This window comes from Scardinius erythrophthalmus (assembly GCF_964197995.2).
Source record: "Scardinius erythrophthalmus genome assembly, chromosome: 11".
NCBI lineage: Eukaryota > Metazoa > Chordata > Actinopteri > Cypriniformes > Leuciscidae > Scardinius > Scardinius erythrophthalmus.
In genome coordinates this window covers 29,763,306-29,832,224 of record NC_138231.1, presented here as the reverse complement: position 1 = coordinate 29,832,224, position 68,919 = coordinate 29,763,306, and the positions used below count along the sequence as shown (strand labels likewise).

The 68,919-nt window shown below is 41.8% G+C and overlaps 4 protein-coding genes across 4 annotated transcripts; all 4 read left to right on the top strand.

Annotated features, from left to right (window-relative positions):
- Nucleotides 1-19,112: 19,112 nt before the first annotated feature.
- On the top strand, nucleotides 19,113-21,046 carry jun (Jun proto-oncogene, AP-1 transcription factor subunit). The gene has a single exon (XM_081378830.1). It carries the CDS (start codon nucleotides 19,439-19,441, stop codon nucleotides 20,366-20,368), a length of 930 nt encoding a protein of 309 aa, XP_081234956.1. The 5' UTR covers nucleotides 19,113-19,438; the 3' UTR covers nucleotides 20,369-21,046.
- A 2,811-nt stretch (nucleotides 21,047-23,857) lies between these two features.
- caiap (CARD- and ANK-containing Inflammasome Adaptor Protein) lies at nucleotides 23,858-29,799 on the top strand (the record flags this gene model as incomplete). Its single annotated transcript, XM_081377953.1, has 2 exons — nucleotides 23,858-25,255; nucleotides 28,208-29,799. 2 exons carry the CDS (start codon nucleotides 23,858-23,860, stop codon nucleotides 29,057-29,059), a joined length of 2,250 nt encoding a protein of 749 aa, XP_081234079.1. The 3' UTR covers nucleotides 29,060-29,799.
- A 335-nt stretch (nucleotides 29,800-30,134) lies between these two features.
- On the top strand, nucleotides 30,135-36,407 carry LOC308698502 (uncharacterized protein). Its single transcript, XM_081378615.1, has 5 exons — nucleotides 30,135-30,282; nucleotides 30,440-30,480; nucleotides 30,584-30,658; nucleotides 33,403-33,589; nucleotides 34,771-36,407. The coding sequence occupies exons 1-5, from the start codon at nucleotides 30,216-30,218 to the stop codon at nucleotides 35,175-35,177; spliced, it is 777 nt and encodes a 258-aa protein (XP_081234741.1). The 5' UTR covers nucleotides 30,135-30,215; the 3' UTR covers nucleotides 35,178-36,407.
- Nucleotides 36,408-44,070: 7,663 nt separating this feature from the next.
- faslg (Fas ligand (TNF superfamily, member 6)) lies at nucleotides 44,071-46,894 on the top strand. The gene is made up of 4 exons (XM_081378262.1): nucleotides 44,071-44,467; nucleotides 45,548-45,593; nucleotides 45,681-45,737; nucleotides 46,138-46,894. Exons 1-4 carry the CDS (start codon nucleotides 44,171-44,173, stop codon nucleotides 46,542-46,544), a joined length of 807 nt encoding a protein of 268 aa, XP_081234388.1. The 5' UTR covers nucleotides 44,071-44,170; the 3' UTR covers nucleotides 46,545-46,894.
- The last annotated feature ends 22,025 nt before the right edge of the window (nucleotides 46,895-68,919 follow it).

The window sequence follows — 68,919 nt, the reverse complement described above, 5'->3', positions numbered from 1 at the left end:
GGTCAACCATTATTGTTATGGCTTTGCAATAACACAAAAGATCAACCACAATCTAAGGCTAGAATATTACAAAGCTAAATTAGAGGTACAGTTCACTCATAAAAAGAAAAGTCTGTCATCATATACTCACCTTGATGTTGTTCCAAAAGCTGACTTTCTTCCCCCTGAACAGAGAAGGTAATTTTTGCAAGAATATCCCAGCCAAAACATATCATATATGTGATCTATACTAATTGTGCACAATACTCAAAAGTTTTCTGAAGTCATACAATATCTTTGCATGAGGAACAGATCGAAATCTTGACATCTGCCCTAGTTCATCTTGGCGAATTTACGAGAGAAGAAGCATTTATTAACTATTTGTTCAGATCTTTTTAACGAAACGCTGTGGCGACAAATCTGCAAAATGATATTATACGTTGTTTCCTGCACATTTCACAACACATTCAAAGGGAAATGTCTAGTGAGTGGCACTAAAACTCGCTCAGATTAATCTAAAATGCTGGCAATGTATCATTACTCGAGTTTTGTATTGCAGCAATTGAGAAATTAAATGTCCAGTGATTGTTAAAGGTTAATGTTCTATCGCATTTGAAAGTAACATACCACCTATATTAACCCCTAAACCTAACTGATAGTGTTAACAAAAGCAAACGTGAGTTAAAAATGCATTTGCTGAAGCAACCGTGCCATTTCAGCTTTCTTTTTATCATGACTTGTGTTTTTATGGGACTTCACATCGCAAGAGCAATGCTGTACCAGGTGAGCTAACAAGCAAGTTTACTATTTTAAAAGCAACACTTAGGGAGATGATACTGCAAAAAAAATATTTTCTTCGTTTATGATTACTTAGTTGTTGTTTTTTTGTCTTGTTTCCAGTCCTAATATCTAAAAATTCTAAAGTAGTAAAATACCATAAGATATTATGTCTTGTTTTCTGGGGGGAAAAAATCTATAAATGAAGTGAGTTTTTGCTTAAAACAAGCAACATTATCTCAATGGGGCAAGAAAAATAATCTTAATTCAAACAGAAACAAGATTCTCACCCCATTGGCAGATCAATTAGCTTGGTTTAGGCAAAAACTCACTTCAATTTATTTTTATTTTTTTTAATCAGCCATTTTACTCATCTAGTAAATTTTTTAGATATTTGGACTGGAAACGACAAAAATACTAAGTAAGAAAATCATTTTTTTCAGTGTATGCTATGCAAATGTCAAAATGTATTAGTTTACAAATCGTGCAATATGGTAAACGTGTTTTGTTTGAATATTGTGCAATGAACCATGTAAAAATAAGTATTTATCAATCAATAAAAGTTGTTGATGTTTTACTGCCACTAGTGTTCATTTCAGCCGGAAACTGCTGTGAATTATATGTATAGGTAAGCTTTTGGAGGAAAAAAGCAACCAGTAGAATATTCAAAATAAATAAATAAAACTGTAACATACAAAGTTTTGATTATTATATCTAGTATAAGCTTAATTTTTCCTAAATAGGAAGGTGGGAAGAATAAAGAAAAAGAAAAAATAGAAATGACAACAATAAAAAGGGAGAAACGTAGATCCGAGAGGTTCTTCTGTTGCTGTGCATGCATGTGTTTATGTATGTTAGAAACAGATACAGTGAAACAGGCATGAAATCTGATCACAGATCAATACTCAGCTCTGCTCCACAGAGACCAGAGAACATCAGATAGTGGCTTGTGGGGTGGAGTGGAGGGTGTCTTAATGCACTCGGCTTGGTACATTGCAGGAGGTGCCCACAAATGCTCACCCAAGTTCTTAAAAGCATGTTTTCTGCTTTGGCTGATTGCCAGAATTGGTGTAGAGGTCTACTTCTAACATTTGAAAAGAAATCATAAATAAAAGCAAATGAAAACCAAGAGTAAAAAGCTAAAGGTGAAAAGACTGTTAAATCTTGCCTCTATATTCAATGTGACTCACGTCAATTCACCCATCATCTAAAGCAGATGACGGACCAAACATTGTACAAAGCCATTTGGGCTAATTACATCATTAATTATTCATCAGTACTTGACCAGATTGAAGGCAAACCAGAGCTGTACACATTAGACAGAATAGAGGCATGATTAGCTGTAATCATTGAATGCTTAGTGTCACAGTAAGATATGATGGTGGTCTTTTGTAGCAGCCCTCTAACCAAAATCAATTACATAAGTGGACACACAGCAACAGGATTCGTTAAATGGGAAACGGTGTGTGTGTGTGATGGATACGGTGGACGGTTGTGTTATCTGATCACTCAAATGCCAATAATCATCTGTGAAAAGAAGCAGTGTGTAGTAGAAATATGAGAAGAATATGGCTTTTAAAATTATTCTTTAAAAAAAACATGGATTCTTTGGCAGATGGAGATGTAGACACCAAAACGTAACATCTAAACATTAAACTAAATGAAAATAAAAAGGCTTTGCACAGACTTGCTGTCTGAGGGGAAAAATGCAAACTGCGGACGAGTATTACTACAGTTTTTGCCGTTTAGAGACTCATGATTGGTAACTGAAAGGTAGTGTGTCTCATAAGGGACCATCCACGAGCTAACACCATTGTGTCCTTGGGGAAGGCACTTAAACCCAGGCTGTTCCAAAGAGACTCTGCCTGTATTATGTTCAACCCAGGCTCATTGGAAAAACGTGCTGTGTCTCCTCTACCTAAAACTCCTAAAACGTACATACACTGTACATGCAAATCACTGCAGTTTCCAGCTGAAATGAACACTAGTTAAACACCAAAAACTTTTATTACTTTTCACACAAATTATGATTAAAGAGGGTTAATTTTGTTTAATAAAGACTTATTTTCGTACTTTTCCATGTACAAATTATAATAATAATAATAGATTTTATTTATAACGCACTTTTCATTCCGAAGAATCTCAAAGTGCTACACAAAAGAACAACAATAATAACTACAGAATACTAAAAGCCATAAAAACAATAAAACAATCAGCACATTATGAGCTTAACTCACTTTTAACATAGTGAATAATTTGTAAATGAATGCATTTTGATATTTGTCTCACCAACTATTACCAACTTCATATGTTTGGCTTTTCTAATGTAGTAAACTTGCTCGCTGCATGTTTGAGCTCTCGTGTGCTTTTATTAACACTATCGGTTAGGTTTAGATTTGTATGGAAGCTTGTTTCCGCCACAGAATAAACCATTTTAAAAGATAATTGCAATTAATCGCAATTATAATCGCAATTCTGACTTTATTTCTCAGAATTACAAGATATAAAGTCAGAATTGTGTGATATTAAGCCGCAATTGCGTGTGAAAACAATCAAGCTGGATTTCGTCTAGTTCACATTACTTGCATCTCTTGGCAAATGCTGTTTTGTGCATGGTAAGTTTTAGTAGCAAAACCAAAGGGACAAACACATGAGTAAAAACATGATGTGAACAATGCTTTCCATTTCTAGCGCTTTCCCCTCTTGAGTCATTACAGTGGTAAACAGCTGCCATGGTGAAATGGCAGCACGATTCGGAGCCAAATAAATACAATGTGAAGGGCGTATAATCGAACATGTGCACCAACCAAGAAATCGAAAAAAAGTGTGAAAATAGCGTGAAAGGGTCAGAGTTGGGTATTTTAAAGAGGACTTAAGTAAAAACACTAAACAATGACCCTATTTTAAGCCACTGGTTTCTGGAAAATCCCATTGTAGATTATAAACTAATTCAAGCAGTCCTGAAAGTCTTTTACTCATCAAATGTCTATCGGTTTCTCCATCTCGGTTGCTTGCCAGACTGAGGACGTGCACTGTCACTCTTGTATCACAGAGAGATGTAACCGAAACTCTCTCCTTGGGTCATGCACTTACCCCTCACGTCTTAAAGCCTGTAAATGTTTCCCACCGAAACTGAGAAACACGAACACAGAGACACACAAGTGTGAGAGAGAGAGATTTTCGCTCTGAGGTGGGGGTCTGTCGAAGTTGCCTGCCACCATACGGGGTTAAATGGTGTGGAACAGGTTTGGCGCAGAGCGACACATTGTTGGGCACCTGTGCAAACAGCACAGCCCATCTGAGCTCAGTGAGTCGCTGCTGCCTAATAGCTATCGATCATTCTGCTTCAGCAGACACACACACACACACACACACACACACACACCTCGTTAGAGGCTCTGACACAGGCTGGCAGTTAAAAAAAATCAAACAGGCCCTCTGAATTATACAGGCAGGAGGGGGGACGCCAGTCTGTCAGATGTCAGAATTAGGCCCAAATAAGCGTCTGGATCTCAGCTGGACTTTTCCAGCGCAGTGGGCCTCTAGTCCAAAGAGAACAAGGTAATGGGACTGGGGAGGAGGTCAGGTTAAGAGAACATTCACCTGTAAGCAGACAAACTGGAAGGGGGCCAGTCGCAGAGGTCGTCAGATTTGGATTTGAGCGTTTGGCAGCCTCACAAAGCTCCACATTGTGGCCAAAAGAACCTGCTGAATGTGTGCGCATTTTAAACAGGCCCGTTGAAGTTTAACATGCCGCAAACATAAGGGTGTGGTGGATTTCACGTAAATACTAGTGGACACATTCGGTTTCGAGAGCGAAATTAGCGAGACACATAACAGACATGTACACTCAGACATTACCCACTCTGGAGTAAATCTATGGCAAAAAAAAAAAAAAAAAAAAAAGATGAAATCAAAAGATTAGACCTCTAATGCAAACTGAGATTTCCACTATTATGGCAGTAACTGACAGGTATATAGGCCACCAAGCAAACCTGTTATTTGTTTATAGCATTCAAAGGTTTGGGGTCAGTAAGATTTTTTAAATGTTTTTTCAACTGCTCAGCACAGCTGTATTTATTTGATTGAAAATACAGTAAAAACAGTAATACTGTGAAATATTTTTTTTTTACAATAACCTACAATTAACCTATTTTAATATATTTTAAAATGTAATTTATTCCTGTGATGGCAAAGCTGAATTTTCAGAATCGTTCCTCCAGTCTTCAGCGTCAGAAAATCATTCTAATATGCTGATTTGATGCTCAAGAAACATCTCTTAATATTATTATCAATGTTGAAAACAGTTGTGCTGCTTTATATTTCTTGGAAACCTTTTTATAATTCTTTGATTAATTGAAAGTTCAAAAGAACAGCATTTAATTGAAATAGATTTTTTTTGCATCAATGTAAAAGTCTTTTCTGTCACTTTTGATCAACTGAATATCCCCATGCTGATTAAAAATAATAATAATAATGTTTATTCTTAAAGGGTTATTTCATTACTTCCGTTACTGGAAGCTAGTGATTACAGTTTATGAAGTTAGAATTAAAACGCATGACTTCAGGAGGCCTTTATTAACCCCCTGGAGCAGTATGGATTACTTATATGATGGATGGATGTGCTTTTTTGGGCTTCAAAAACTAAGGTACCATTCACTCCCATTATAAAGCTTGGAAGAGCCAGGATATTTTTTAATATAACAGAAAGAAGAAAGTCATATACACCTATGATGACTTGTGGGTGAGTAAATTATGCGATCATTTTTGGGTGAACTAACCCTTTAAAACGTGATGTTCCAAACCTGCTTTACTTTATTTCCCCAAAGAACATATTTTGAAGAATGCCTTTGTCTACATAATGAAAGTCAATGTGGTCCAAACCAACAAACGAAATAGACATTTTAAACCACTTTTGTATCCACAGAAGAAAGTCAGTCATACAGGTTTGGAACGACACATAAGGGTGAGTATTGATGATAGATTTTTATTATGCTTTTAATTAAAAATATAGGCCGATTCTTAAATCTAATTATCTTACATACAGCTTTTGCTTCTTTAATACATAAATTAAACTTATTTAAGAATATTAAATTATTTTTTTTACAGGACAAAAATACTAATTAGGAAAACGATTGCTGTGTTTGACAGGTATGACAGTGACGGGTCTATTACCCTGACGTTTCCTTGAGATTCAGAGGACATAAAGCATTTCCCAGCGTAAGTTACAGCTCAGTGAAGGCGTCACTGAACCGAAACAATCAACGAGAAACAGAACTCCACAGTGTAAACCTGAGCCTCGATTAATCAAGATGTTTTAACGACAGCGCTAATAAACTCAGAAAACGCACTCCCGCTCACCTCCTCCACGCCTCCGGGGAGACTTCAGGGAATCACAGTCTGTTTTATAGCTTTATTAATTAAAAAAGCCTGCTGAGATAACTCTCAACATGTCATCAAACAGAGATGAACGGCAGCTTGCAGACGTTACACATTGGCGTTTTTTCGACCTGATGGAGAAGGGCGCATGCTGATGGATGAAAAGTCCCGCTGTCAGACAATATTGATAGTGTAACACCCCTGTCTGTGGCTATAAAGAGACATGAAGGTGACAAGCTGTAGCGCATCCATCCAGGCAATTCACACACACGCCAATGACCAAATGATTTGACATAATATTTCAACCTTTTATGTCCCGCAATGAATCAGAGATAAAAGGCTGAGCTGACGTTTAAATCTGCTTTTTACAATATCTTACTGACATCGAAAATTAAAAGGAGAGGTCTCAAGAATCCATTTCAAGATCTAAAATACGATCGGGAACACATGTCCCTGTTTAAAACACTTCGCATGTCAGATCATATTTTAACCAGCGCAGGGAAGTCTGCAGGGTCTATAAACTAAGAAATGTACTCTCGGTTCACTTGATTTTCATTTTAGTGCTTCACAAAAAGTCACGATAAAATAACTCACAGAGCAATAAGATCACTCCACTGAGGTAATACTGACCTTTAGATGTGGCGATTCTGCTCCAGATCTTTCTAAAATGGCACCACCATTAATGCGCTATAATTGGCCTGTTTTAAAAGGGTCAGACGACTCGGAGCAGGGCCGCTTGTAAGTTATGCTTCAGGGGTATCATCAAACTCTGAAATAAAGCAAACAACATATAGAGGGAATTAAAAAGTCATTTATTGCTAATCTAGTACTTGGTTAACAATGTGAGCACATAATCAATGGCCAAATAAGAGTCCTATGGGTTCAAATGGGCATACTATTATACTGGTCTTTATGTTGTTAATGTTAATGAGGCAGTTTTGGCATAACCAAGGTTTTTCCATCATTCCGGGACATTACAATCGGTTCAGGGTCACGTCCGTGGTTAGCACAAAGGTTTGTTTCAACTGGATGGAGGGGGCACATGTCACCTTGTGCGACTGGGAACATTTGTCGCATGTAAGCATAAACAATGGAAGTACTGAATGAGGGTGAATTGAGGTGCTAATGCTTAGTTCATTTCTGTTCATTTGAGACCTCTTTGCCCAAGTCAATCAGTTTGTCATGGCTTAATGAACCTGTAGCGTGTGTGTGTGTGTACCTACTTTACTATATTTTGTGGACAAATTTGTACCCAGAAGTGACCAAAACGTGTGTGTGTGTTACAGCTCTGACCCAAGTTGAGAAAAAAAATGTATATGCATCCTTCATAATCTACTTGCATCTTCTGCAGATCATTTGCTCTTAACTATCTACCCACCCTCATATGCTGTAAAATGTGACCGTGTTTAAAATTGCGCTTGTGATTCTAAAAGCATTTATGATTCAGCCTAGTATTTACACAGGAAACATTCAAAATATTCAGTCAAATAATATGCAGACAAATGCAAGCTCACACATTGGCAGGCCAGTAAACTTGACCACAGTTACAGCTTTAAGGAAGTGTAAACGTAGGGATGTTGGCTCTGTCTCATCTCCTGTCACTTGTTGATAGAGACATGCTGCGGAGAGCAGAGAGCTGGATTGGCACGTCCTTCTGCACTCAAAGGAGTGCTGTGAGACATGCTGAGAAACAGCTGTCCCGTCTCCTTCATAGCAGTGCCTTTAATTATGTCTGACCTACAGAGAAAAGAAGAAACCCGCCACGACCTCACCAAAGCACAGCGCAGTCACTTTCCCCAATAACTGACCATTTCATAATTCAAACGAACGAGGTGGAACGGCAAAAGAATATTAAGACTGGTACGATGTTTTCACAACTGCTTTCCTGTTATTATTTTTGAGTTGTTGATAAAACTATGAAGAAGAAAAAAAACACACCGTCCACAAGGACGCAGCTGGTTGAGAAAACAACCCGTAGAGGAACCTGCCTTTTTTTTCCCTCTCCGTCAACAGCTGAAACAACAGCAGTTCTTGGAGGGAAAGCCTTTGTGTTATTGGTAATCATTCTGACACCCGGCCAAGCAAAAGAAACTGAGCCATGCGTCATAAGGTTCCAACCTACAACCTCTCAGCCTACACACACCAGCAGCAATCTCCCTTAGCGCAAGACCATGGGCCCACAAAGACCCTCTCTGGAGAATTTACTCGCTTTGACTAAAAAGAGTCATTGTTTCTATATAAAACCAGGCAGTTCTTAAGTGATTACCACATACACATACACACTTAAAAAATAAAGGTTCCAAAAGATGAATATCACAGTGAAGAACCATTTTGGACATCCCAAAGAACCTTTCAGTGAACAAAGTACTTTCTTAACCTAAAGAACCCTGTTCCACTATAAACAACCTTTTGGCCAATGGCAAAGGTTCTACATAGAACCATCAATGCCAATAAAGAACCCGTATGAGGGAAAACTAGGGCTTAGAGTGTGTTATTGAGCAAAACAGTTGGGAGTTGGTGGAGCGTTCGCGCTGTGTGACAGAAAACGCTCAGGAAGTTCACTCCTCTCACGTGGGCACTGGTTTTCTGGAAAGAACAAACCAACACAATGGAGCTCCACTAAAACTGTTTTCAAGGCAACGGATTTCCTGCCCTAGTTGTAGTAAGGATAGCCATGCAGAGATTGTATATGAGCGCGAGTGTGTGCACGAGCAGATAATGAAATTGATACAAGGCTAGAGCCGAACGACTAAAAAGACAAACACAGCATTCTGTCTTATCAGAGTTAGCCTGAGCATAAACAGTCTCTGTTGATAGGAAAAAGAACACAGGATGGCGTAGGTGGCAAAAAGAAGAGGAGAAAGAGGAAGAGAGTCCATATTCTGCACAAATACAATGGCACGGGTCACACCCCCACTTCAGTTCAGCTGGGCTGCAGAGAAGAATATGAACAAAAGGAGAAAAACAGAATGTGTTTCTCCAATATGAGGGTCAATGACAAATAAGAGTGGGTTACACTTTATTTTAAGGTGACCTGCTACACTGCACTTACTCAAATAAGTACTGAGTAATATGAATGAACTACATGTACTTACAATAGAGTTACGGTTAGGGTTAATTACTTGTAATTATGCATAATTTACTGTTATTAATAGTAAGTACATGTAGTAACGTGTAACTTCGTCACCTTAAAAGAAAGTGTTACCTAAGAGTGTCCACAAAAAAGAAAAGGAAAAAAAAACTTTTAGAAATCAAGTTTAAAGCACATGTGTCATATTGTTAGTGTCACGATCCACACTCGGGAAGAAGGGAAAGATCCAAGGGTGCAGTATGAAATGTTTAATAGGGAAATCCTTACTCACGAACAGTCCAGGCAGGGGTCAAAACCAAAGAAGCAATCCAACAAGAACAATACAAACAGACAAGAACAGAACTCTGAAGTGGCGTGATACATATAACAAGGACTCCGTAACAAACACTAAACAGGCAGGGTATTTATACACAGGGAAATGACAATGATAATGGGAAACAGGCTGAGTGCAATGATCAGTGATAAGGGACAGCTGAGTGCAATGAAAAGACAAGGATCATGGGGAATGTAGTTCAAGAGCGTGCTGGACACCGTGAGGAAGGAGGACATCTAGTGGTGACCCAAAGAACATAAACCAGACACTGTGACATAACCCCCCCTCTACGGAGTGGCTCCCAGACACTCCAAGACAGGACACGGAACAAAACAAGAGTTCAGGAGGGAGGTGGCACGGTGGAGGATCAGGGGGAGGGACTGGGGGCCAGGTCCATGAAGGGAAACAGAAACAGGGGGTAACAGACTCAAAGGGTGCCAGGGTGAAACAGACAGTACATCGGGGGAACAGGGCGAAGCAAACAGTCCATCCGGTGGCTGGGGCGAAACAAACAGTCCATCGGGCAGCCGGGGCAAAGCGAACAGTCCATCCGGCGGCCAGGGCGGAGACTTTCCCTCGGGCGGCCAGGGCGGAGACTTTCCCTCGGGCGGCCAGGGCGGAGACTTTCCCTCGGGCGGCCAGGGCGGAGACTTTCCCTCGGGCGGCCAGGGCGGAGACTTTCCCTCGGGCGGCCAGGGCGGAATCAACAGTCCATCGGGCGGCCAGGGCGGAGACTTTCCCTCGGGCGGCCAGGGCGGAATCAACAGTCCATCGGGCGGCCAGGGCGGAGACTTTCCCTCGGGTGGCCAGGGCGGAGACTTTCCCTCGGGCGGCCAGGGCGGAGACTTTCCCTCGGGCGGCCAGGGCGGTGAAGACCCCTCGGGCGGCCAGATCGGTGAAGACCCCTCGGGTGGCCACGGCTCAGGAACTGGAACTGGCACCAATGGCTCAGGCACTGGAACTGGCACCACCGGAACTGGCACTGGAACTGGCACCACCGGAACTGGCAATGGAACTGGCACCACCGGAACTGGCACTGGAACTGGCACCACCGGAACTGGCACTGGAACTGGCACCACCGACTCGGGCACTGGAACTGGCACCACCGGCTCAGGCAATGGCACTGGCACCCCCAGCTCAGGAACAGACACCACTGGCCCAGGAACAGACACCACTGGCCCAAGTGTGTGCGTAGCCCACACACACCACATGGCTGTGGCCATAATGGCCAGTGTCGCGGTCACTGAGGGCTCAGGAACAGACACCACAGGCACAGGCACAGGCTCAGGAACAGACACTGGCTCCGGCTCAGGAACAGACACTGGCTCCGGCTCAGGAACAGACACTGGCTCCGGCTCAGGAACAGACACTGGCTCCGGCTCAGGAACAGACACTGGCTCCGGCTCAGGAACAGACACTGGCTCCGGCTCAGGAACAGACACTGGCTCCGGCTCAGGAACAGACACTGGCTCCGGCTCAGGAACAGACACTGGCTCCGGCTCAGGAACAGACACTGGCTCCGGCTCAGGAACAGACACTGGCTCCGGCTCAGGAACAGACACTGGCTCCGGCTCAGGAACAGACACTGGCTCCGGCTCAGGAACAGACACTGGCTCCGGCTCAGGAACAGACACTGGCTCCGGCTCAGGAACAGACACTGGCTCCGGCTCAGGAACAGACACTGTGGGTCCAAAAGGCATCTCAAGGATTCTGGCCAGACGCTCGAAGTAATCTGACAATGTCCCAGACGCCACCGGCTCAGGAACCGGAACAGACACTGGCTCAGGCACAGACATTGGCTCCGGCTCAGGAACAGACACTGGCTCGACGGCGGCCATCTTGTCAGGGAACACAGGCTCGGCAGACGTGACGTGAACACTCTCGGCGGCGGCCATCTTGTCTGAAGACACAGGCTCGGCAGGCGTGACGTGAACAGGCTCGGCGGCGTCCATCCTGTCCGAAGACACAGGCTCGGCAGGCGTGACGTGAACAGTCTCTGGCTGGGCAGACATAACGTGAACAGTCTCTGGCTGGGCAGACATGACGTGAACAGACTCGGCGGCGGCCATCTTGTCCAAAGACACCGGCTCGGCAGGCGTGACGTGAACAGTCTTGGCACTCTCCAGGATCTGATATAGCCTTTCGAAGTACTCCAACAGAGTTTCAGCTGCCTTGTCTATCTTAGACTGCACAAGGACCTCAGAGACTGGGACCACCAGAACTGGGACCACCGGACTCGGGATCACTGGAACTGGGACCACCGGAACAGGGACCACCGGAACAGGGACCACCGGAACTGGGACCACTGGACTCGGGACCACCGGAACAGGGATCACCGGAACTGGGACCACCGGAACTGGGACCACTGGACTTGGGACCACCGGAACTGGGACCACCAGAACTGGGACCACCGGACTCGGGACCACCAGTACTGGGACCACCGGCCTCGGGACCACTGGAACTGGGCTGGAAACCACCAACCCAGGGTCGAAGAGGGGCCAGAGTGGAGAGTGGTGTTGGTCTTTCTCTCGTCCACCTCCTCTACTGCGGCCTCCACGGGTCCCGCGGAAAATGACCAATCGGGTCCCCTCAAAACCTTGCCCCCTCTCCCGCTCGGTGGCTGGGGAAGAGGCACTGGTAAACATACTGCTGGATCTTGACATGACGGAGTCCTTCTGTCACGATCCACACTCGGGAAGAAGGGAAAGATCCAAGGGTGCAGTATGAAATGTTTAATAGGGAAATCCTTACTCACGAACAGTCCAGGCAGGGGTCAAAACCAAAGAAGCAATCCAACAAGAACAATACAAACAGACAAGAACAGAACTCTGAAGTGGCGTGATACATATAACAAGGACTCCGTAACAAACACTAAACAGGCAGGGTATTTATACACAGGGAAATGACAATGATAATGGGAAACAGGCTGAGTGCAATGATCAGTGATAAGGGACAGCTGAGTGCAATGAAAAGACAAGGATCATGGGGAATGTAGTTCAAGAGCGTGCTGGACACCGTGAGGAAGGAGGACATCTAGTGGTGACCCAAAGAACATAAACCAGACACTGTGACAGTTAGTTGGTTTTATATTGTTAAGAAAAAAATATGTATAAAATTTTCAAGAAAAAATCGAATTTAGTCATTTGGTGACTACAAGAGTCATTTGGTGAAACCACAATTTAAAATGTAATAATATATTTCCTTACACCTTGAATACATCTTAGAGTATACACACCTTAATCATAAATAAAATGGAAAGAAGCATTGTTTTTACAAATATAATGAATTATTATATTAATTATTTATTAATTATATATTAATTCATTAATATCATTAACTTTTTGAGGGTTTGCATCATATGACATTTTACAACCGGAACTAACCTTTCTTTGTAAAACAAAATAATCGTATTATTAAATGATCTGATATTTTAAAAGCCTTACTGACTTTTTTTCCTGCATGTTGGTTGCACCACATGACATAATATTAAAATATTAATATGCTGTAAAGTAGTTTATAAAAATATGATATATACTAAATATATACAGTCTCTGGTCATTAATACATGAAAAAAGTTTTTTTTTTTTTTTTTGAATAAAAGTTGGATCAGGCACTGTGTAAATACAGACCTTAGGACTGAGACAACCTCAGTGAAACCACAAAAACCTGGACGTCACAAAATAACCACAAAAGCGCCTTCCGCAAATGGCAGAGAAAGATGTTATCATAAACCACATTAGTGTCTCACTCTGCTGCCAACTATGTGGTGGGCACGATCACGGCTGGTAAACTTAAGATGTGGGTCTGCGCAAGTATTTTTTCAGCCCCTGGTGAATAAGTATAATAAATACCCCAACCATATCAATCCCAAGATTTCCAACAACTGTCCACCATATGTCCGCCTGCAGAACAATAAATTACATTTTTCTTAAAAGCTGTGCTACTCTTAAACTAAACAGAAGCACTAAAAAATGCAAGTATATTTAAAGGAGACATCAAACACAATGCATGTTATGGATCAATTAGATTATGTTTTCTATTTTGCCACAGGGATATCTTTGCGTGCAAGTTTCTGTTGTCAGGGAGTTGCTTCATTTAAAGCACTAAGTAACAACACTGAACATGGAGGTATAGTATAGAGTTCGTCTTATCTCCCTCTCCACCTGTTCCAGTTTGTTCTATTTTTTTCTTCCTAAGGAAATGGTTATGAATGAAAAGCCACATGCCTTCACAATCAGCCTTCTTTATCAATCTTTCATTCACTGTAATTCAAAATTACAGGAGTTTATGAATAGATGAATGAGATGTATCAATATTTCAGTTGGTTTAAATTCAGTTATGAACAAACATGCATCTCAGAACATCTCTGCCTTTGTCCCAATGGAATGTGTTATGAAACACTAAAAACTGAATGAGAGTGAGGTAAGATAAAGACAAAAACTGGAGGTGAGGCTCGACAAAACAATCCAGTGTGAAATAAATGGCTTTCCAAAACTGGTTGAGATTATCAGTCTCTTATTAACTAACTTGAAAATACATGGTTCTCTACAAAGAAAAAATAGACTATTTTGTGAAGTCTTTTTGTTTAAATGGCAATCAGATTTGGCTCAAACTATTAGATTCAATTACAAATTGGTATCAAATCAATAACAAACTCAATTAAAAAGGTTTGAGCTTTTTTTTCTCAGTTCCAGTGTTTGTGTAATAACAGTTTTGCCTTTGTATGCCATTAGACCTTATGTAGCTCTTAAGTTTTGTTGTGTTTTTTCCATTTTTATTAGGTTTATTTTTTTACATCTATATAGTTTGTATTAAGTTTATTTAGATTTAGTTATTTTATTAAGGAAAATCAGAAATGATGCTAAAAAATAGCTAGAATATATATATTTTTATACATATATATATGTTGATATTGATATTCTGTTTTATTTCTGTTAATGATTCATTTCTGTTAATGATGATTTTTTTATGGATTTAGTTTATTTGACTATAATAAAAGTCACCAGGTCCATCCTAAAATGTATATCTGATATTCAACCATGATAAAATGGGTGATAAATTGCCAAGTCTTAAAGTAATAAAACACCTCAATTCAACAACTTGCAACCTTTAGAGTATATTTACACGACAATAATGTACTAAAAATGGAAAAGATTTTCCTTTGCTTTTTCGCGTACAGACGCTAATGTTGTCAAAACGATCTCCGTTCACACGGATCCACAAAAAACAATTAAAAACACTGTATTCTGCTGCTAGGCCAGTAGTTGGCGATGTTACTTTATAAAGAAACACTACGCACCCATAGACTGAACACATAATACACATTCACATGACGTCACCGTCACAAATTTGCGCTTTTGTAGTTTACACTGAGACTATAATGGTAACGCTTTCAAAAACGTGCAATTTTTTCAAAAGTTTGCGTTTTCAGACCTCGCAAAATGCTGTTGTCGTGTAAATGAACGGCCAAAAAGCATAAAAAGTTCTCAGTTTTTAGTAGAAAACGGTGTCATGTAAACGGCCCCCGCATCATTCGTGTCTGTAGTTATGACTCTAATTATGAGCAATAATAAGGCAAGCATCACTAAAACTTAGGTAGTGAGGTGATTACTGAGCAGTGATCCATAAAAGAGCCTATTCTCTTCCACATTAAAAATAAAATAAAAAATGACCCCCACAGGGTTACCTGTCCTGTGTACTCTTTCTCTCTGTCCTGCTAGCGCCAGTACTCTGATTTACTCTGACTGGGAGACAGGAGACGGCCGTTAGGATGGCTGTGGAGTCCTGACAATAGGCCTGGATACGACAGGATTACTCTGTGACCCTTGACCAGCCCTCCATTAGGACCCTGGTGATTTCTAACCATGGGCTCGAGGGCAATGAACTACAGAACACTAATTACAGATACACAGTGACAGGCCTGGGACCACAATGGGCTTTTATGAGGGATTGGACAGACTGGCATTAAAACAGAGAAGGGTGCAGCAGGGCAGGGGACATGACCAGGGCAGCTGTTCCTCAAGCTCCGCTCCCCTCAGATATAACATGATTCACAAACTCAAATGCACAGCAGCAACACTGCTCACGATATTATAGTAGACCTAATGCTTATGCCGAAGTTCTCGGAGATAATTTTCACGAACATCGAAAACTGGGATGTAAGATAGCGCCAGTATGACGCGAAACAGAGCAAGTGTGCGATGTGATACGAGAGTCATAAAAAGTAGCACGGGTGATATACCAACACAATCTCAATTAGTATGAATGATTATGCGATTTCATTCGTACAGTTTTGTACAATTTGGTAACGCCCAGTGGCGTTATGTTTATGATGTTTTTTTTTTTCGTTTTTTTTTCAAAACAATAATGTTTTCGTACATTTCATATTGTACAGCTTCATAGAAAATCCCCCAAAAAGTTGCTTCATTACATTTTTAGGTACAATCAACTTTATGTTTAAGTCATTTCAACTTAAATTACATTAAACTAACTTACAAATTTGTTGAATCCTGTATAACTTATTAAAAGGTTGAAAATTGCTTAACTTATTTTGTTGAGTTAAAGCAATGTAAAAACATATGTTTTCATAACTTGTTGATCATATAATTTTTAAGTGTTGTAAAATAGTTGGATGCTGGTTGGCAATCATGTGTTCCAACTCACCATGTAATATTAATTGAAATAATGAACAGTATAAATATCAAAATATAATTAAGAGCATTATATTTCTAAGTAAATGATCCGCCAAAATGAAAACAATGGCTAAAAATATATATCAAATCTGGAATTCGTGAATAAAGAATTCAAGAATGCACCAAGCATGTAATTAAAACACTACTCCTTTTGGATTTATTTTCTTACTAGGCGTGACCTAGGACAGAACGTAACTGGATGTCATACAAGGACGAACAAGTTCTAGTAAAACAAAACATTCCCGTTCTACTAATGTTAATGGAAAGCATGGCTGATTTAGATTCTGAAGCAAACACACCCTTTAACAATAATATAAAATAGTTTAAACCTGTTTAACAACACAGCAAATTACAGCTGAGTGAACATGCATGTTTGTATGAATCCAGCGCAGTGTGTTCGGTTTTCACAAATTCAGCATGTGGCGGTGGGCAATTACTATACGGCCCCGTCTCAGAGGCGGGTAACTGGGCGATATTTACACAAGACCCTCGTCATAGACGGAGGGACCACTGCTGAGACGGCCAGAGGTACTGCAAATAACGACAGGCCACGTCAATGAAAACAGCCCATGGATATCTGATATTAACCCAACAGCCATATTAAAGGTTATAGTATATACACTGATGTATAAATAATTGCTTTTTCCATGGGTGCAAGGATAACGGTGAAGCCTGGTCCATACCAGCCTCTACCTGGGTGGCTCAGACACTGAAAGATATAACTAGTGATCGCATAAACATTCTCTTATACACATAAAGAATGTACATAAAGAACATTTATATTAGGGTTACTGTCACACACTATAGATATAACTGCTCTACACTGCGATTGTATTACTGTGAATACAGTTTATGTTAGGTGAAGCAGGTGATAGTGACAAACTGTCACTTTAAGGTGAAAGCCAGAATAGTCTAGATGACACATGAGATTTAAAAAGGAAACATACACCTTGATTTCGTAACACACTTAAATATGTAACAAAGTACACCAGTACGAAAGGTGATATGAGAATACAAGGCAATCTAAAAAAGGAAAGAAGCAGTCAGACATAGTGTTTGGAACTGGTTACATTGGCAAGCTGCCATCTTCTATGTTTGGTCTGGGTTGTGCTGCCCAAACAAGTTTCTATCAAGTACAAGAACACAGATGATTTCCTCTGTTGTAAGTGACTCTGGACATCCCCTACTGCCTGCATCATCCGTGGTGATCAGAAAGAGGATCAGGATGCTTCAGTCTGGTCATGACCTTTAATTTACAATAAAAGCCCTCATCTGACCTTTGTGCACTTCAAATGATCAAAGATTTGTAGAAATAGAAATCCAACAGAAATTCCAATTAAACTGTCAGTAAATATTGCATAATCCATCCAAAATGCCACATCTCAAGTGACTATATACACCATCTATTAGCATTATTTTGTATAATTATTTAGGCTCATTATAAAAAGTATAAATCGAGATATATGAATACAAATATTAAATAATCATTTAAATAAATAAATAGATATGTATGAATTGGCTCTTTCTTCACTTTGGTTAGTTCATGTGCTTTATTTGGTAATTCCTGTATATATTGTAATAATAATAATGTGTATACTAATGTTATTTGTGTATCTTAGATTAGCTAAAGAAATTACTTATATATTACGAGTATGAACTCAAAATCAAACAGCTTTATTACCATGAGAAACTTTTATATGTATTGCCAAAGCATTAACTGTGTATTAAAGTCTATATTTTGTAATCAGTGACGCGTAATGTCATGTTTACGTGCACGAGCACTTGATCTGTCGCAACAAAGTGAAACCTGCAAGAGACTATCGATAAGTCCTGGTGGTCACGAAAAACGTGTCTTATAAATGTTATGTAGGTCTAATATTGTTCAGACTTTTTAAACTATATATTTATGCTATTCCTACATCAAACGGTAGAATCTGAGTCATATTGTTTAGGGAAACAATTAGCCTACAGATTGGATACAGGACAAAAGCATATCTCCAAACGTTCATCTCAACATTTAATCCAAATAAATGTGTTAATACATCTTTACTTAAGTTAAGACTGGTGTACATTGAGTTAAAATATCCCAACCTAGCATGAACCCTTCTTAAAAGTAGGCTACTTAACAACTGTCATGTTGAACTCGATTAGTTCGCGGTTGTGGTTTAAACAGTGACGTTTAACGTGTGTGTGTGTGTAGTTTTGAGAGGATCCCTAGGGACGGTGGACCTTGTGGCACGCTGTCACTCCACGAGAAGACACGCCCCTTTTCAAAACCATTGGCTGACGGACGGAGCAAACGCACTTTGCTACAAAACACCAGACAATTGCCCTGTTTCTTCGCGCCACACGAGAGTGTACCTTACTATCATATATAAACAATTCATATTTACTCGTCCGATAAACCTGACAGTGTTTAACAGTTCACATGTCATGTTATTACGGACGGCTGAGTCTTATGAGACGCACGAATGAAATTGCCCAACTCTCAATCACTCTTCATACACACATACTGCCACTTCTTCTTAAACTGAGACGTCGTGACGTGAAAGCTTAAGTTACAAAAGTAACACGTTATACATTACTCGGCTTTGTATCCCGCCACTGCCACAGTCTAAAACAGCTAAGCGGGTAACCAGATATTCAAAAACAATACGTAATCCCACAATGCACCGCTCCTTCGCCTTACAGCATTACCTCATCCCATCAGCCACCGCGAGAAGAAGAATCTTCTGGGTGGTCGTCTAGGCAACGCGCCTTATCTGAAACTGCGTTCCGCCCAGTAAAGCGCCTCCAGCCAATAAGAGGCCGCGCGCATGACATCATCGCTATTTTTAGTGGGGCAGCGGTAGCAGATAAGGTTTGCCTCCACGCTGGAGAAGCTCAGAGTATACAGATCTCGCCACAGTGAAACATCTAGGCAACACACACTTGAACTAACATAAACAAGAACACTTTTGGGCTCCGCGCTGTTTAAACACCGGCATCTCAGAACGGCGCGGCGGAGGAAGAGCCTCTATCCGCGAGACGAAGCAGAAGAACGGCTCGGGACACTGAGCGATAACTTTACGCAGTAAGTTTCTCGCGGGACGGGGAGTTTACGGAGCGAGCTCTAAACTTTGCGACTCTTCTCGCTTTTGTCTCCGAGGACACTCGCTGAACTTCTGACCGACTGTTGTTAAACGAAAAAGTTTCGTTTTCTCTTCTATGTCTACCAAGATGGAAACTACTTTCTACGATGACTCTGTAAACAGCGCTTTCTCTCAGCATGACAGCGCCGCTTTTGGATACAACCACAAGGCTCTGAAACACAACATGACGCTGAATCTGACCGACCCGGCCGGGAACCTGAAGCCCCACCTGAGGGCCAAAGCCAACGAGATCCTCACCTCGCCCGACGTGGGGCTGCTCAAACTGGCCTCGCCGGAGTTGGAGAGGCTCATCATCCAGTCCAGCAACGGCCTGATCACTACAACGCCGACTCCGACCCAGTTCCTGTGTCCCAAGAACGTGACCGACGAGCAGGAGGGCTTCGCGGAGGGCTTCGTGAGGGCGCTGGCCGAGCTGCATCACCAGCACATGCCCAACGTCACCTCGGCTCCCCAAACGACCATCAACAACAGCATGCCACCCGTGGCGTCCGTAGCAGGTGGCGCGGTGTACAGCTCGTCCATGCGCCCCGATCCGCCGGTGTACGCGGACCTGAACACTTTCAACCCCGCCACCAACCCCGCGATGAGCTTCACGAGCGCGCCGCCGCCGCCGCACAGCGTCAACGCGCCTCTGCCCGTCCAGCACCCGCGGCTCCAGGCGCTGAAAGAGGAGCCCCAGACGGTGCCGGAGATGCCCGGCGAGACCCCGCCTCTCTCCCCCATTGACATGGAGAGCCAGGAGCGGATTAAAGCCGAGAGGAAGCGCATGAGGAACCGAATCGCCGCATCCAAATGCCGGAAGAGGAAACTGGAGAGGATCTCCCGGCTGGAGGACAAAGTCAAGAACCTGAAGTCGCAGAACTCGGAGCTCGCGTCCACCGCCAACATGCTGCGCGATCAAGTGGCCCAACTCAAGCAGAAAGTCATGAACCACGTCAACAGCGGCTGCCAGCTCATGTTGACGCAGCAGCTGCAGACCTTCTGAGGGGAACCGGAGGACATTTGAGTTCACTTACATGGACGCGAGGGACAAACTGCGAGCCGGCGCGACTGCTGGCGTTAGCCCGCTGGGACCGGGAGCGTCCGGCCGGCCGCGTGCCGTAAAAGGATGTTCTGACTGGACTTTAGAGGAGGGCTAAACTTCTCCAACTCGGTCCGACAGAGACAGCGACAGAGAGCATGAGACTCACTCTGTTACATGTTTTACTTTCTGACCAGAAAAGAGACTTGTTCACTTCGAGCAGGCTGTGCATGGACCTGTACGCTCCAGAGGAGCGCGCAGTATTATAGGAGTAAAACAGGGGACACGAGTAGGGATATTCATGTCTGGCTCACCAAGCAAGAAGTTCTGTCCGCTAAACTCTTGCCTAAAAAGCTGCCTGCAGACTTCCGAGTTACACATTGTACTTTTTTGTTCTTAAACTGAATGGAATTGACTTTTTTTCTTTGAGTTAGTCCAACTTCAGCAGTTTCTTTTTTTTTTTTTGGAAAAAAAAAAGTTCATTGATGAGGTTTCACTCATTGTTATTTGTAAATAAGATCAACCAGGAGTACTTAAGTTTACCATTTGTAAGTAAAGTATACAATATAATTTTTTATGTTTGTTTTCTGAGCACATCAGAAACTAATCAATATTTATGAACTGTAATAAAGTATGTGAAACGAAAAACAATGTCTCTGTTTCTCGTGTGTGTGTGTGTGTGTGTGTGTGTGTGTGTGTGTGTGTGTGTGTGTGTGTGTGTGTGTGTTCACCAAGACAAACAAACGTGTTTTGGGGGAGACTGTTTTGAAATGTCCACATACATTGACAAATGGAGCTGATTATGTCCAAAAGTTCTATCAAAAACTACAATAATTGAACCCATAATAGTCATTCAACGGTAGCCTAATACATATGATAGCATGCATTCTGAACTGATTAAAGTGTGAAATGAAAACCTCTTACAAACAATTAAACCTTGTTTTTAAGACTTAAATTATCAAAAGATTGAAGCAGCACTTAAAACTTGTTTGTCAGGTGCAATAACGCTGAAATTAACGAATCATCTTCAAACAATTCAGTACTAAATTGTTAAAACGCATGCTTTTAATCACGTTATTGTGTCAACTGAAAACACAAAAGTTTCAATGGTTCATCATGATAATGCAGTGTTCAGCAGCACACCTCTTTGCACCAGCAGAGGGCGCCCTCGGCCTACACTTCATCAATCTGAAGCAGCCACTTGTTTCTTTTGCGATTCCAGTTTGATCAGACTGTTAACTTCGGCATGACTAAACGCCAATAGAAGACACACATCTTCTTTAATAATTATACTATACATGGTATAATTCTTACAAATAATCTCACCGTTATATTTGTTTTGTGGGGAGGTTTTATATATATATATATATATATATATATATATATATATATATATATATATATATATATATATATATATATATATATATATATATATATATATATATATATATATATGTATGTCACCATACACAAACGAGGCAAGTAAAAAAAAAAAAGAAAGAAAAGAAATCTCATTTCATATTCAGGTCACCAACACATATTAATATTTAGCATCTTTCAGATCCTCTTATTTCACCGCCCAAACTTGGCAAACGATGACATCATACCGGAAAAAAGGCACCTACCTATCCATATAAGGCAAGCGCGCGGTCGGAAGATCTACGTCATCTGAACTAGTGGGTGTGTATTACGGGAAGAGGAACTCCTCAGACTAAATCTCCAGAAGACTGACAGACCTTTAGTGCACTCTTTTGGAAGAAGGGGATTGATCATTGACCCGGCGCATTATCAGATTGAAGCAAAGTGAAGCAAGGACTTTACTAAAATACACGACACATATTCTATTACCAACAAAATATGAGCAGAATCTCTGAAAAGTGGCCTTTTTATAGTAGGCTATTAACAGTACAAACATGTATATCAGTATTGTGTGGCCATTTACATACTGATTTGAAGTTCAACAAACCTAAAAGTATATTAGTCATTGACAACATCATAATAAATTAGTTTTAGCTTGATTTTAAAAACTTTATCATTTTTTGTCCTCGTACCACATATATTTTTGAAAATGTCAGTCAGTTAGCCTGTTAGCATGTATGGTAAGTAAAAGTGTCATAATATTTATAAATATGACAGTTTGCTCAGAAATGTTATGGAAATAATACTTCAAAAGAATATAGGCTACTTAACTGCGAACTGATTGTAACATTTTCGGACACTTAATTGTTAGATACAATTAATGAAAATGTATTATAGTTTAAATTTATATTAAATGCAATTATTTTTGACCGACTTTATATGTAATTTAGAGTTACTTCTATTGTCTTTGAAATATGGAGAGTGTAATGCCGAATATACTGACAAGCATTTATGGACTAAAATTATACTTTAATGTACTTTCTACAATTGTAATGATGAAGTTGCAATTTTGTATTTAAAATATATGAACTTCAAATGTAATAGTGAATAACACACTACTAACATTGTAAAATACTTGATTATAATTTAACTGTAGTCTACAGTTAAATTATAATCAAGTATTTTACAATGTTAGTCAACACATGAAAATAAGTTTACTTTAAAATGTGACAAAATGTTATTAAAACAAAAATTAAAAAGTGAACTTAAAGGGATAGTTCACCCAAAAATGAAATGTCATAATTTTTCTCACCCTCATGTTGTTCCAAACCTGTATGAGTTTCTTTGTCCTGTTGAACATAAAAAGATATTTTGAAGAATGTGTGTAACCAAACATTTGATGGACCCCACTGACTTTCCATAGTTTTATTTTCTCATACTATTGAAAGTCAATGGGGTCCATCTACTGTTTCTCCATCAACATTCTCCAAAATATCTTCTGTTATGTTCAACAGGAGCAAGAAACTCATACAGGTTTGGAACAACATGAGGGTGAGAAAATGATGACAGAATTTTCTGTCCCTTTAAGTGTGAAAATGTACTAAGTGGCCTTTATTTCGTTAATTTGAAGTAAACTACAAGTGCACATTAAAAACAATTAAGCACTCTTCTTTTAAGAGTAATATCTGATTCAAGATCAAACTGCAAGGGCACTGTTGTAAACTCAAATACAAAAGACAACTCATGTCATGGTTACAGTATCCACGCGCAGGTTTCTTGTAATAGAGAACTAGATCATGTGCACTTATTCAGAAATGTTAAAATGCTATCAAAATAGGTTACCAATGTGCCACTTGCTATCAAAATAGGTTACCAAAAACACTTTACTTCAGAAAAATACAAAACCTAATGCAAATTTTTACTATTGTTTACTTCGTATTGTTGCTAAGAGACAGGTTTTTTTTCCCTCAGTGATAAAGACGTAGAAAATCAGGTTCTTTCAGGCGCAGGACTGCTTTGTCATGTCCACACGTTTCAGTTTACAGAAGCTCACTGCTTTCCTTCAGAGCGCTGAACCATCAAGAGGCTGACATGGGTTCAACCAGCTTTACCAATCCCTATGCGATCGAAGTCATTCGCATGAAGAAAAGCCAGCTGGTCAGTGGCATTTCAAATACAGAGGATTTGCTGGATCTCCTCATTGCAAACGGAGTTCTTCAACCCGACAGCCGGGCTATGATGTCCAGCATCGCTGCGCAAGAGGAAAAGAACTCCAGGATGTTAAATGTCTTGATCGCGAGAGGAGAACGTGCTTGCCGAATCTTCTTCTACCCTTGTCTGAAAAGAGCGGAGCCTGACCTTTACCAGCACATGAGAACTTACGTGGGTGGGGTTAATGAGGGCATTAAAGATGCACGGAGACAGCTGATTGGATATCTGCTGGAGAAAGACAAACAAGGTCTTGTCAAATACTCAAAATCAAACAAGGAACTTAATCCTGAAAAAATCCAGCCGAAGTCTATACGGAACGAGGCTACGTCTTCAATAGAACAAAAACAAATCCCAAAATCTGAAGAAGATCATGATGCCATCCTCAGAGCCATATCCTCAGGTGATCTCCATCTCCTCCAGGAGCTTATCAGAGGTTTGGATGTCAATAGTTCTCGCTCGTCCTCTGACACTCTGCTACATCTCGCTGCTGAATATGGGAAGGAGGCCGTTGTGTACTTTCTGCTCAGACAGGGGGCGAAACTGAACCTAAAGGACACGGAGGGCCGTACTGCCCTGCACAGAGCTTCAGGACGGGGCCATACTGCTGTTGCTCTGGCCCTTGTGAAGGCCGGGGCCGACATCCATGCTACCGACCACACGTCAAAGACACCTTTGCATCTGGCTGCTCAAAATCAACATGAGAGTACGGTCAAAGCTCTAGTGCTCGAAGAGAAGAAAAGCCTCAAGAATCAGACAACAGTTCTGCACATGGCGGCCATTGAGGATGAGGCAAAACTGGCAGAGGTTCTTCTGAGAAACGGCGCTTTTGTAGATACCCGAGATGGTCAAAGGAAGACGGCTCTCTATCACGCCGTTCGCCACGGAAATGAGAAAACCGCCGCTGTGCTGTTGAAGGCCGGAGCCCAAGCGGACTCTGTGATCGTGGATGCTGCCTTTGAGCTGAACAGAAAGTCTCTGTTGTCTCTGTTTTTGCGGTATGTCCAGATGTCCATGTCTCAGAATGAGATGAACTCGGCTCTTTTTAAAGCGGTACGGAGGAACTTGGACGGGGTCGTGGCTGCGCTCATTGATCATGGTGCAGATGTTAATAGTTTTAATGAGCTTGGATACACACCTGTGCTTCTGGCCGCGGAGCTGGGGAATGCGGAGGCCTTCAAAGTGCTGGTCTCAAAAAAGGCCAGACTGGATGAGAGACTGCCAAACCAGATCTCTGCTCTTCACCTGGCCATCCAAAGTGGCAGTATGCAAATAGCACAGGTAAATGGCTTAGCCTTTAAATTAAATTTTAATTCATTTTATTAAAGAAATACACACACACACACACACACATACATACATATATGCATTATCAGGGGTTTTCAACCTGGAGTCCACAAGGGGATGCCATTGAGAGGACAAAAAACAAACAAACGTATTTTTAGGGCTGTCAAAGTTAATTTACTATAAATTTAATATTTTAATGCAATATTTATAATCTTAAATGTTTTATATTAATTTTATATGTATATCATTTCATTCTGCTTTTTAAAGACTGGTCAGAAATCAAGAGACTAATTATGATCAGTGCTACTAATTTACATGTAATCTGGATTATGTAAATAGATTTAAAAAATCAAGTACTTGTAATTAGATTATATTACATTTTAAAATACTCGTAATTGGACTACAGTTACTTTTTGATTGATTACTTGATTACATGTTATGCTCACAATGGAAGTAAATTATTCATTGATTCCACTTCATTGTTATATTCTAAATTTGCCTTTCTATAAAAGTCTACTGCTTATTCAGAAGGTCTTCCAGGTTTGAATTGCACACACAGACCAGTAATACCAGTACTGGTAACGCTTAAGTTTAGGGTCCAATTCTCACTATTAACATGTTGCTTATTAGCTTGCATATTACTAGGATATTGGCTGTTTATTAGTACTTATAAAGCACATATTAATGCCTTATTCTGCATGAACATATTCATGTTTGAGGCAAAAGTCATAGTTAATTATAGTGAGAATTGGAACCTAGCCTAAAGTGTGACCAATGTAATATATATATATATATATATATATATATATATATATATATATATATATATATATATATATATATATATATATATATATATATATATATATTAGGGCTGTCAAAGTTAGCGCGTTAATTACGCGTTAACGCAAAATCATATTAACGGCACTAATTTTTTTAACGCGCGATTAACGCAGCGCGTATTTTCTGTTTGACCCGTGGCGGCCCAACCCCTAGTTGGTGAAATGGAGATACACAGTGTTGCCAACTTAGCGACATTGCAGACCCCTTTAGCGATTTTTTCCCTTCAACAAAGCGCCCAAACCTTATTTAGTTTCTGAGAATCTAACGTTACCGGTACCGCCGGTACTGCTCTCCCAGCACGCGCACGCGCCTCTCTCTCTCTCTCTCTCTCTCTCTCTCTCTCTCTCTCTCTCTCTCTCTCTCTCTCTCTCTCTCTGCGTCTCGCGCGGAGGAGCAGCGCTTTAATTCAGTTAAGCACAGATATTATGTTGCTTCTCTAATTTTACAAGTATAGCCGAAATCAGAGCACGGATATTGTCTTTATCTTATGTGTATTTGATTTCATCAGACGACGGCTCGATTATCAGAATTTTTGTGCAGATTAATTTAACATCTTGGAAGGGAGAGCTGGGTATGTCTTAATGGGTCGCGTTTCAGTAACCATTTCAAATTCATTCCGTTGTTTGTTTGACAACAGAAACAGTAAAATATACCAATGAAAACAGTTTTGAGAATTTAGCTTCATCAAAATGGGCACAGAGAGAGACAAACTACAATGTAATAATAAATAATAAATTTACATTTAGCATTTTCAGAAGAGCTGCCCTGTCATGCAAAAATCTAAACATGTTTGTGTTAGTAAATTGCTCAGTGCAAAGAAAGAGAAGTAATGGGAACCTGGTATTTCTTTGTTCTTTGTACATGTGTCTAATAGACATGAACAAGTTCTTTGAAAAATATCTATGACCTTTGAAACATGTCTCGTCCTTATGCTCTATATTGACTATGGTTTCAATAATAAACATACATTTGCATAAAGCATCTATATTTATCCATGCTCACGTTGATTAGAGTATTACAAACTTGAAAAGTATTAATTTAAGGTACATTTAGAACAAATAAAAAAATGTGCGATTAAATGCGATTAATCGCGAGTTAACTCATGACAATCATGTGATTAATCGCGATTAAAATTTTTAATCGATTGACAGCCCTAATATATATATATTTCTCTTTGTATCTTCATATCAATATGGTACAAGATTATCTTATTCAAATCAATGTGATGAATGAATCAGGTCAAAAGTAACCTAAAAAGTATTTCTAAAATCTATACCTTACTAACTTTATTGTTTTTGTCATGTAATTTGGACTACACTGTAGTCACTGACTATAATGTAATCTAGCACCAATCTAGCACCAATTATGATTATTTTATTCTACTGACAGCCCTAGTTTTAAAATAAGAAATGAATCATTAAATCATTAATAAAATCTCTAAATCCTCTATTTTAAATCATTAACAAGTAGCCTAAGTATTTAAATAAATACATCAATAAATAATTTCTTTCTTTTTAGATTGATATTCGCACACACACACACACACACACACACACACACACACACACACACACACACACACACACACACACACACACACACACACACACACACACACACACACTATCTGCCTTTATATTTTGGGTCCCTTGCAGGGGGACCATTATATGTGGGGTCCTGGACATCAAAATTTGAAAAACCCTGAAGTAGAGAATTAGACTAATCCCTTAAAGGGATAGTTCACCCCAAAATTGAAAATTTTGTCATCACTTACTCGCCCTCAAGTTGTTCCAAAGCTGTATGAGTTTCTTTCTTCTGTTGAACATAAAATAATGTTTTAACCAGACAATTGACGGTAGCCAGTGACTTCCATAGTAGGAAAAATCAACAACATGGAGGTCAATGGCTAACATTAACTGTCTTGTTACCAACATTCTTTTAAAATAGATTATCTTGTGTTCAACAGAAGAAAGAAACTCATAAAGGTTTGGAACAACTTGGAAATCCAAAATGTAATCATCTCCAGCAATAATCAAAGCTGCTCTTTGGGTCACTAAAGTACATTATAAGTATAATAATCTGAAATCTTCTGTTCTAATCCAGATATTGTTGGATAAGGGCACAGACCCCAACATCAGTGGCCCTAAAGATCAGACCCCTCTCCATCTAAGTGCATTACATAACCAGCCAGCGTTGATGGCGCTGTTGTTGCGTGTGGGGGCTCAGATTAACTCTCTCACCCAGGATGGACTCACTCCCCTGCACCTCGCGAGCCAGAGCGGTCACTCTGAAGCGGTCGCCCAGCTGCTGGAGGCCAAGGCTGACCTCTGTGTCAAAGACAAACAGGGGAGAACAGCCCTGCATTGGGCAGCAGCACAAGGGGAGGCGGGCGTCATACAGCTACTGCTCGCTGCTGGGGCCGATCCCAACGCCTCTGAAAAAGAGAAAAAGACCCCACTGCACTTGGCTGCCATGCAGGGACACACCAAGGCGGTTTCGGCGCTGCTGGCCGGTAAAGCCAAAGTCGGAGCTAAGGACATGGATGGCTGCTCTCCACTGCATTACGCAGCTCGAAGCGGGAAGGAAAGAGCAGCTGGCGTCCTTCTCGCATCTGGTAAGAACATGAATGTGGATGATAAGAACGTGTGGAGAAGGACTCCTCTGCATTTAGCGGCAGAACATGGCCATGAGCCGCTGGTGGGCCTTCTGCTGGAGAACGGTGCCAAGATCAACTCCCTGGATAACAATAAAGACACACCACTGCACTGCGCTTGCCGTGACGGGCACGTGGAAACAGTACAGAGACTAATAAACTGGACAAACGGAGAACGAGCCAACCTTCAGGCAACTAATAAAGTTAAAAAAACGGCCCTGCAGGTGGCAGTGTTAGAGGACACACCGGCTCACCAGAACATAACTACCCTGCTAAAGAAGAAGATGTTCCTTGTGAAATAATTAGAAGAAGAAAACTGTATATTCATAAAATACATTTGGCAGAAATGTTTGCTAAGCTGCATTATGAATCAGTGACTTTCACCCCAACCAGCTAGCAGCTTTCACTTTTTTTGCATCATCAGACTAATTTTACAAGCATTACGTTTAAAGTACAACAGAGACTGTCATAATTAGCTAAATGTATACTAATATTATCTAACACTTAAGGTCAGCATGAAACAGAAGTTGCGATATTCGTCTTCCCTATTTTGGTGTGATGTTCCAAGTGAAATGGCATCTTGAACAAGAATTTTTATTTTTATTTAATTTTGTCTATCGGGAGTTGATTGGTTGTGGTTTGCTATTGCTGTGATGTCATGTGAGTGACAGGTTGTCCGCTCTCATGTCAGTAAACACGCCATCAGAGAAATGAAGAGATACAAGAGGGAGGGAGTTATTTTGATTAAAGATTACGAGGACAAGTGCATTAAAAAATAATAATTATGTGCATGGATAAATATTATTTTTAATTTACACTGCAATATTCCATAAAAACAAGAAGTGTCCATTTTGATTTCATGATGACTTTAATTTAGCATGATAAAGCAATCCACAACTTCATCAATAGGTGTCACTCAAATCATGCATTTGGGAACCTGTCATGTAAAAGGCTATGGTAAAAAAACGATTTTTTATTTTTTTTTTAGGTTATATAACGCACAATAGCCTAACTGTGGAAGGAAAAACTTTTCTAAATATGGGCTAGCTAGCTAGTTCACACTTTTCACTCTAATGTATATTTCTCAGGGTATATCTATTTTCAAAGTCAATTTCTGTAACTAAAATAAAAAAACTAAAATATTGCCTACAAAAAGCTTCTGAACATTAAACCTATTAATGCCTAGAAAAAATAATCCACAAAACTTTAAGATGGTTTTGTTGAAACCATCCAAAAGCCACTCACAGAGAAAACACACGTTTAATGGTCTATTTAGACGTTTGACTCAAAACCTTATAGTTACTCAAACGGTTCTTGTGACAACAACTGATGTAAACATAATATTTTTTACATATGTGGGATTAAAGGATTGACGTAGTTTAAAACCACGGTCACAAGTCATGTGACCGTCTGTCCATTCTTGTCACGTGACTCCGTGTTGACGGAAATGCTGCAGGAATGGCAAGAAACGAAGAGAAGCAGTTTGGAAGACTGAATCGACTGTGGCTCCAGAAAGAGAGAGATGGTATGAGACGCATTCATGGTTTATTTAACCAAGTGAATTCACCCTAATGTGAAACGATGGAAAATACCATCGCTATAAATGTCCGTGGAAGCTTCTGTGTTCTCACATTCGTTAGCACATTGTCAGTGTGCTGCATAATGTATCTTTTTATTTCCAGAGGGTCGCATTAAAGATGTCAACGTGTCACGGCCAAAGCTTGTGAGAAATTTATTTCGTTGTAATGCATATCTTTTAATCATTTCAATGAGTCCGCTAGCATAAATGACAACCTTACCTTTTTGATGGACCTTTTATCATGCAGGCAACGTTGAATTCAGTGGCAGCAGTGACGAAGTGGATGCCGAGCATTAAGAAGGAGATAGAGTACTATCTGCAGGTACTGATCATACTGTCAACACGTGAAAAGTAGCAAGATAGTGCTACCATCTATCGGCGATTAATACCTTATATCGGACGCTAACTATAACACACACAGCCAGGCCACTTTATTAGCTTCCCCTGTTCAACTGCTTGTTAACGAAAATGTCTAATCAGCAACTCAATGCATAATGGTCAAGGTGATCAGAATGGTGAAGAAAGATGATTTAAGTGACTTGGTTGCTGGTGTCAGACGGGCTGTTCTGTGTTTTCAGAAACTGCTGATCTGCTGGGTTTTTCACACACAACCATCTCTAGGGTTTACAGAGAATGGCCCATAAACTATCCAGTGAGCAGCAGTTCTGTGGGTGAAAATGCCTGGTTGACATCAGAGGTCAGAGGAGAATCTGCAGAAGAGCATCTCTGGACACACAACACAACTATGCCTACGTGGCATAGGTTCAACTAGCCTGGTAATACCAAACTCTGCTACTTCGCTTTGCTTCGTAGACAGAGTCTGGAATGGCATAATAGAGAAGTGTTTTCTCTCGCGCGAGGGGGTCGCTTGTCTGAAGTTTAAAATCATTGGTTACCCGTAAGCCAATCACATAACGTTTGGTTATGGCGTGTGTTATGCGCATGCTTAGCCGCATCTAACTTCCACTGTAAACACATGTATGATGCGAAAACAAAACCATCGAGCGAAATACCGGTGTCAATCAGTGTCTACGTCACGGCTCTCAGCCCGCCCTCTGTTCGTTGATTGGCCGGCTGTTTTCAGGCCGGAGGAAAACGGAAAGTTATTACGCTGTCTCAGACTGAGTACAGAAGCGAAATGAAATTGAGCGGAAGTAAGAAGTCTGACATAGTCAGGCTAAGGTTCAACAAGGTGCTGGAAACATTCCTGATGGCATTCATGACTGCATCACGCAGTAGAGATTTGACCATGTCCACATGCCTAAATGCAGTGAGTTGCTGCCACGTGATTGGCTGATTAGATTTTTGCATTAAAGCAATAGAACAGGTGTACCTAATAAAGTGGCCGTTTATATATGTTATTAAATTGTGTAGCAAGTATTTCAGAGGTAGCATTGCAACTTTCAACAACTGTAACATTGTAACATGTACAGAATGTGCTTTACATTAATAGCAATAATTAAATAATAAATTATCCATGAATAATTATTAATCAAATAAAAATGTGATTGTAGATACTATTATCAGATTTAGATTTATTTATTTATTTAGATTATTACTTATTTAAGATAGTATGTGTACACACACACACAAGGAATTTGGATACAGCTCTTCTTTGGGCTTTGGTCCTTGTGCCTGGGGTGCTTCTCATTTCTTATTTGTGCATCCTCGTTTCCTTTCCTCGCTTCCTTTCCTCGCGTCTCAGCTCCACCCCCTGTAGGATACGAGGGAAGGCTGCAAGGAAACAAAAGGAGGACAGAGAAATCGAATGAAAGCTTATTTTATACATTGGAATACTTGATCACTCGAGCGTCACTTCACAGCGTCATCAGCTGTGCTCAAAGGATCTGCCCTTATGTTGTTGAAGTTTGTTTATTTAAGAAATTCATAATAAATATTAATAAAGCAAGATACACTGTTGAAATATGTGAGATGTGTGGTTTATATAAACTGCAAAGGTAAAGTATAAATTAAAATGATTGTGACCGATGTGACGGAGGAGGAGAATTTATACGTGCGTCACGTTTAGTCGATAAAACTCTTCCGCATAGGATACACCTGTGTATCCTCCCTCATAACTCCTCTGGAAGCCTCCTCACTCCTCGATCCTCGACTCCTCACGGTGCAATTAGAGAATTGAGATGTCCTTCAAGATGGCTGAGCTTGATCGTTTTCCGGGTCATAGGATGGAGGACAGAGGAGAGAGGAGACGAGGAGGGATATTGAGAAGTACCCCTGGTCTCTCCTCTTTCCCTGAGGGCTCAACTATTTCGCTCTAATGTCTCAGGATTTTCTGTCAGTGGACTTGCATATTCATCTTCTAGTCTTGTGTCTTTTCCTTATTTGCTTTATCAGGGTCACATGACTTCTTGGGGGTTAGATGCCCACATTGAGATAAGAGCCCTTTTCTTTCCTGTCACTTTAGAAAACATCCTGTAACAAACTGTTCAAGATTGATCTAGATCTAGATAGATTGATTGATTTGAAATTGAGCATAACCAATCAAAAATCTGCAAAATGAGTGGGAGAGGGACTGACAACCTCAGTTTTTGATACTGATCTTGCTCAGGAAGCAATTTTGCATTTAAAAGACATCTAATAGCCGTCCAAACACAGCCCTGACATCCAGGCTAAAACAAGGCAAAATTTGGGCTGTAAGTGAAAATCTAATAGACGTCTAACCATATAAAATGTCCAAACACCTTGTAGTTACTGTAGACCTTTCTTACATGACTGAATTATCATACATCTTGCAAGTTATTTTGACAAAAACAACATGATGTAACCAAATTCAAGGTTATTTTGGCTAGAAGTGGGTTACTCATAGCCGGACTATATCTGGTCTATAGTTAACCAAGATGGTGAAATGATGGCTATTGCTTGCTGGGTGCACAAACTTTGCATCTCATGTACAAACCAAAGAGATAAAGATATGGTCTGTTTGATCACAAGAGTCTCACATTTGGTTTAATAAGAAAATGATCCCTTGATTTGTTGATAACAAACTGTTGATAACAGTTGCGATCTGAACCTGGAAGTCAACATCTTTGCACTTGTATTTTGCAGCAGTCGCAGTTATCTCACTACCCAGAGAGGAAGATAGACGAGTTCCGTTTGCATATTGAAGAACTCGAGAGAGAATACAAGCGCTACCTGAAGAAACTGCGTTCCCTAGACCCTTCCTGCAAACACAAGCCTTGGGAACCTCGAGCATACACCAAAAGGAGGCAGGAGCCAAGCCATCAACACACCTGTCAGTTCATGCTTTCAAACTACTAGTCTTGAGAAACAGTTCACTTATTTCAACATTCAAACTTAATGGGTTTTCACTAATCAGATAGCTATCTGATTTCATCCGGTTTCATTTGCACTTGGCCTCATAAATGTGTCTCCACAAAACAAATATAAATTCGATCTTTAATTCCCACGCTATTTGAAAATGACACTGTGTTGAGCCTCACGGAAGTGACTGTGAATGTTGAATTTAATTTGTTGCATTCTGAGATGGATTGGCACCATTTTTTTAAGGAACTAGTGGAAAAATTTTTTGTGGCAATCAGCATTATATCAATCTCTATATTTATCAACAAAAATATTGTCGATTTGGCCTAATGTGTGTACCGAAACTGTAATATTCCATTAAAAACAGTACTCTTTGTAGCCACCATCTTGTTTAAAATATTTAGCACTACTAAACATTTACTAAATTGCATTTTTAGCATTAATTTTACTAACTTGGGGTATTTTATCTTTAGTTTGACACCTTCTGTGTAATAAATCAGCATGCACAAAAATAGCTGAAGAGAAATAAATATAAATAATGCACATTTTAAGTAATATGCATCAAGAAAACACTGAAATTAATGTTATATTTAGTGTAAACTGAGCTCATTCATATTAATGGCTGCATGTACATTGATCTGATTGCCATACAGATTAAGCTAATATGTTTTATAGAAATCTGAATGAGACAGCTGGCATATGCATGTATTAAACGGACATAATTTCATAACAAAGGGCATTCTCGGTGATAACAGTTATAGATGGTTGTGAAAAATCTAGCTGTGAAAAGCGTGTTAAAGATGAGTATTTTTAACTAGCTTTTTTATAAGCAGTAAGTATTTAAATTAACATAATGACCTACATTTTGCTATTTGGAAAACTTTTGTGTGCTGTTGAAAGGACATTAACAAGAACTAAATTGATTAAGAGTAAATTAAATGACTAAAATTGATTGTAATAAAGAGCATCTCCAATATTTCCACAAGACTATGGCAGGGGAAAAATATTTTCTTAGTGCATGGAATATGCTGATTTTATGTACACAGGAATTTTCCAGTAGCTGTGGATCATGTAAATGTCAGAATAAAATCTTAACTTGAATATAGATTTGAATTGGATGTAAATGTAGTCATTATTCTCTTCTTTTCTTAGCCAAAAAGCCGCGCCGAGCCAGAGGAGAAGAGGGTGTTAATGAGGACACCAACCCCGAGGCAGCAGGAAACCACACATCTAGCACTAATGTACAAGAGCTTCCCACCCTGTCAGCTCCTGTTACCACCCAAGCCTTTGATCCCCAGGCCCAGGACCTCCCGCTGTGCTTCGATCGGGCCCGGCTCGCGGTGGCAGTGGCAGGTTCACGCGTGGCTCTCGCCGGGCAGCGGCAGGACACCGGTACACTGACACGAGTGTTGCTCTCTGGCCTGCCCAACCTCCACAGCCTCCCGCTAGCACAGGCAGCAGCGAAAGAGGGAACACGGGGGCCTTCTAATGCTAAGACAAAAACTGAACATTTACTGGGACTCGGCTGCTACTCGTCGTCCTCTGACGAGGAAATATAGCTCAGTGAAATTTCATCACGCTCATTTGATGATGAAACATTCGCAGTTTTTATATTTTGTTGTCTGTTAAATACATGGCGACATTTAACATTTGATATTCATAATGTCATTTAAACATTTTCAGATTTGGTGCGTGAAAGTGAAACTTGAAAGTAAAGCATTTTCAAATGAAACCTGAAAGCTGTAAATCACCTGTGTTTATATTTGTCTTAACCTAGTTTATTCCAGCTGTGAAAGTGTTAAGCAGTGTTAGAGTCTCAAGAAGAGAAAAGGAAATGGTTGAGATGTGGTTAGAGTAGAATTCTGAATGGGAAGTTTGTGATTACTTAATGCCATAAACAAAAGTATGAAGGGTTGTTTACTTTTTACAGAAGTTTATCTAAGGAGTACATCTCCTTCGGTGTCTATATGGTTTCAATTTCAACCGCAAGATTTTATACAGCTCGATGCCATTGGAGACACTTTTTAAGTTGCACGGCGATCATTTTATTCTCGTTCTTTACAAAATCGATCATGTTCTGGTGCTTTGAAGAATGCAGAAAACAAACACTGATCTGAGGAACTGAGAATGTAATGCTTAAACATTAAAGCACCATGAAGTCAACTCAAGAACCGTGCACAATAAAAAAAAATGTTTTTGTTTAACTTGAAAGTGCACAGAACCATTGAACAGCCTTTATGTGAGAGCATTTGCCATAGCTTTACAAACCCCAAAGTTTCAGATTGACATATTTTGAAGTCTGTCATAAGAGGGTTGATAATGCACCAACCACAGAAGGCCTGATTAAACGATTGCGAGACTATTAAACCCTCAGTATGTACAGGGATGCTGAGTCAGAGAGATACAGAGAAAGATTGTCTGCGTTCACCAAAAAAATACAGCATTTTTCCAACAGTTTGGTAACAGAACTAGGGCTTTGCGCTGCGGCCCACGATTCGACCCCAAAACCCCTCATGCATCAACAACAAGAACTGCTTAGCAAGCATCACTTCTGGGAAACTGAGCAAGAGCAGATCATTGTTACTAAGCAACAGTGGTGATCTCTTACTCATTTAGAATGTCATTGTGTGACTTCTAGCACCTTTGGCTACATTTGCTTACATAGTAGACAGGGTTTCCCATACCTGTGAGGTAAAGTAAGGAAACTGATGCAACTACCGCTGACGTCAGTTATCAAATACGCAAATATTTCCTCCATGGAATTTACAATAAAATATTTTTTAGCTGTCTTCTCATGCATGACATTGAAATGTCTTGGAAAAGGCTTTGCTTGCAGTATAAGTTTTGCATTTCCTGCAATGACTCGACATGACATGCATATTGAATAATTTAAATTTGGTTATTATACCAGACTCATTTAATTCAGAAGATTTATTATATATAGTTGCTTTTACATTTAACTTAATGTAAATAAATATGAATAAATCTAAACCATATAGCATTTGGAAATCCTCAACATTTTTGATCAAGGTAGGAACATTAAAATGTATTAAGCAGTGTCATTTTAGTAGTTTTCATCAAGGTTACACTTGAGTGGACTTGATGGTCCACTTTAGAAATTCTACTAACTATAAGTAATTTTGGAACTACATCTCAACTAACTCTCATTAGAGTGTTAGTAGAGTATTAGTAGCTGTTAGCAGAATAAGTTGACATGTTGCAAAGTTACTTATAGTCAGTAGAATGTCTGTTGGGGAGAAATAAAACAAAGTGGGGTAAAAATGTTTCACCAAATTCCCTAACAAAGTAAACATCAAACCTTTCCAACATTTACGATACATTTTTTAATTACTGGTTTTCGCATCATGTAAGCTAAATGATCACAAAATTCCATTGATGTTTTTTTTTGCGGCATCTTCCCTCAAATGTCTGATTAAATCAGAACTTGATCCACTTTTGCTTTCGCTCATTACGGTAAAGCAAATTTCCGCTGATAGAGCAACTGTAGCTCCTCAAATGAAAACTGGCAATGACAAGGTACATATCCAGGGACTTAGTGGGAAGAGGGAACAATTTGGGGGGGAAAGAGCAATAAAGTTAACATTCTTTATCATGAATAGCATGAGAAGTGGGTAGCCTATATGAGAGTGAGGGCAAGCAACTTACGGAAAAGGCAGATTCTTCCAGGAAGGCATAGCGGCTGATGACTTGCAGCAGGGTACGCAGCAGGGTGAGGGGTTAAGGTGAAGCCTTTTCCTCTCTCGCTTGGTTTCAACCACACTGTTCACCTCACTGTCATAGCATCACCATTCTCATGCAGCCCCCTGAGAATGTATGCTGCAAGATCGAAAGCACACGCACATAATCATATGCGTTAACAGACTGTTTCATGTGGCAGCTCCTGCTCTTTAGTGGTATGTGAGAATGGGTTTACTGAATTTTCTGCTGCATCACTGTTTACAAACAGTCGAGCAAAACTCTAGATGTTCTAGATGCAGTTAAATGTTTTGCATATGATTGTTGAAACTAAATGGTTCAGGGTTTGGCACATTTTCAGTTAAATTCAACTTAATGCCTAACAAAGCCCCTAATCGTGGTGTAAATTGTAAGACAAAATATGACATAGAAGGAAAAATGTGTTTTTTTTTTATTTATTTTTTTGCGTTTGCTCGCAAAGTATTTGCCTTCTCCCAAGAATCATTGTGTTCTCTCTAGTTTTGCGTTCCCCAGAGAAACTGGAAAGTCTGAGTTCACTTGCAAATTTTTGCATTCACTCTCAAAAGCATTGAAATATAGTTTTACCAGATTTAGTGAACTCAAAACTTGCGCTTGCACTTGCACATGAGTTTTTAAAGTAAACGCCCAGTTTCTCAAAAGCAGTGTTGGGGAAAGTTACTTTTAAATGTAATGTGTTACATTATATTTTGATGGTCCACTTTAAGTAACTTTGGAACTCCATCTCAACTAACTCTCATTAGAATATTAGTAAACTGTTAGATGTTAGGGTTAGTAGAATAAGTTGACATAAGTAGTCAGTAGAATATCTGTTGGGGAAGAATCAAAATAAAGTGTTAGCAGATATTAAGCAGACAGTCTAACAATACTCTTATGACTGGTAGTTGACATGTGGTTGCAAAGTTACTTATGGTTAGTAGAATGTCTAAAGTGTACCACTGAAATAAAGTGTTACCTTACTATTTTGAATTTGTTTTATATATATATATATATATATATATATATATATATATATATATATATATATATATATATATATATATATATATATATATATATTTCTGTTTCTATCATTGTAGTTTTAAAGGTCCCGTTCTACGTGATCCCATGTTTCAAACTTTAGTTAGTGTGTAATGTTGTTGTTAGAGTATAAATAATATCTGTAAAATTATAAAGCTCAAAGTTCAATGCCAAGCGAGATATTTTATTTAACAGAAGTCGCCTACATCGAACGGCCCGTTTGGACTACATCCCTCTACTTCCTTCTTTAATGACGTCACTAAAACCGTTTTTTGACTAACCTCCGCCCACAGGAATGCTCCCTCAACTCTACCGAAATTCGTTTATGTACTTGCGCACTTCTTATAACTTACTGTGTTTACTCAGCTCTTACGGTGATTTTCTGAAGTAAAACTGACGCTTCATCTTTTGTGTGATGTACAATAAACTTTATTAAACTCATCAGTATATGTTTGATCATCATTCAGACAGCAGACTTGTAGGCTATTAATAAATAATGGATACATACAAGCAGATGACAAATACGTTAAAATAACCGTAATTAAACTACTAAACTATACCTGTTTCATCTCTATACAGCACTCTGACTCTGTAGGCATTATTGTCCGACTCGAAATGAACACCGTTACTGAGAGTTTCTGATATTATCATCATTCCGTGAGATGAAATTGGGTGTTTCTCAATATGCGTTCTTCAGCGATCTTGCGTCCTTGTGTTCTCGTTTTACGTCATTATTAACCGTCGAAGTTCAGACCCAATTCTCAAGAACGCAAGAACAGAGGACGCATGAAAGAACCCGGATGTGTTCTTGATACCAGTGGCGGCTGGTGCTAAAAAATTTTGGGGGGGCACAACAAACTGAATTTTTAATTCAAGACTGAATGTAGGCTTATTGTTAAATAACAATTTAACAGTGATAATAATGTAGCTATCATTAGCCTAAAGTTTAGCTAAAACTTCAGCCGGTAGGGTAGCCAATTGCCAAATAAATCTGAATTTTTGGGCTAAATGGCGATGTATGGTATAATCTGAGTATTTAATTATTATTTTTCTATTTGGATAAAAAAAACCTGTATTTAATTTTTTTAAAAAATGTAATATCCTGATCGATATTGTCCTACAAACAATGTTCATATTGAAGGTTATAAAAACAAACATAGTGTTGCTGTCTATCTGCAGTCTATCCAAAAAGGGGTCAAATCACATTACATTCTAACATTGCAACATTACAATCTAAAAACAAAATAATGCTTTTTAAAGAAGTAGTTAAATTTACTAAACCAAAAAAAAAAAAAAAAAGCTAATATCATAAAAATACACATGTAGGTTTGAAATTCTCTAGCACATTTATGTTCACCAACAACAACAAATATTCAAGCTAAATTTAGCTAAATATAGCTATATTTTAGCTAAATATATTTATAATTTAGTGCTAATGTATATTTTAGTCAGAATAATTGCGCTCCTATTCATTGCGCTCCGTCTGTTCGGCGCGCATGCACGCGGGGTCGCTCGTTCACGGAAGTATAGCTTGCAGAAAGCTCGCCCACTCATGACAGCAAACTGGACTTTCTAACATTTACAGATGGAGAATATGACCTTGAAATGTAAGTTATGCACTGAGGAAATTATTGGATGTCACTTCAGCTTATGGCTAAATACTATTAGAGGTACATTTGTTTCCACCAATCGCTGCACAAGTTAAGGTTACGTATGATGACGAAAGCACGTTAGTGCGAGCCCTCCCGGAACCCATAGAGAATGCATTGCAGTGCCTGCAGTTCGAAAAAAAAAATCTTTGAATGTAAGTCTATGGGAACACTCGGGGCGATTCTCAGCCAGAGTGAAATCGCCCAAAAAGAGGCGGTACTCCACAGAACGTGACTCGGCGCTGATTGGACTATATCCAGAGGCAGAACAACAGTGAGTGACTGCTAGCGTAACTCTGTGGTTGAATGAGATAGTGATTGAAAAAGTCCCTTTCACACTTTAGTGGTGCGTCGCCCGATCGCCCTAATGAAGAAACCGCCGCTGCTTGATACCGAGGATGCATCGAATGCAGACTTGAGCTAGTACTCGCCTGGTGTCCCAGAATTCATTGCGGCCGGTTCCGAGTTCGTTCTTCCAAGGAAGCTTGGCAAGACTGGTCTCCACGAGAACACAAGTCCGTTCTCTGCGTTCTTGGAATTGAGAAACAGCCATTGTCCCGAGAGACTGTGCCTGAGCTCATGAAGGTCCGCCCCCTGTGTCGTCTAGCAGCAGCTTATTTGCATTTAAAGGGCACACACTAAAACAGCGCGTTTTTCTGAGCCCCAAAAAATGACAATTTAAACATGCTGTAAAAAATGATCTGTTGGGTATTTTGAGCTCAAACTTCACATACACACTCTGGGGACATCAGAGACTTATTTTACATCTTGTGAAAAGGGGCATAATACGGGACCTTTAATTTTGAACACACTGCAGTCGTAAATCTAGGCTACATCACAACATAACTGTTGTGGCAAAAATGGGTAGAAAATGTTTCACCAAATTCAATAACAAAGTCCATTAGTAAGCATCAAACCTTTCCAACATATATGGTACATTTTTTAATCACTGGCTTTTGCATCATGTACGCTACATGATCACAAAACTCCATTTGATGTTTTTCTGTCAGGACCACTACCATAAAATACGATTGACAATTAGCCTACAGTTTGGATTGGCGGTATGGTTCCGTTCTGGGCGAGAACTCCCTGTATGGATAAGAGCAGGGAGAGCAGCAATACCCCCCTTGGGGTAAACAAAACAGAACAAAACCAACATGAATGTTTGCAAATATATTGAATTCAAGATTTTAAAGTACAACATAATTCGAGAATTTATTCTGATTCAAGGGGAATCAGAATGCCAAATCCTGACTGGGCGAGAGGAGGAGCTGGGGATGGAGGAGGGTAATTAGCTCCTGAGAAACGCGATAGCTGCTTATAATACTGAAGGAGCTTATATATATGTATACAGTGATAGGCATACTGTATTCCTATAGGTAGATGTGGATCAGCTGAGAGTCAGCTGATGCGAGCTTGACTAACGTGACCTGCCAGAACTAACGCTATATGCTTGATTTTTGAGACTTCTTCACTCAAATGTCTGATTAAATCAGAACTTGATCCACTTTTGCTTTTCCGCTGATGCAGCAGCTGCAGCTCCTCAAATGCAAACTTGTGATAAGAAGGTGGGGAAGGTGGGGGGAGGTGGGGGGGGGAGCAAAAAAGGTACAATACTGTAGCAAGGTTTGTTGTTATGGGAAGGAGGAGGCGGGAACCGGCGAACATTCAAACTGAAAAACTTTAATAATAAAACAAACACAAAACGAAAGTAAAGGCGGCAGCACCTCATGGACGACATAAAATCCAGGCCTGGTCCTCTCTTGTCCTTCACTGTCGTCGCTCCTCCTTTATGCTTCCGCTCCTCCGTGAGAGATACGAGACCGGTGCGTCGCACAGGTGTCACTCATTATCAATCATGCCACCGGCTTGCTCGCCACAATACCCGTCTCGCAGGCCGGGGGTACCCTCAAGCAATGGACGGGCATCCGGATGGACATCCAGGCAGGTCGACGCTCCGATGGCCTCCGGTCGAGGGCAGCCGACAGCGAGTCCCCTGTTCCCTGCTCTGCCCCCATCAAGGCTCTGGCCCACCCACTGTTCAATCATACCAGCACCATCGCCTCGGGCAGCCATCGGCATTCTCCGCTCCTCCTCGGCACAGCGATCTCCGACAGCGTGTCCCTCCTTCCTCCCGGGTTTCGGCACCATTTTTGGAGAACGCAAAACTATTTGCAAGTTTATCTGGGATCGCAAAAAAATTGCAAGTGAATGCAAAAGCATTGAAATAATTTTTCCTCCAATCTCATTTTTTTTTTATTTCTTTTTTTTTACATATGTTCCCTTTGGGGATCCATATATTTCTCTACTGCTTTTCACAATAGCCTACATATAAAAAATGCCTGTTTGGCACCAATTCTATTATGTGTTTTACCATTTTTGATATCTAATAGAATTTTTTATATATAGTCTAGCAGTGGGACAAATGAATTGTTAAATAAACAAACATTCCAGTTATGCATAATTAACAGCAGGATTAGCAAAGTGCCTGGATTATAGCACATCATATGTTGCTCAGCAACTCAATGAGAATGAGGGATGGGTTTGATAGTGAAGACTTGCTGCTAAATGGGTTTATATTCTCAGTCAACCTTTATACATTACAGGATGGCAGACAGGATGCTAGTGGTCTTTAAAAAGATCTGTGGCCCTTCTGAAGAATTCTTTCTAGGTCACAGGCTGTCCTTCGCCTCTTATGCAGATCAGTTACCACACTGACCTATGGAAGAGCCTGAGCCAAGTTTTGAATGGTTGCAGTGCACTTATGGACGGATAGATGGATGAATGAATGAATGCATGAAAAAAGACATTAAAAGTTGAATATTATCCTAATCGTTTGATCAAAGTTTTGGCTTTTTCAAATGATCAAATCAAACTTTTGCCCAGGAAAGACATACAGTAGTTCACCCAAAAATGACAAATTCTTATATGGAATAAACGATTTATTTCACAGAGATCTTTTCCATTCAATGAATTAGGACTGGTTAGGCTCCAAAATGAAAAAAAGCACCATAAAAGTACACTGTAAAAAAATTATATTATTAATAAGTTATGACAATACACTGTATGTTTTTACATTGCTTTAACTTTAAAGTTAAGCAATTTTCAACTGTTTTCAACAAATTCAACTCATTTTTAAAACTCAGTTTAATGTAGTTTAAGTTGAAATGACGTAAATATCCAAGTTGATTGTACTTAAACATTTAAGGCAGCAACTTTTTTTTACAGTGATAATTTAATTTGAGAACCTCTGTGACCAGATTGAGTCTGTGAGTTGAATTTGGATTCGTGAACAAATTAGTCTAATTTGTGGTCAAATCATCCAGTCTGGTTTGTTGAAAAGATCCCACTTATTTACTGATTCTGTTCTCAATGAATTAGACTAATTTGTTTATGATTTAAAGGTCAAATCATTGATTCAAAGATCCAGTCTCAGTGGTTACTAGCTGAGTTAATAGCTTAATGAAGGTGAAGATTTATCAGTGAAAAACCATGTCTGTCACACAAAGTTATTGAATGGCTTCATAAGATTTGGAGTACAGCACTAGTAAATTGACTATTGTGCTTTTTGTCATTTTTGAGCTGTCATTTAGTGGAAAAGACAAATATTTTACCTTTTGTGTTCCACAGAAAGAAGAAAAAATAAAACCTTTGAGTTTGGAAGGACATAAGGATGGATGTAAATGTAGGCTATAACAGAATTGTCATTGGTGAACTGTAAATCTTTAATTGTAAATCTTTTATTTTGTTATGCAAAGGTTGCAAGTGCACAAGACTCGAGATGAATAGTTTCCTGTCCGTGATGTCACCATCATATCTCTTTCAGATATGACTTTATGCATATTGGTTCACCACAAATGCATGTGAATGCTGATACATTGACTAAAAATTTCATAATAGTGAATACATGAGTGTGCAGGAGATTCTGTGCATGACTGAATGACGACGGAATGGATCAGAGGCGGAGAGTGAGTGAGATAGATAGACCGTGTGTGTGTGTGTGTGTGTGTGTGTGTGTGTATGTAGGTGGGTGGGAAGTCTAAACCGCACTGCAGGACCTTTTTAAAAACTGATGTTCAGCAACAACCTTTTCAAGACATACTCTCTTGTCGCTCACACCTTCACACACTCTTCTGAGCTCTGCAAACATGAGCAATAACTTCGGTCCCCCATCCCAACCAGTGTTCATGGTGGATTCTGGCAGAGGTCACCCTAAACAACAACAGTACTACCAACAGCGGATGCCCAGGCACATAGAGCCACCCATGGTTCCCTGCTGGACGTTCCCCCCTGCCCGAGCAGAGATGAAGAGAAAGAGCTGGGGAGGGCTGAATGCTGGGATGGCCTGGGTACTGACTTTGATACTCCTGCTGGTTTTTGCAGCCCTGGGACTGGGAGCCTATCAGATCCTGAGGTTACAGACTGAAGTGGAACGCCTGACACAGGTAAGAACCACTGGGCAGTGCATCATATTATCTAATACATATATGAAGACTTCAGATGCAAAAGCCTCTAAGTGCCATCTGAAATTTTCTTCTAAAATGAGCTTTTTTTTCAAGCTTGTATGTTTAAGTTCAGTAATTTCACTTTAATGACAATTAATAGGTAATTTTCATTGCCATTAAAGTGAAATAACTGAACATAAACATACAAGCTTGATAAAAATGATCTCTAGAAGAAAATTTCAGATGGCACTTAGAGGCTTTTGCATCTGAAGTCTTCATATATATATTTGTGTGTCTGTTTAGATAAATAAGTTTTATATACAGTAAAGACAGTAGCCTAAAATGTATTTGTTTTTGTTTAATGTTTTTGCAGTAAATGTCCTATGATTAAATGATTTATGAAATTTAATGAAATTTAATTTAATTTCAAGAAAGATAGTACAAGCTCAACATTTCACAAAAAGTTGTTTCCTTGTAAAACAATAGATGCACAGTTAAACATAAAAAAATCTTATCTTACTTTCTGGTTACCAGATGTTAGTGGATCATGTTCATAGTACATTTTATAAACTACACCTGGTTTCCAGGACACCTGGATATTAGTTCTGCGAATTTTGCAATATTAATTTAACACGATTTTTAAATACTTGTCCAAATACTTCACTGTATACTAGCTCACATTTATACTGAAACACCAAATTTTTTAGATAAAGATTTGGAGCCTTAATTATTGAAACACCTCGAAAGCACCCAAGTGCTCCATTATGTGTTTGTTATGTCATTTGAATCTCTTTGATGTGCATGGGAGTATCATTTTTCAGTTTCCATTCTGACATGAACACGCGACTGAGTAGGACAGAATGACAAGAGAGAGAGATAAAAAACTTGTGGTCACTGGTCACAGGCTACAGGCTACAGGATATCCTCTTGAACTAGCAGTCTAACACCATCTTGTCCTTTTCATAACTAAGAGTCGTTTAACTTTATCCATATCTATTTGAGCCGAATGACTTTTGAATGCACAATAATGCAAATCTGTGACACTACTGAGCAGTTTGTGACCCATATTTTCAATGACAGGAAAGGCCCACACAAATACAGAGCGTCGCTCCACAGAAACAAGTTGGTGAGTTGCATTTATCAGAGCTTGATCCTCTGCTAAATCTTATCTGGTGAACATGATGACCTGATGACATTCTTTATTGTTCAACAGGCCTGAATCCTGCTGAGCTCAACAAGAACAAACAAACATCTGCTGCACACTTAATAGGTACGATTTGCATTCCGAAATGCATTTTTCCTCATAGTGAACCTCTGGTTACACTCTATTTCGATAGTCCTCCAGCATTCTACTAACTTTGCAGCTACATATCAACTAACTCTCATTCATTTGTAACTACATGTTAACTAACTATCATTAGACTATTAGTAGAGTGTTAGGTTAGGGTTCGTGTTAGTAGAATAAGCTGACGTAGTTGCAAAGCTACTAAGTCAGTAATGTCTTTTGGGGGACCATCAAAATAAAGTGTTAGCAGAACCAGATAGTCTACTAATAATCTAATGACTGCTAGTTGACATTAAGTTACTTATAGTTAGTAGAATGTCTAAAGTGGACAATCAAAATAAAGTGTTACCCATTTTTTTAATGCATCTTTTTTTTTCTAAAACAGGCAGTGCAGTCCAGAGCAAATCATTTGGCGCTCTGAAGTGGGAAGAGAAAATCGGCGATGCCTTCACACATGGCATCAAGTACAGCAACGGCGGCCTTCAGGTCAACGAGAGCGGTTTGTACTTTGTTTACTCCCGAGTGGAGTTTCTTTCACGCACGTGCGAGTCCTCAGACCTTCATTCTCACAAAATGAATCGGCTGAGAAACGGCAATTTACGCATAATCATGGAAGATCACACAGAGGGCTTCTGTACGCCGGGGAGTAACCAGCCATGGATGACGGGAAGCCATCTTGCCTCCCTTCAGCAACTCAAGGAGTCCGACTGGCTGTTTGTCAATGTCTCACACCCCCATCTGCTCAGCAAAAATTATCACAACAATTATTTTGGCCTCTTCAAGATCCACTGATCATAGAGGACATCTGTGGTGCATAGGAAGGGCATGATTGTGAGTTCAGATGAAGAGGTCAGCGGTCTCTGGACTATAATCAACCCTGAGATCCTTACCGCAATCTGTCGGCCTGCTATTGTCAAATCATAATTGATTTTGAATGTATCAGTTACCTGTGGCCATTAAGTTTGGAAAGTTGAGCAGAAGAGTTTCAGACTGAATGAACACTAATATGCTTCTGTATCAGGAGAAGGTAGATTAAATACAAATATTTATTGTCCTTAAACTCTGATTGTATATTAATGTGATCAGTGGTCATATTGACTGAGTATTATATAAATAATGCCTATAATAAAACGTTTGATTGTAAAAAAAAAAAAAACTGTTGTTGATTTCACACTGAATATGAACTGAGAGAAGATGTCTCACACTCTTTGAGAAAAATAATATTGTGTGGTGGGATGTTTCCATTCCCACTAATATTTCCATGTAATAGTGGGTTGGTTGTAGTAAATTATGCTGATTTTTGGTTGAAAGTTTCCAGAGCTATATTTATTTTAAAAATCTAAATAATGTTCCTTCAATTTCTGTTTTATTGGGTATTTCATTAAACATACAGACAACTTAATAGTGTTAGTTTGTTATATACTAAATGATGAACAGAGAATTATTTTGCATAGATGAACGTTACTCGAACGCTGTTTTTGAATATCCTCAATGGACCACAAGGCAACTTTTGCAGGGTTGTGGTTTCATTCCTCGTCATTTCTGCAAAGACCCTCTGGTTTGCTTCATTGCAGTGTTGCTGAGCCACACTTAAAGATTTAGAGGTTTTTGTGCAAGTATAACTGTGGCAGTACACTCTGTGCTTCTTCATTTCTCATGCTTCCTTCCTGTGTTTAGGTATGGTGTTTACAGGGGTCAAAAAGCTTTGATGAGAAATGAAAATGAAAACCTGCTTTTGTCACTCATTCATTCAATTACTCAAGAGACAAAGTGTAAATTTCTCACTGTCGCTCTTAGTATGTTTTTCAGCTGTTTGAGTATGTTAATACTCAATAGCCTGACCATCCAATGAAACTGTGTGTTATGCAGTACTGTGTGTGTTTTTGTCTTGTAAATCTATTACACCTCAATATTCCACTTACTACGAGGGTGAGTGGAAACCAGGCCTACTCTGTCACCTCCTCCAACTCTTTGGTACAGGGACACACAGACACACACCCACAAAATGCAAATACCACAGGAAGTGACCACTGGATAATCATCACCCACGATTCATCCACTCTCTCTCAAACTCTGCTTCAAACTATGTCTAAGAGACAATATTAGCACATGAATGGATAATATATACACTGTAAAAAAATATTCCATAGCATACATATTACTGATGGGAAATAAAACATATGTAGTGTATTTCTGTGTGACCTTGATAAGATCAAACAAACCAAATGCATAAGTAATTACATGAATAAAGTCCTTGGGTGTGCAAGACCAACTGAAGGTGGTACATAATTTAGCTCAAGTTTCCAAATGAATCACTAGGGCTCACCACCCAGCATCACTTCATCATAAACGGCAAAAATACTCACTCTAGTCTTTTCCAAAAAACCTTTTCCAAAGTGACCAAAGGTGCAAAATAGATACTGAAGCCATTTATTTACCTCATCAGACTTAGAACATGCACCTTTTCTAGGACAGTTCCAAAAGATTGTATAAGTTCTGACCTCAAAAAAGGGCTGATTTGGCCCAGTAATATTACAGATGGCTTTTATACGCTTCTGCTCATCATGCCATTATCAAAGGCTTTGCAGAAAAGGGGGTCACTTTGCTCAGACACAAATGCATGCTAAATTCTCTTGGACTGAACAATCCAAAGAGGCTGTATTGGTTAAACAAGGTTGTTTAAGCATTTACAATTGCTTGTTAATGTGCACATATAGGAGACCCAACCCCAGGTGTATATACAAACAATAATTAAACAAAACCAAAAATAGCTTTTGTCAATTAAGAGCTGAGGTTAGAGTTATCTACTTTAAACACTTGTTAAGTTCTTTTACGTTTTTACATCTTTTACGTTCAAGCATTTACGTTTTTCATAAAATTTGGTTTTGAAAACATTTTACCATTTATTTATTCAAATGTAATGACTCCAAAAATGTAGACTCCATCTAGTCTACCTTAAGTGCTCACATCTTAATCATTATATATATATATATAGAGAGAGAGAGAGAGAGAGAGAGAGAGAGAGAGAGAGAGAGAGAGAGAGAGAGAGAGAGAGAGAGAGAGAGAGAGAGAGAGAGAGAGAGAGATAGAGATTATATAGTTGTATGTAATTTTATTTTATTTTTTTACAGTCCTTGTCTGAATAATTGGCACCCTTGGTAAATATTAGTAATGAAGTAAAAACAACAATAATAATAATACTAATAATAAGAAGAAAAAAAGAAGTAAAACAACAACAAAAATCTAACCTTTCATGAAAGTAAAACAATTAAAAATGGTTGGAAAATCTCATCCTGAAATAAATGTTTGATAACACTTTATTTTACAGTGTCATTGTTACATACTGTATGTTACATGTAATTACTGCAGTACTAACTAAGAATTATGGCAGAATTACATGCAATTAACATTAAACCAAACCCTCATCCTAATCCTAACCCTATAGTAAGTACTTAGTTAATATTACTCAGTACTTAAATGTATAATTACACTGTAATACAGACAGCTTAAAATAAAGTGTAACCAAATGTTTTCTCGGGTGGGGCTCAATGGAGTGAACACTCGGTTGAGCTCTGGGGCTGCAATGAAGTGGACTCTGGGTTGAGCTCTGAGGAAGCGGACTCTGGGTTGAGCTCTGGGGCTGAAGCGGACTCTGTGTTGAGCTCTGGGGCTGGAGTGGACTCTGTGTTGAGCTCTGGGGCTGGAGTGGACTCTGGGTTGACCTCTGGGGCTGAAGCGGACTCTGGGTTGAGCTCTGAGGAAGCGGACTCTGAGTTGAGCTCTGGGGCTGAAGCGGACTCTGGGTTGAGCTCTGGGGCTGAAGCGGACTCTGTGTTGAGCTCTGGGGCTGAAGTGGACTCTGGGTTGAGCTCTGGGGCTGAAGTGGACTCTGGGTTGAGCTCTGGGGCTGAAGTGGACTCTGGGTTGAGCTCTGGGGCTGAAGTGGACTCTGGGTTGAGCTCTGGGGCTGGAGTGGACTCTGGGTTGACCTCTGGGGCTGAAGCGGACTCTGGGTTGAGCTCTGAGGAAGCGGACTCTGAGTTGAGCTCTGGGGCTGAAGCGGACTCTGGGTTGAGCTCTGGGGCTGAAGCGGACTCTGTGTTGAGCTCTGGGGCTGAAGTGGACTCTGGGTTGAGCTCTGGGGCTGAAGTGGACTCTGGGTTGAGCTCTGGGGCTGAAGTGGACTCTGGGTTGAGCTCTGGGGCTGAAGTGGACTCTGGGTTGAGCTCTGGGGATTGAGTGGACTCTGGGTTGAGCTCTGGGGCTGGAGTGGACTCTGGGTTGACCTCTGGGGCTGAAGCGGACTCTGGGTTGAGCTCTGGGGCTGAAGTGGACTCTGGGTTGAGCTCTGGGGCTGAAGTGGACTCTGGGTTGAGCTCTGGGGCTGAAGTGGACTCTGGGTTGAGCTCTGGGGATTGAGTGGACTCTGTATTGAGCTCTGGGGCTGGAGTTGGACTCTGTATTGAGTTCTGGGGCTGAAGTGGACTCTGGGTTGAGCTCTGGGGATTGAGTGGACTCTGTATTGAGCTCTGGGGCTGGAGTTGGACTCTGTATTGAGTTCTGGGGCTGAAGTGGACTCTGGGTTGATCTCTGGGGCTGGAGTGGACTCTGGGTTGATCTCTGGGGCTGGAGTGGACTCTGGGTTGAGCTCTGTGGCTGGTGTGGACTCTGGGTTGAGCTCTGGGGCTGAAGCGGACTCTGAGTTGAGCTCTGGGGCTGGAGTGGACTCTGGGTTGAGCTCTGTGGCTGGAGTGGACTCTGGATTGACCTCTGGGGCAGGAGCGGAATCTGGGTTGGGCTCTGGGGCTGGAGTGGACTCTGAGTTGAGCTCTGGGGCTGAAGCAGACTCTGAGTTGAGCTCTAAAGCTGGAGTGGACTCTGGGTTGAGCTCTCGGGCTGCAATGGAGCAGACTCTGGGTTGGGGTCTGTGGCTGGAATGGACTCTGAGTTGAGCTCTGTGGCTGGAGCGGACTCTGGGTTGAGCTCTGTGGCTGGAGCGGACTCTGGGTTGAGCTCTGGGGCTTGAGTGGACTCTGGGTTGAGCTCTGGGGCTTGAGTGGACTCTGGATTGAGCTCTGGAGCTTGAGTGGACTCTGGGCTGAGCTCTGGGGCTGGAGTGGACTTTTGGCTGAGCTCTGGAGCTGGAGATTGGTTTACCACGTACAGCGCGTGTCTCTCTAAATCCCTCCTTTTCGCGAGCTACTCTGCTCTGATTAGCCAGACAGCTCTGTCTGTTGTGATTGGTCAACCACGTTGAAAACAAAAATGCCCATTGCCATAACAACGTCAGCTCTGTGTGTTCTGAGGCCTTCTACACCGTAAACTAAACACAGTAACGAACAATGATGTTGATTTTACCAAATCAATGCGAGCGCGAGTCCGATGATGAAACATTGAAAGAACACTATTCATTCAACCCGAACCTCCATCGCAATTTTTTTAATATATTGCGGTGAACACGTGGAAACTGTATCAATAACATTGCATTTATGCAATGTATACATTAGCCGAGCTCTAACGTGAATGACTGATGTAACATAAACATTGGTAAACCAAATCTTGCTCCATGCTTAATCTTTCCTCAAAGTAGAGAGAATGACAGAAAATCTGCATTAATAGAAAATTAGTAATAGTGGCCCACAACTGATTAGCAGAAGTATTTCCGTAAGACAATGATAATCTGAGTTAGCCAGTTAGCAGGAGACCTACACAATATAAAACTCAAAACTAAATATTTTGAACACCATCTTTCAAGAGCAAGCGGTTTGCGAATCCTGCATTGAACTCCGAGATTTGAGAAGCAGTCGTCAGTAAAATAAAGGGAACACAGCAAAAGTTTAGGATTATACTGCTGTGATATTGTGGTAAAGATGAATTTTAACCACTGATTCTTTACATGCTCATCCTTGGGCAGTGAAAAAAACTGGCGTTACCTTCACATTGTAGAGCACAGCGTCTTTTCGACATGATGCTGTCCAGTATCCACAGGAATCAACTGCCGGTTTGAAGAGGTGCAAGTTTTCCCTGGTGTCTGCGCGACTAATGTTTCGTCTTGACGTCACAACGAAACGGCTTATGACTCGTTTGAAAAACGATTAATTTCGACTCTTACTTTTGAAAGACAATAACTTTATATACTGTGCACTTTCAGATTTAAAACTTTGCAGGATGTTTTCATTCACAAAGAGCTATGTTCCACACTACATGAAAGGTCATTTTCAAAAATCCAAAATAGGGGCCCTTTAAATTAGATGTCATTTGCCCCGGTTCCACAGACAAGGGTTAACTCTTGACCCAGAGTAAAATGTATGCATTGTCATGGGACAGGCTATGTGAGTAAATGGAAGAGTTCTGAGACCCCCTGTTTAAAGCTTGAATTTGGATGTAGCCTAATTTATATTGACACATATTCTTTTTCTGTATAAATGTACATAAAATGTTTTAACAACATATCAAACATTAAAGTAACTGCAAAATTTAGATTACATAGTGCACTGAATAGGTGTTTACAAGTAGAAATCATCCTGTCATTACTGAGCAGTTTAAAAGTATAGAGCAAAAGGTTTTCTATTATTTGTTGCACAATTATTATTATTATTATCCTTTCTGTGAAATTATGTTCAGATGAACAGGAAAAAATGAGTTCTTATGCCAGATCACTCAAGATACCCCCTGAACTGATCTTTGTACGACTTTTTTAATATTAATGGGGTCATCATTTGCAACAGTCGTACAAAGATTTCCAATGCTGTTGTGGTTATCTTAAGAGTCCTTGAGAAAGATAGCTGGGTGTTTGCAAAGACCACCAAAACCAGTTCGACTCATATTAATTGCTAAAAACCTATGTGTGATAAGCATCATATTTGGGAAACTGTGTTATGACTGTGCTGTTTTTCCGACACAATTTTATTGTGCATTCTTAACTGTCATTGATTTCGAGAATCACAACCATTGTTGAGACATAGTTTCCCTTAAAAAGAATGGTGGTGAGGTATGTTGGGAGAGAGATTTGAACTGAATGATCTCCGATAACCTTTTTTATAATGTTACTTATAGAGGGGGAAACTTTAAGAAGATAAGCTGAAATTCTGACGAAAAAATGTCCACAACAGTTAAAAATGGTTGGGCGGTTGCAGTCTTTGATTTGAATCATGGACGTCTCTTACATTACCTCAGTGAGGGTCAGATTATTATTCTGCATTATGTTGCAGCTTTTAATAAAGACAGTTATATTGTAACTGTAATTATGTCAACATTTACTCACCTTCATGTTGTTCATACAAACCTGTATGACTTTCTTTTTTTCCTGGGGAACATAAAGCGTTTTTTAAGATGTGTGGTTTTGTCCATATAATGGAAGTATAGGGTAACCAAAACAGTTTGGTAATCAGCATTGTTTAAAATATCTTAAATATTTATAGGTTTGGAATGACATGAGGGTAAGTAATTTTCATATTTTGGGTGAAATATCCTTATAAAAGCCACTTTATCTTCTTGCAAGCAATAACACTAACACTTTAAAGTTCTTTAATAAACAATTTTGAAGCTATTGGGTCATAATGGCATGGTTTCACAGACAGGGCTTCGATCAAGCAAGGAGAAGGAGAAGTTAAATTAGGACATTTAAGTAGCTATTATTAATGTGCCTTAGAAAAGAACATACTGATGTGCATCTTGAGACAAAACAATGGCACTGACATATTTTAAGATATGCCTGTACAAGTTGCTTTCAGTTAAAGCAGCTCAAACAATGTCTAAAGTGGACTATCGAAACAAAGTGTTACCTAATTTCCCTTTGATTTTAGGGATACTTATGGGTATAGTTAGGTTTAGGGGTAGGGATAAGGTAATGGGCTAATTTTTCGTACAGGAATGTTGTTTCTTGATTTGGAAAATGTCGATCTAGGAACATGTCTTGGCAAAATCACGGAGACCTTACTTACGCACCTGTTTCTGTTCAGCCAACACCCACCATTTTTAAAAAAGCTGTGTAAACACACAGATTATAGCCAATATATTTACTCCACAAACTAACTCTACGAACATGGAAAACAGTGATGGACCTCTCAAACCTTATGCTAAAATTCTAATAAAATTCAATGCAAGCCAAACATGATTATGTATTTCTGCTCAGCTAGCAACACTGGACATCAACCACACAATTTAAACTGAGTGACTTATTCAAAACTTCAAGTTTCCAACATGAAACAAATTCACAGTTTTGGTAATCCATGCCACATAATATACAAGAGTATTTCAGATAATGAAACATTTTAATGCACTTCACACTACATCACTGACCAATGCATATACTATAAATTTACAGATGATTCAGCTCAGAGAAGATCAAGGTGTTATGCAACAGTTTAGGGAAGATTGAGGTGTTATGCAACAGCTCAGGGAAGATCAAGGGGAAATGCAACAGCTCAGGGAAGATCAAGGTGATATGCAACAGCTCAGGGAAGGTCAGGAGGGCCCACACCCTGTTGTGGAAGGTCAGGAGAAGGAGATGTTTAATGATGGCCAGAAATACCATTTACTCAGGAACCACAACAAGCCTTCCAAACACTTAATTGTTCCATCACAATTCCTTTCTGGCTGCAATGGGGCATTGAAGCATGGGTGGTTGGAAAAATATGGCTGGTGGTTGGTGTACAGTTCCATGCTTGATGGTGCCTTTTGTGCGTGCAGTGCTAGTCAATGCTCCATTCAAAAAATGGCACAAGAAAAGCATGGTAATAGGCAGCCATTCAACAAAATATAACTTAGCTGTAGTTGAAAATGAGTTGTTTCTCCAGTCAGTTGAAAAACCTCAGACCCAAATCTCGGTACTTATGGACAATAAGAAGGAAGCCAATATCAAAGAAAACAGGCATATACTCAAGTCTGTAGCAGAGAGTGTACTATACTTTGGTCCCCAGTGCTGTCACATGTCTGTCCTGTCTTGTTCTACACTTGGGTGTCTGTTATGTTGTGCCATGTGCTTGTGTCATTGTTAGCCCCGCCCTACTTGTTATCTGATTATTGTTTGAGTTCTCCCACCTGTTCCCCCTGATTAGTTTCCCTTTATTAGTTCCCTCTTGTTTGCAGTCTGTGTGGATCGTTGTCTCTGTTTTCCCCTGTGTTATGTTTTGAGTATTTGCCTGCCTTGTTTTTCCCCCACGAGGGAGTTTTGGTTTTTGGTCTGTTTTGTTGTTTATTCATTAAAATTCCTTTCTGCACTTGAATCCTCGCCTCACCTTTTGACTTCCCGTGACAGAACGATCCACCTAGAATGAGGATTCAGCAAAGGGATTCCTGCCCTCACCTGGAGCGAATCATGAAACTCAGCGGGTTGGTTTCCCTCCGACAGCAGGGGACCAGGGTGAAGGATTTCGCCCGGAAATTCAGCGCGGCTGCAGAGGGACTCGGGCTTGGGGATATAGTCCTCAAAGATGTATTTAATATTTGTTTGGATGTTCCCTTGCCTCAGTGGGAGATGAAGGGGCTGGAAATTTTAGACTTCCCGGGTTTCGCTAAGTATCTCCACCATCGTGCTCGGTGGGATACATCGGACCCGCCTGCATCCCCGCTGCCCAGCCCAGAGAATGCATCGCCGCTGCCCAGCCCAGAGAATGCATCGCCGCTGCCCAGCCCAGAGAATGCATCGCCGCTGCCCAGCCCAGAGAATGCATCGCCGCTGCCCAGCCCAGAGAATGCATCGCCGCTGCCCAGCCCAGAGAATGCATCGCCGCTGCCCAGCCCAGAGAATGCATCGCCGCTGCCCAGCCCAGAGAATGCATCGCCGCTGCCCAGCCCAGAGAATGCATCGCCGCTGCCCAGCCCAGAGAATGCATCGCCGCTGCCCAGCCCAGAGAATGCATCGCCGCTGCCCAGCCCAGAGAATGCATCGCCGCTGCCCAGCCCAGAGAATGCATCGCCGCTGCTCAGCCCAGAGAACGCATCGCTGCTGCCCAGCCCAGAGCTCCATCCACCATTAACTCCGTCCAGACCTGAACCTGCACCTCACCATCGAAGACGGCGGAGGAGGAGGAAGACCTCCGGCCTCCCCAATATCCCGGAGGATTCCGTTGCGGAGGAGCCAGAGACGGTTCACGTCACGTCTGCCCAGCCAGAGACGGTTCACGTCACGTCTGCCCAGCCAGAGACTGTTCACGTCACGTCTGTCCAGCCAGAGACTGTTCACGTCACGTCTGCCCCGTCAGAGACTGTTCATGTCAAGTCTGCCGAGCCGGTGTCTTCGGACAGGATGGCCGCCGCCGAGGGTGTTCCCGTCACATCTGCTGAGCCTGTGTCTTCGGACAAGATGGCCACCGCTGAACCTGTTCACGTTACGCCTGTCGAGCCTGTGTCTTCGGACAAGATGGTCGCCGCCGAGAGTGTTCCCGTCACGTCTGCTGAGCCTGTGTCTTCGGACAAGATGGCCACCACTGAACCTGTTCACGTTACGCCTGTAGAGCCTGTGTCTTCGGACAAGAAGGTCACTACCAAGACTGGGTCTTCGGACAAGATGGCCGCCGTCGAGCCTGTGTCTGGGCCGGTGGTGTCTGTTCCTGAGCCTGAGCCCTCAGTGACCGCGACACTGGCCATTATGGCCACAGCCATGTGGTGTGTGTGGGCTACACACACACTTGAGCCGGTGGTGTCTGTTCCTGAGCCGGTGATGTCTGTTCCTGTTCCTGAGCCGGAGCCCGCGTCTGTCCCTGAGCCGGAGCCCGCGTCTGTCCCTGAGCCGGAGCCCGCGTCTGTCCCTGAGCCGGAGCCCGCGTCTGTCCCTGAGCCGGAGCCCGCGTCTGTCCCTGAGCCGGAGCCCGCGTCTGTCCCTGAGCCGGAGCCCGCGTCTGTCCCTGAGCCGGAGCCCGCGTCTGTCCCTGAGCCGGAGCCCGCGTCTGTCCCTGAGCCGGAGCCCGCGTCTGTCCCTGAGCCGGAGCCCGCGTCTGTCCCTGAGCCGGAGCCCGCGTCTGTCCCTGAGCCGGAGCCCGCGTCTGTCCCTGAGCCGGAGCCCGCGTCTGTCCCTGAGCCGGAGCCCGCGTCTGTCCCTGAGCCGGAGCCCGCGTCTGTCCCTGAGCCGGAGCCCGCGTCTGTCCCTGAGCCGGAGCCAGTGTCTGTCCCTGAGCCGGAGCCAGTGTCTGTCCCGGAGCCGGAGCCAGTGTCTGTCCCGGAGCCGGAGCCAGTGTCTGTCCCGGAGCCGGAGCCAGTGTCTGTCCCTGAGCCGGAGCCAGTGTCTGTCCCTGAGCCGGAGCCAGTGTCTGTCCCTGAGCCGGAGCCAGTGTCTGTCCCTGAGCCGGAGCCAGTGTCTGTCCCTGAGCCGGAGCCAGTGTCTGTTCCTGAGCCGGAGCCAGTGTCTGTTCCTGAGCCGGAGCCAGTGTCTGTTCCTGAGCCGGAGCCAGTGTCTGTTCCTGAGCCGGAGCCAGTGTCTGTTCCTGAGCCGGAGCCAGTGTCTGTTCCTGAGCCGGAGCCAGTGTCTGTTCCTGAGCCGGAGCCAGTGTCTGTTCCTGAGCCGGAGCCAGTGTCTGTTCCTGAGCCGGAGCCAGTGTCTGTTCCTGAGCCGGAGCCAGTGTCTGTTCCTGAGCCGGAGCCAGTGTCTGTTCCTGAGCCGGAGCCAGTGTCTGTTCCTGAGCCGGAGCCAGTGTCTGTTCCTGAGCCGGAGCCAGTGTCTGTTCCTGAGCCGGAGTCAGTGTCTGTTCCAGTGTCTGTTCCAGTGTCTGTTCCAGTGTCTGTTCCAGTGTCTGTTCCAGTGTCTGTTCCAGTGTCTGTTCCAGTGTCTGTTCCAGTGCCTGTGTCTGTTCCTGTGCCTGTTCTGGTGCCTGTTCTTGTGTCTATGTCCGTTCCTGGGCCGGTGGTGTCTGAGTCGGAGCCGGTGGGACTAGTTCCAGTGCCTGAGCCAGTGATGCCAATTCCAGTGCCTGAGCCGGTGGTGCCAGTTCCAGGGCCTGAGCCGGTGGTGCCAGTCCCAGTGCCTGAGCCGGTGGGGTTTGTTCCAGTTCCTGCGCCGTGGTCGCCCGAGGGGTCTTCTCCGCCCTGGCCGCCCGAGGGGTCTTCTCCGCCCTGGCCGCCCGAGGGGTCTTCACCGCCCTGGCCGCCCGAGGGGTCTTCACCGCCGTGGCCGCCCGAGGGGTCTTCACCGCCGTGGCCGCCCGAGGGGTCTTCTCCGCCCTGGCCGCCCGAGGGGTCTTCTCCGCCCCTTGCCGCCCGAAGGAGAGTCTCCGATCTGGCCGTCCGAGGGAAAGTCTCCGCCCTGGCCGCCCGAGGGAAAGTCTCCGCCCTGGCCGCCCGAGGGAAAGTCTCCGCACTGGCCACCCGAGGGAGAGTCTCCGCCCTGGCCGCCCGATGGACAATCTGCTCCACCCTGGCCGCCCGATGGACAATCTGCTCCACCCTGGCCGCCCGAGGGACAGTTTGTTTCTCCCGTCCCGCCCTGGTCTGTTTCCCCAGTCCCGCCCTGGTCTGTCCCTCCCGTCCCGCCCTGGTCTGTTTCTCCAGTCCCGCCCTGGTCTGTTCCTCCCGTCCCGCCCTGGTCTGTCCCCTCCGTCCCGCCCTGGTCTGTCCCCCCCGTTCTAGTGGAGTGTCTGGAAGCCACTCCTTAAGGAGGGGGTTATGTCACATGTCTGTCCTGTCTTGTTCTACACTTGGGTGTCTGTTATGTTGTGCCATGTGCTTGTGTCATTGTTAGCCCCGCCCTACTTGTTATCTGATTATTGTTTGAGTTCTCCCACCTGTTCCCCCTGATTAGTTTCCCTTTATTAGTTCCCTCTTGTTTGCAGTCTGTGTGGATCGTTGTCTCTGTTTTCCCCTGTGTTATGTTTTGAGTATTTGCCTGCCTTGTTTTTCCCCCACGAGGGAGTTTTGGTTTTTGGTCTGTTTTGTTGTTTATTCATTAAAATTCCTTTCTGCACTTGAATCCTCGCCTCACCTTTTGACTTCCCGTGACAAGTGCATTGCACTTAGAGGTACATCTGAGAAGCAGCATTCTACTGGCAATACTGGAAACTTCTTGGCCTTGAAACTACTTGCAAACCATGATGAGAAGCTGAAGCAGCATATGGAATGGCCAAAGCTCAGAAAAGCCACCTACCTCTCGTCCCAAAATCAGATAATTGACGTGATAGGAAAGTGAATGATTCAGGCCCAGTTTGTGGACGCAGACAAAAATGCACAGATCTATACAGTCATGGCCGATGAGGTGATATCCCATAGTGTTGAGCTGATACCATTGTGTGTAAGGTTTGTGGACAAAGACCTAAATATCAGGGAGTAATCGTGGTCACCTCAACATAGAGATTGGTGATTGCAGAGGCCAGGGATATGACGGTGCCTGCAACATGAACACCGAAAATGGTGGTGTCCAGACTCTGATCAAGAAGGACGCACCTAAGACAGTGTGCATGCACTGTAATGGACAATGCCTGAACCTTGTCATCGCACACCTGTGCTCTTCCAGTTGTGCGCAACATGATTTACAAGATGAAGTCTGCCATTATATTCACCTACAGCCCGAAGAGGGAAAACCTACCTACTCGTGCACACTCTACCAAACTGAGGGAACCACTGATTGACATATGTCACACAAGATGGGCAGAAAGACATGACGCCTACAGCCACTTTAATAGTGCCTTCATCTTTATCATTAAGGCTCTAGAAGTCATCACACTTGGTCTCCATACCTGTACATGAGATTACAGCCAAGATGTCACCACTGGATGGCTGTGATGTGGAGTGCCCGTGTGAGCCACTGGAGGGCACTCTCTCCCTGCATTGTTTCACCATGGACTCATTATGTTTAACTATGTTTCAGTGGTGTTTGATTATGGGTTATTGAGTTCCTTATATAAGTCTGAGTGATCTCTGTGTCCGGTGCGAAGTCTTGTCACACTGTAAGCGTACATCTCTGAGCATTCTTCCCTGTTTGAGTATTCCGTGTCTCTCTGGACTCTTGACCCTTGCCTGCTTCTTGGACTGTGTATGAACCTGTGCTGCCTGCCTCGACCAAAGCCTGTTATCACCACGAGTTACTGGATTGCCCCTTGTTTAACTGTATGCCGGAGTTTATGTCTGCTTGTGTTTGATGCTGAAATAAAGTGCTGCATATGGATCTGACCGCCTCTGTCCGTACGTTACAGAAGACTTCGCCACTACAGGATCCAGCGGACTTTCAGCATTTATCCACCGTGGCCAAGACCCAAGTTTCCATGCTAGCCTCTCATCATTTACAGCTGACGAGACTAACATCTCTCCTCGAGGAACTTACAAGCTTTACGCAATCTGTGTCTTCGCAGAGCTCAAGCACAGCCACTAATCAAGTCCAAGCTCCCGCTGCACCTGTCCCACCGCAACCCAGTGTGAGTGCTGCATCTAATTATTCTAGTCTGTCATTTCCTGAAAGGTTTAATGGCTCACCTGTGGCGTGTGAAGGATTCCTTCAGCAGTGCAGCTTATATATGAATCATCAGCCCCAGTTTTACACCTCGGATGATGACCGCATTTCTTTCATTTGTTCACTGTTCACTGGAAAGGCTCTGGAGTGGGTAGGCGCGTTCTGGGAATCAGGTCGGGTATCGTTCCCTTCTTATGATGTGTTTATCGCTCTATTTAGAGAGGCTTTTGAACTCCCCGCAGGAGAAGAGGATCCTGAAGAACTGCTCTTGTCTCTGCGTCGGGGAGATTCGTATGTGGCGGATTTCTCTCACTCATTCCGAACGCCACTAAAGCCTCATCTCGCCAAGCTGTTCGATCCTCCCTTGATGACCATTAGAGGGGCTTTCAAGTATACAGTTTCTGCCAAACCCATTCTTCGTGTCGGACCCCTCAAGCCCGTATTCCTCACTGGTCTTGTTGAACTTGTTAATCCGGAGACAGCGGAGGTTTCGCCGGCCGAACTGGAGTTTGAGCGCGTGCCAGCCGACTCGAAAGAATCGAGTATCGAGTCGAGTGAGTCCAGTGAGTCCAGTGAACCGAATCCCGAGTCCAGTGAACCGAATCCCGAGTCCAGTGAGCCCAGTGAACTGAATCCCGAGTCCAGTGAGTTCAGTGAACTGAATCCCGAGTCCAGTGAACCGAATCCCGAGTCCAGTGAGTCCAGTGAACCGAATCCCGAGTTCAGTGAGTCCAGTGAACCGAATCCCGAGTCCAGTGAGTCCAGTGAACTGAATCCCGAGTCCAGTGAACCAAATCCCGAGTCCAGTGAACTGAATCCCGAGTCCAGTGAACCGAATCCCGAGTCAAGTGAATCTAGCCCTGAGTCAAGTGGATCAAGTCCCGAATCAAGTGAATCCAGTGTGGAAAGTGAGTCAAGTTCGGTTGAATTTATGGAGTCAGGTCCAGTTAAGCGAAACGATTATGTTCCCCTGGATCCAGAGTTATCAGTTCCAACAGTGCGCCGTCGCAGGAGGAAGAGGAGGAGGACTCACTCGGCTCGCCAGGCTCCAGTGAGCGTACCTAGACTCCTCGCCCTGTCGGCCCCGCCTCTGCGTCTCGCCCTGCCGGCCCTGCCTCTGCGCCTCGCCTTGCCGGCCCCGCCTCTGCGCCTCGCCCTGCCGGCCCCGCCTCTGCGCCTCGCCCTGCCGGCCCCGCCTCTGCGCCTCGCCCTGCCGGCCCCGCCTCTGCGCCTCGCCCTGCCGGCCCCGCCTCTGCGCCTCGCCCTGCCGGCCCCGCCTCTGCGCCTCGCCCTGCCGGCCCCGCCTCTGCGCCTCGCCCTGCCGGCCCCGCCTCTGCGCCTCGCCCTGCCGGCCCCGCCTCTGCGCCTCGCTCTGCCGGCCCCGCCTCTGCGCCTCACCTCGCCAACGCCTATCAAGCTCTGGGAGCCTTTTCCAGAGGCTGTTTCCAGCCCGGAGGCTATAGCCTTAAATTTTCCCAAGAACTTTTTGGGGGGGGGCAGTAGGTATCCTGTGAGGGCCATGGAGGTGGCGCTGACATGGACCCTGTCTGTGCTATTTCCACTTGAGCTTCTTATGCCGCTAGTCCTGTCTGATCCTGTGCTTCCCATGCCACTGGTTACGTCCAGTCCTGAGTCTGCTCCGTCCTTGTCTCCGCCTAAGTGGGCTTCGTCCTGGCACCTCTCCAAGTGTGCTCAACCCTGGTTTCCGGTCAAGTGTGTTCTACCCTGGTTGCCTACGACACGTGCTTCCCCATGGTCTCTTACCCTGCTCGGGTTTCCAGGCCCTAGGTCTCTCCATGGGTCTGGCCTCCTACCTCTCCACGGGCCTGGCCCTCCATCCCAGCCCCCGTTGACCTCCCCCCAGAGTTTTTAGGAGCGTCTGGAAGCCGCTCCTTTGGGGGGGGGCTATGTGATGTGGAGTGCCCGTGTGAGCCACTGGAGGGCACTCTCTCCCTGCATTGTTTCACCATGGACTCATTATGTTTAACTATGTTTCAGTGGTGTTTGATTATGGGTTATTGAGTTCCTTATATAAGTCTGAGTGATCTCTGTGTCCGGTGCGAAGTCTTGTCACACTGTAAGCGTACATCTCTGAGCATTCTTCCCTGTTTGAGTATTCCGTGTCTCTCTGGACTCTTGACCCTTGCCTGCTTCTTGGACTGTGTATGAACCTGTGCTGCCTGCCTCGACCAAAGCCTGTTATCACCACGAGTTACTGGATTGCCCCTTGTTTAACTGTATGCCGGAGTTTATGTCTGCTTGTGTTTGATGCTGAAATAAAGTGCTGCATATGGATCTGACCGCCTCTGTCCGTACGTTACAATGGCAGGGCAAGTACAAATCAGAGGCCTACAGTCTCTTGTCTGGGCTCCAAAACTTCGGTTTCATCCTGACCTTCCTCACCGTCAATTAAGTTTTGTCCCACCTTACAACATCACAGTGAAGCTGCAAAGAACCTCAGTTGACATCGTGGAGGCATTTAGCAAGATGAGGTCAAGAATATCTGCAAGGAGCTACACGAGACAATTGAGGATGACTTCTACCAGATCTATGAGCAAGCAATCAGGATGAATGCTCAGGTCAATATGCAGCCTACCAGTTAACCACGGGCTGCTGGAAGGTAGACACACAGAGAAAATGTACCTTCTAAAACTGTGAAGGACTACTATCATCGAAACATGGCAATACATTTCCTAGACCATGTCATCTTGGAGTTTAAATCCAGATTTAGTCCTCTGTCTGTACCCGTATCAAGGCTCCTGGGTCTAATTCTGTCTACACAGTGCAACTCAAATGTGACAGTGGAATTCTCTAAAGTACTCCAACTTTACCAAGATGACTTACCTTCACAAGAGCCAGGAACTGAAAGTGGCAAAACAAGTCATCAGAACTAAGGCCAACTTCATGTGCTGAGGCAATCAAAGAATGTGATGTGCTGATCTACCCAAATGTCTTCAAGCTTCTCAAAATAGCTAGCACTCTGCCAGTCACCTCATGTGAATGTGAACAGTCGGCCAGCACTTTCCGGAGACTGAACACATTCATGCGTAGCAGCATGGGAGAGGAGCGCTTGTCATCCCTGCCCCTCATCCATACACACTATGACATGGCAGTCAACCTGGGTGAAGCTGTGAACATATTCTCCAAATTGTACCCAAGAAGATTGGAAGTGACTAGTGTACTCAATCCATAAGTGTCAAGACAAATACAGCAACAAGCGAAGAGGCACTGACAGAGAGACAAGAGGGGATGATGATGAGATAAGTTATTAATATTTCAGTAAAGTTCCTTAAATATATTCTGTTGTTAGTGTGGTCTTTAAACTTGTGAACTGTGTGTGTGCGTGAGGGAAAAAACTGCAAAAAGGTCCACTTCAGCTGGTGATCGTGACAGTATCATACTGGGTTAATGTCCACGGTGCAAAAAATGGCCCTCTGTGAGTTTTAGTTTTTTATAGATTTATAACATACAATATATTTAAGCAATATTACAAGCGCAAGATTTTTTTTTTCTATCATTTCATCTTTCTGTATGCAAAATTTTGTACTTAAAACAATCTCATAACATAATGCTATTTTAATTGCAGTGTAATACCATTCATGCCACTTATGAGCTGCATTAAACAGTGTAAATGTGTGAATACAGTACACCAAAATGGCACTTCTGCAGTGCGAAGATGGATTGATGGTACTTGGATTTGTTCAGTAGTAACAGCTTTATCGTATCTTTTTATTCATTAAATGAATATCATGTAACTGAATGAACTGATTAAATTTAAGAATTTGATAAAAGATGATGCATACATTTAATAAGGTCAAAAAAGTGACCATATGAAGGTGACTGGAACGCCTTAATGGAAAAGTTGATTTCACTGCTTAAGTGCATTGAGGTGCAATGAGGATGCAAATAATGAAAATAAATGAATAATCAATTACCAATAACATCATCAACAGGAATTCGAAAGTGTATAAATGAGAGAGACGGTGTTTTTTATCAGATCGGACTCCTGATAAGCAGAGTTGGTGTGTTGCTTTGGGGGGCTGCAATGGTTGCATGATGTGGAAAACAGTGGATTATTATCTCCAAAAATTAATCTGCAAAACTTGCATGCAGAGTAAATCTAATGTGTTAGCCACAAACGAAAAAAAAACACAAGCCAATGGGTGAGACGCATGTAAAAAGGTGTTAAAACAGAGGCGATGAGATGAAACAGACTTAAAGAGACGATATCTACAGATACCAATCATAAACATTTACATAAATGCACAGAGACCTTGAAACCATTTGAAAATCAGTATTACTGCTTGATAATTCAAACAATCATTGACACAAAAATAAAGAAAACTTCTTATGCTTCATCAGCTGTAAGCAAAGTTCAGCATCAACCACATAATTTTACTAAAGTGTGGTTTATACTGTAGATGTCAGAGATGCTTGAGGATGCAGAAATGTTTGATGTTTGAGAAAACATGCCAGTGCTTGTGCTGAGACCATTACCTGAAACAGGAAATCTGTCTGACTGAGCTGATATGAGAAATATTACGAACCAACTGATGCAGTAAAGGTCATTACAAACCACTAGACACCACAGTAAGGAAACTTTGAGTAAAAATTGTTCCCGAGAAGCAGTTTATTGTAACGCTGTCAAAGATGGTAATGGAGTGGCAACAGTTACTTCCACTCCTGCATTTTTGGTTGGCCAGGTAACATTTCAAGATTGCTCATATATGTTGAATTTGCAAAGCACACAACCATAATATTTCTGCCATATCCTTACAACCAGAGTATAACACCTGCTATTTCAAATATAGCAAAACAGTCCAATTCACTGTTAATATCACTTCGCTTGTCTATGTATTAAAAACAGACTGTCTGTGCATTAGTTTTGAGAATTTGTTCAGTGAGCCTTTCTGTAAGAACATCATAACACCAGTAACAAATGACTGTCTTTATGAGAGAGTTATTGAATAATTAACTCAACTGATTTGTTCAGAAAAGTAACTAGCAAGTGTCTAAATATTAATTACTCAGGATAGATTTCTTGTTGAACTTTTGCGGATCACCAGTGTGATTGTGAGTGTCATACACACATCGGCCATTTTATTAGGTAGGCTACATATAAAGCGGCAACCTCCCTGTCTCTCTCTTGAAACCAACACGGAAGTGAATTAAATGGCAGTTCATCAACTGGCCGCTTGAGGCTGGCTGCAAAAGTGAGTCAAATCTGCATCTCCCCTATGCTGAAATGCCCAACTCTACAGCAGAAAAGAACATGTTTACAGCATCAAGCGTAGCGTTAGTTCTGGCAGGTCACGTTAGTCAAGCTCGCATCAGCTGACCCTCAGCTGATCCACATCTACCTATAGGAATACGACGTCTATCACCATATACATAAGCTCCTTCAGTATTATCAGCAGCTATCGCGTTTCTCAGGAGCTAATTACCCTCCTCCATCCCCAGCTCCTCCTCTCGCCCAGTCAGGATTTGACATTCTGATTCCCCTTGAATCAGAATAATTATCGAATAATGTTATGTTAATTGTCAATCATATTTGATGGTAGTGGTCCTGACAGAACTGGAGCAAAAAGTGGCTTTGGTCTACAGCTAATTTTGCCCTTCATGACAACTGTGAAAGGGGGGTGAATTTTTTTATAACTCATCTGTTTAAATTATATTAAGCCTTAAATTTCTGCATAATTAACCCTTTCATGCATGAATTATGAAAACCTCAGTCAGGATTTTTTTCCTATGTGTTTTTATTGCTCTTAGGGCGTGAAAAACAAGAATTGATTTTTATTTTATTTTTTTACAAATTTTTCATAGAGATCTTCAGATGTCCACTTGAGTGGACAGCATGCGGTTATGGTTTAACCCTTGTATGGTGTTCGGGTCTGTTGGACCCGTTTTCATTTTTTATCAAAAGAAAAATGATACAATTAATTATTTTTTCAAACTGAGACTCATTGGCCTTGGCTCATTTTCTGTGAGGAATATATATCAGAACACATTTTTAATGAAAACACACTGTACACCCCCCCTACACATTTATATTACACACAGGATGTTCGGGTCCACTGGACCCGGGGCTAATAAAAGTGTGGAAATTGTAGGTCCTGTGTACCTTTACTCTGTCCTCCTCCTGTCAGGGCCTGCTGTTAGTGTGTGTATGTTCTTGTATATGGTTTATGAGGACACAAATGTGTATAATGACATGGGTATTACAACGTAAACATGGTTTATGACGACATCTGTGTCCTCATACTAAAACATACTAAATGGTGTTTTTTGAAATTAAAAAAATGCCAACATTTTTCTGTGATGGGTAGGTTTAGTGGTAGGGTTAGTGTAGGGGGATATATTATACAGTTTGTACACTAGAAACACCATTATGCCTATGGAGAGTGACCGTACACCACATATCCAAGTGAGTGTGTGTGTGTGTGTGTGTGTGTGTATGTGTGTGTGTGTGTGTGTGTGTGTGTGTGTGTGTGTGTGTGTGTGCGTGTGTGTGTGTGTGTGTGTGTGTGTGTGTGTGTGTGGATGTGTGTTTTGTGTGTGTCTGTGTGTGTGTATGTGTCTGCATGAGTGTGTGTGTGTGTGTGTGTGTGTGTGTGTGTGTGTGCGTGCGTGTGAGAGAGAGATTGTGTGTAAGTGTGAAAGAGTGCAAGAGTGAGTTTTGTGCAGTGCTTCTTCTCCTGCCATTCCCACATGAGGTTGCAATTCTTAAATGTGATCTAACAAAGGTAAAGAGAAAATATTGACCATATATGCTGTTTATATTGCTTGTAATTGGGATGAAGTAAACATCTGTTGAGTATTTAACATAACATTTTTGATTGTGTTGAATTAAAAACCCAAAAATGCAGCGGGTCCACCAGACCCACGAACACTGGCTGAGTAACAAAAATATGAACACCACACAAGGGTTAAACTGAAGATATACTGTATTAAATATAAGACAATAATCAAACAGATAAAGTATGCGAATTTAACAAACTAATCAATACAATTATATCAAATCATGTGAAAACTATAAAATATATACAAAAAATATAAATGCAAAATATTTCAAAGGCTTCATACAACTTCATACAAGTTGCACTTCACGTATCTTTGATATCAGAACATGAGAACGTGATTCCATCAGAATTTTCTACAGTCTGTCAAGGTACAACTGTGGAAACCACTCAGATGCTCCCTCCAGTGCACCAGAGTATGGAGATTTACCCTTATTAGCTGATAATTCTGATTATGTTCAAGATGGACATGCACATTTCTATCATAGCCCTCCTCTGAGAAAACCTAGCGATACGTTATTTCAATCTCATATGAAATGATCAGTGTTGGGGGTAACGCATTACAAGTAACATACATAACACATTCAGATTTCTTTTTTGATGTTACAAGTAAAGCAATGTGTTACAAGTAACATGCATTACCTAATCAGATTACTTTTTGATGTAACGAGTAAAGAAACGCATTACAAGTAACATGCATTACGTAATCAGATTAATTTTTGATGTTATGAGTAAAGAAACGCATTACAATAACGCACATTACATAATCAGATTACTTTTTGATGTTATGAGTAAAGAAACGAATTACAAGTAACATGCATTACGTAATCAGATTACTTTTTGATGTTATGAGTAAAAAAACGCATTACAATAACATGCATTATGAAATCAGATTACTTTTTGATCTAACAAGTAAAGTAATGCACCAGGGTCCAATGAAGAGGCTGATGTGCAACTTTGCCATAAAAACCCGTGCAAATTCAAGAAAATGCTTTTTTAATAGCTGTCCACTGTAGTGACCACTATGCGTGAAAGGGTTAAGGGTGTCCACTTTTGAGTGACAGGTGGATTCCCGCTGCTGTGGTCATTAGTCATCATTAGCCGTTTGTCTGCCGTCTGTTAGCCATCACGTTACCTCAGCTAATTGTCTGACTGTAAAAATAAATAAATTCAGGAGTGATGCGCTGCCAAGATGGCGACGGTCGGCCACGCCCACTTTAGACTTCAAAAACGGTCTTCAGAAACCTACAGGTGACGTCATGTTTTGAACCACGTCCATATTTTTCAATGCACTTAAACTACGTCCATATTTTTTTACAGTCTATGGTACATATGCTGTTTATGCTCTTTCTAATCAGCCAATCACACGGCAGCAACTCAATACATTTTGGCTTGTAGACATGGTCAAGAAGATCTGCTGAAGTTCAAATCAAGCATCAGAATGGGGAAGAAAAGTGACTTAAAACGTGGCATGGTTGCCAGACGGGCTGGTCTGAGTATTTCAGGAACTGCTGATACTGGGATTTTCACACACAACCCTCTCTAGGGTTTACAGAGAATGGGAAAAGAGGTCAGAGGGAAATGGCCAGACTGGTTCAAGCTAGAAGGCAACAGTAACTCAAATAACCACTCGTTACAACTGAGATCTGCAGAAAAGCATCTCTTAACGCACAACACATCGAACATTGAAGCAGATGGGCTACAGCAGCAGAAGACACACCGGGTACCACTCCTGATAGCTAAGAACAGGACATTGGACAATAGGAGATTGGAAAAATTGGACAACAGAAGATTGGAAAAACGTTGCCTGGTCTGATGAGTCTCGATTTCTGCTGCGACATTCAGATGGTAGGGACAGAATTTGGGTCCTGCCATCCTGCCTTGCATCAATGGTTCAGGCTGCAGCTGGTGAAATGGTTTGGGGCAGTGCTTAATTTGCAAATTAATAATTGACCCAACAATGGTGATGAATAAGAGCATCATTCACAAGTTTCTG

Coding starts and splice junctions, on each gene's coding strand:
- jun (XM_081378830.1), top strand. CDS start 19,439: ATGTCTACCAAGATGGAAACTACTTTCTACGATGACTCTGTAAACAGC.
- LOC308698502 (XM_081378615.1), top strand. CDS start 30,216: ATGGCAAGAAACGAAGAGAAGCAGTTTGGAAGACTGAATCGACTGTGG. Junction 30,283..30,439: donor GCTCCAGAAAGAGAGAGATG/GTATGAGACGCA, acceptor TTTTATTTCCAG/AGGGTCGCATTAAAGATGTC. Junction 33,590..34,770: donor GCCAAGCCATCAACACACCT/GTCAGTTCATGC, acceptor TTCTTTTCTTAG/CCAAAAAGCCGCGCCGAGCC.
- faslg (XM_081378262.1), top strand. CDS start 44,171: ATGAGCAATAACTTCGGTCCCCCATCCCAACCAGTGTTCATGGTGGAT. Junction 45,594..45,680: donor CGCTCCACAGAAACAAGTTG/GTGAGTTGCATT, acceptor ATTGTTCAACAG/GCCTGAATCCTGCTGAGCTC. Junction 45,738..46,137: donor ATCTGCTGCACACTTAATAG/GTACGATTTGCA, acceptor TTTCTAAAACAG/GCAGTGCAGTCCAGAGCAAA.